General features: G+C 46.9%; 2 protein-coding genes across 2 annotated transcripts in view; both read left to right on the forward strand.

The window, feature by feature from the left end:
* The first annotated feature begins 13,358 nt into the window (after positions 1-13,358).
* LOC132394545 (nurim-like) lies at positions 13,359-33,076 on the forward strand. The gene is made up of 4 exons (XM_059970836.1): positions 13,359-13,539; positions 21,360-21,562; positions 26,859-27,035; positions 31,707-33,076. Exons 1-4 carry the CDS (start codon positions 13,377-13,379, stop codon positions 32,031-32,033), a joined length of 870 nt encoding a protein of 289 aa, XP_059826819.1. The 5' UTR covers positions 13,359-13,376; the 3' UTR covers positions 32,034-33,076.
* Positions 33,077-68,395: 35,319 nt separating this feature from the next.
* The window catches only part of LOC132393806 (RING finger protein 225-like), a 17,790-nt gene continuing 14,096 nt past the window's right edge, over positions 68,396-72,089 (forward strand). Inside the window, exon 1 of the mRNA XM_059969198.1 lies at positions 68,396-68,745. Within this exon, the coding sequence (XP_059825181.1) occupies positions 68,715-68,745 (31 nt within the window). The 5' untranslated portion in view covers positions 68,396-68,714. The remainder of the gene's footprint in view (positions 68,746-72,089) is intronic.

Here is a 72,089-nt window from a genome sequence, read left to right on the forward strand (position 1 = left end):
TTTCAGCCACGTCTCAGTGATGCCCACAACGTCATGCTGACCAGTCTCTAATTACGCCACAGTTACCGTAGGCTGAGAATGTCAAGCCTACTCCGGATGAATATGGGAGACCTCGGCGGAGCAGACATCTCATTTACTGGATGAGTGGCAGTGTTCAGATAAGATGAAAAGACAGCAACTGGTGGGGAGTCTAAAGGGTCCGGCTGCTGAGGTGGGGAGGTCCCGGAAGGCGGAAGACTCGTTGGCCGCGTCCGTGAAAGCGCTAGAAACGTTTTTAAACGTCAGACAGCCCAGCGGAGTTTACGAACACATTCCAGGAGAAAGGAGAGAAAACATCTTCCTGTATTTTCAGGTTAGAGAGACAGCTGCATCGTTTGTGTCGTGAAGGGGCCAATCAACTAGCCGAGATAAATCGATTCAGGATGGAGCAAGTTGTAAAGGATGCGCCGATGCGCGACGTGATTGCTTTAAGCATTGAAATGTCTCAGAAGACGCGGGCCACACTCTCTTATTTGTTGTGCTGATCTGAGAGGTAAGAAGAGGAAGAAAACACAATGGGGGAGCGAGAGGCCTTCAGCGGCAGGTCCCAGTCCTCAGTCGTAGCTTCTGTTGCTGACGCGACACCAGATGCCACACAGTGAGGTGCTTATAGGATCTTGTGGGAAAACCTGCAAGCCGTGGTATCACGGTTGATCTCGGCTAGTGCTGACAGCAAGCGTGACAGGTCTGACAGAAAACCAAACCCACTGGTAGGATGTACTGAGCAGATGGTTACAGCTGACAGGGAAGCGACGGTTATTTTCTGTTACATCTGTGGCGCGTTTGGACATTTCAAGTGGGGGTGTGAAGGACAGTGAAACCTTCCGAAAGTAATCCAACGCTCACTTAAATAGAAAAGGAAAGCAAGAAACTTCGAAAAGACTCAGTAAGGAAATGGCCTGGCGTCTAGGACAGAACGTGTTCCAATCAATTTTATCAGGGAAAACAGTAAAGTACAAAACCCTATTCCTGAATGGTAATTGACGCATTTATCATTGACGCCACACAAATGGCCTAGGAATTTTGGGCCTTGGTGCTGATGATTACCCGTATGATGGTTATTTGTCACTGAAACTGGAATTTTCAGAAACAGGTGATGTGGTAGCTGAGGCCCTTGCTAAATTCGTTGGTCTATCCGGATATTGTTGAAAAAGGTGAAGCTTCCATTATTGTTGGAACAAATACCTCCATTGTGAAAATGCTCGAGGAGCCTCCAATGGAGAGGGTTGTTTTCTTTTGAAAACCTTGTCCAATCACCATGTTCAGAGCTGTTTTTGAGAAAGTACAAGCTCTTCCTAAACAGGATGATGAGCATAAACGAAGAACTGTCGGGTACAGCCAGTCCAAACCCGTGGTGGCTAGAGTGACGGAACGTCACAAATTCCCAGAATGCCTGATGCCGAGGCCTTCCTGGAGGATGCTCCGAGGTTCACGAAAAAGAGTCACGCTTACCTGCTGGGAGATGTTCGGCAGCATCTGCTAAACCTGAAGGAAGCTGGAATTATCACTGATTCATTGAGTCCCTATGCATCACCCATCCTGGCGGTGAGGAAAAAGAACGGGAAGGTACAAATGTCTGTTGACTATCGTGTATTGAACCGACGTATAGTCCCCTTCCAATACACTGTTGCACGGATGGAGGATGCTCTAGCCTGCCTGATTGGAGCAAATTTGTTCAGTGGGTTGGATCTAAGGCGTGGGTATTGTCAGATACTCATGCGTGAAGCTGGTAAAGAGAAGACAGAATTTATATGTCTACCTGCAATCTTCCAGTTTGAAAAAAAACATCCCAGGAGCACTGGATACTTCCAAATATGTCATGGAGAATATAGCTGGGGACATCATCTTTCTTGAGGCACCAGTGTACTTGCATGATCTCATAGCTTTCGGGTCCACATCAGAGCATGAGACGAGGCTAGTGAAGGTGCTAGACCGCCTGAAATCTGAATGGTTAAAACTGTCTCTGGACATTCGCCAGTTCAGTAAGACGTCAAGCAGCAACGTCGGGAACATGGTATCACAAATGGAGTGGCCACAGTTCCGTCCAAGATAGAGGCGGTGACTGCATGGCCACGGTCCAAGAATGTGAGCGCCCTGTGCTCATCCCTCGGATTCCATGGGTATTAATGAAGATTTGTGAAGAACTACACCAAAGTAGAATCCCTTAGAATCAGCTTCTGTGTGATTACGCTCCCTCGGGGAACAAAGGGAGGAGAGCGAAAGGAAGATAAGGTAAAGTTTATCGTAGCCATTCAGAGCCTTTTAGAGAAAGATGGAATGCAAACTACAAACAGCCCATTCAGCTGCTGGGAACGTTTCTCGTTAATGCACCTGTGCACCTTTGCAAACCCTCGGTTGCAGTATACCGATGATAGCCTTGAGGTTCAAGGGCTGTTCTATATCAGGGCCAGAACAAAGGGTTGTTATCGTCAGCCGGTGTCTATCACCGGTGTCCGAACGAAACTATCCTATGCACAAACTGGAGTTCCTGGCATTGGAATGGGTTGTGGTGGACATGTTAAGTGATTATCTATATTATGCCAAGTTCGAGGTGAGGACAGACAGCAATCCATTGTCTTGTATCCTGACCTCGGCGAAATTGGATGCCACAGTGCACTGTTGGTTGGTGGTGTTGTCTGCTTATGATTTCAGCCTGAAATATCGGCCAAGGAGCCGGAACGTTGATGCGGTTGTGTTGTCCTGATGTTTGCATGAGGTGCTGGAAATGGACAGAGAGTGGGAGACCGTTCCTGCTCTAGTGTTAATGCAATGTGCCAATTTTCTACAGTGGGGAAATCAGATGCAAAGCGATGACATGACAGAGCTGTGGCTCATTTAGGAGCTTCTGGTTGTGCCATTGGACAAGATTACTGCGACTTGAGCGCTCTGGATACGAATCAGTTGCCAGTGTAACGCCTTGGGTAAGATTTCTACTGCTACGCTCTGTAAGAGCGGTTCTGTAAGAGAAGTCTTTTCCGCTTTTAGCATGTTTGGTTTGAGCTGATGATAACGGGCTATGTTGTTCTGCTTAGGAATGTTGTGTCAGCCAATCAGGATGGTGGAATTGGGAAAATGATTCTAGAGAAGGCTGGACGGAGAGTTTTTTGTGACGGACACTGATGTGAGTCGAGGTCTTTTTGGCGGGACGTGGGAGAAGGCAGAAGAGAAGATGGCTGAGAAAGCCGACCCTGTGGCACAAGGTGCTTGGTGCAGCTGCATGGCTTCAAGGAGAAAGGACCAATACTCCGGTGGGGGAGCCCATTAATTCCAGATGGATTTCATGTGACATTCGGAAGGTGGCGCGTGCTTTCACGCAGACCATGGATCCAGCACGTGAGTTAAAGACAACTTCAGGACGAGCTCCAACTAATGTATGCATTTGGACTGCATTAACAGTAATGGGCCTTTTCTTATTTGTTTTCCTTTTCTTTTTCTTACAAACTGTTCGATAAACCTGACGTTTGTAAATATAATTTCTTTGTAATTGTATGCAGGGTACGGTCTGTTATTTCTTGCAGACGGGCAATTGCATGGGGGGGGCAGTAGTTACACAGCATTCACACAGATCAGGGTTCGGATGGGAAGATATCCTGTCTCCCCCGGTTTGGTGGGACCCAGTTCACTGTTTGATAAAGCTGAAACTAGTAACTGCAAATTTCATTATAATTCATGCGGTTTACAATCTTTTATTTCTTGCCGACTAATAATTGTGCGTTTACGCAGCATTCGCTCACCTGGCGGTTTCTTTAATCAGAACGTCATCATGTTTCTGTTTGGTTCAAGCACAAATTTTGTGAAAGGTGGCTTTGTCACCGCTGAGTCACGTGGCAGTGAAAAGAGCGGGCTAATATGCCAAATTTGCTTACGAAGAGCCTGTTGAGGGGGCTACATAAGAAACATCAATATTCTTAAGAAACATAAGAATGATATGAAAATACTACAAACACATAATTATGTGATACTATGACCAACGGTATATTTTAACATATTGCTGAAATAATAGTCAGTCGCCACGTCTGGAAATGATGGTCAAAGCGGAATTTCTTCTCTATAAGGAGACCGAACTTTATTGGTTCAGTATGTTAACAACCAATGTGGGAGAATGACAGTCCTCTGAAGTGAAATGAGGCTGTCGTAAAAGAAGAACAAGGTTTATCAGATAACAGTCAAAGTGATTTCATACGGATTACCAATTGTAAGTTTTCTTTCACATCGTTTGAAAATGGATAATGGTAGTTTTGTATGATGAATGACTAAAAAGTATATTTGTGTAAAAACTGTTCATGGTAACTAGTAGCTGTTAAATAAAATATTTTCAATCAAATTGTTATTTTCCAGAAACTTTCGAAGGCACACAGAGCTAGATGCACGAGAAGATATCCCTGAGAAAACAACTCATCTGCCTTTACATCTTCCTTTTCACCACAAATGTCTTGCTTGAAATTCGGAAATGTTGTGTGAGCTCAATATAAAGTTAGCATAGTTATGGGCAATTTCATATGCTGTGAGAATATCCAACATTGCAGTGGAAAATAGATGTGAATTCTCCAGCAATAATAATATCTCCTTAGTAGCAACCTGAAAATTCTCATGGCTGAAACTCCTGAAGATCCGCGTTAGATATGCTTCGTATTCTTCTGCACATAATAGAATAGAACTGAATATTGACATTTCATGATATCGATTGTCAACTAACCTAGCAGACTGCAGTGTTTAACTTACTCACTGATATTAACAATTACTATTATTATTCCCATATATGCACACCAGCAAATCAATAAATAGCTTTACTTAAACATTAAATAGGCACGTCACGTGAACAATATGGAACTCAATACCCACTGTTCATGCTTAGCGCAATTATTTTCAGCGGAACAGCAGTTAAAGTCAAGTAACACTGAGCTTATTTTGCACAAAGAGCAGTATTAGTGACTAAAATGTCTGCATCCATTCGTTCAACTTAACTACATAAACTATGCAGAAATCATAATAATGTGGAGAAGAGTAAATTGGACATCTGCACTTTGACTTTCCGATCACGATAATTGCAGCTATGTATGATCAAGTTCGTTGCCAAGTATTCTGCAATCATCCCCTAATAAGCAGCAAGGAGAGCCACAAGTCTTAGAAACGACATACCTTAACATCCATCCTTCTTCCAAGCACAGCACTTTCATAACTCAATTTAGTATTATATTATTCATGTCCTGTGCGTTAAATTGTTCTTTTAGGTTGAAATTAGCTAAACGATGAAATTCATGCAATCTATTGATCCACTGACTCTTTACTGGCTCTCTAAGCAATATTTGCATGACGCTCCGAATCTTCAGGCCTTCAGTCCCATTTGTTTTATTTTGCCGATCAAAACTTGCGCGCCTTCATTAATACCCACATCCCTTACACAATATATTACAAGTCAATATGATTTTTCCAGTAGCAACAGATTCAATTGCTAAGTATTGCGTCCAGATTTACTTAAACCAATTTAGCTATGAATTAATTCTTTTGAAGAGCACTAAGATAATAATCATTATCCTTTCACTTTATATAAATTCCATTTTAATAAAGATTGCTTTCTGTTCGATTATTTTTAATTTATTTTTGGCTTGTTATTGCTCCGATGTGCAATAACTTCAACGGCAAGGCGACGACGCAAATATCAAATGCATTACTTAAGGCATTGGGTGCATTACCCGTTAACTTCTAGAGCACAGTTTAATTAATTAATTTTAGAACTATCTACAGCAAATAAGGAACCTCGGTGCTGACGTGTCTTCCTTTGCTAAGCTGAATACTTTTACTCTGCTTTGGCAGCCCGACTTTCTATGTCATTAATATATATTCACAAATTCTGGATATTTAAAAGTTTCCTCGGTCATTAATGCTTTTTGGATTTCCTGTTTATTGAAAATAAAGTAGAAGAATTTAATTCACTTGGTAAATTGTTATGGAGATTTAATTATATATCTTGCAAAGATGCCATTGCTTACATTGAATAAAGAGTGATATATACTACAGTTCTGAGCGTTCCCGTCTTTAAAATATGATCATTTGGGCCAGCAGCACAGCAGTTATGACTGAACAATAAATATGTATTTATACAAACACGGAAACTTATCACATTGCCATTTAACTAAAGAGACAACTTGAAATCGTTAACGATGTTTACGGAGTTTGGATTCGAGTCTGCAGACCATTCGAGTCAGACGTGGGACATCCGTGCATCACCTCGTCAGAATTAATCCACGGGCGCATGAATCTACACTTCTTTCATTACTGACCTCAGAAGTTAGGGAACTGACTTGCAATTTGAGATCGTGTAGTTTCGTTTGACATTCGCTTGGTTATGAGACACTGAAGCTGGAAAATGGGAATTCTGAGCATAATTTATTACTGTGTGAAAACCAGGCCATCTCCGATTTGTTTTTAATTTCTATCTACGGTGAACATTAAATGACACTACTATCCTTGGCCAAAATTTGATAGTTGCCTTTATTCGGGATATTATTAAAGATCAAAGTACATTTATTAACAAAGTATTCCTTCTACAACACTTAGATTCATCTCCTTACAAGCAGCCACAAAACAAAGAAACCAAATAAACGTATTAAAATATATGACTGTCAAACACCCAATGCGCATATGCAGAGAGACAAAAAACAATCGTGTGAACCATAAAAGTAAGCAAATAGAATTCAAGACTGAAGTTTAGGAACGTGAATCCACAGTCACGGAGCCAGGCATCACGACAGCCCATTCCGTAGCCCATTAATTGCAGGGCACAGCCTTAGTTCAGTGCAGAGCCAAAAAAACTGCGCGGAGCAGCGAACAGAACCGGCCAGTCCCTCGCCTCCGGCCCTGACGCCTGGACATTTAGAATCCTGCCCGGCGCTTAAATCGGCCAAACCTCAGGTCGATCCTTGCTCTCAATCCTGTACCAAGCCGCTACGAGACACTCTCGCTGGTGCTCCGCCAACTCGATTCCGCCTGCAGCCGACATTTCCAATTCGGCCAATCACTTAAATCGATTAATCTTTGGGTCTTTCCTCGCTCTCCGGCCCGGATTCCGCCTGGGCTGCCTAAACTCGATTCTGATGCATTGAATCGCCTCCAAATGCGCTCCAGGCAGGAATGGCACACATTGGTGTATTCCGCGCTCTCGAGCCCGGGGCAACCATGTCCCAACTGTATTCACCTTCAAGATCCAGATATATGAAAACACGGGAAAGTGCTGGAAACTTTCCACTCCTTATATCAATAACATTAATTAGACAGCAATCTTGATACTGGTCAGACAAATTATCATTCTAAGTATTATGTAGTGCAGATACATATCAAACCTTTTCATGAACACCGCCTTTTGGAATTCTAAAATATTCAGAGTAGCATCCGACTGGCACATTGTATCTCTCGCCGTTTTCCATTGATATTTTAGCCTGCTTTGCTAAAAAAAAATGTGACGACAGAACCGAGTCAGTGTATAGGTCGACTGCATTTTGCTTGGTTTGTGTTCTCAGGAATTCGATGCGGAAAGGTAATAATTTAACAATTGAAACAGGTATTCACCTGCCAATATAGTTCAGGTTTCCTTGCACTTGGAAAAACTGATGCAATGAATCTCCAAGGTGTCTGAGATCAAATTAAGTTATTCCCGCTGACAAGACCACATTTCGTGTATATACAATTGTACCGTCAGACTTGTTTCTCGACAAGCTCCGGGTATATTTTAAATAAATTTTGGATTTGGAGATCTTGACGCATGGGTTGAAAATGTTTACGACTGTTCACACACTATGTACCGTCAATTTTTTTAAGTCAACTGAGCCAAATTCTAACTTCAGCCGCCATTGCATTTTTCTATCTATAGTCAATAGAAAATTATGAAATAAAGTAGGTGAAAGGTAAGATCAACACACCCTCCGGCAAAGTAACATAGTACCAATTATTCCCAACATTTTCTTCATTCATAGGTTCTCTGGGAGTAATTAATTATGCTTCTACATTAATGTGAAGGCTCACACCTGGTAGCCTGGAGTTTTCAAGAGAAAGAAGTAAATTCAGGACCACTTACGTGAAGATTGTGACCTTCAGTCCTGTCAATATTTCTGCATACTGTACGTCATCTCCATATGCACAGCTAACCCTTTCACCCCGTCCTCAAATTCACACGCATCTGTTTGTCTATATCTCTGCGTCTTTATTTTGCGACAGAGCTGCGCAGCTGTCAAACTTGAACTTCACATAAATGCCTGGAACTTGCTGTTTCCTCCCAATCTAATCATGTTACAATTTAGTTAGCAAAAAAAAAAGCTAATTTGTAGCTTCCTTGTGAGTAAAATACTATCTAGCAAACGCAGTTATACATTTCATTTGATTGCTCTATGCTTTGGTAAATTAAAAGTACAATATCTCTCTGAACAACGTCTTTCTGTTTTATACACACTGACCATCAGAATTTAATGTGAAAATAAAGAAAGTTGAAGTCGCCTCATTTTAGTGTCTGGATATTTAGCCGACTTTTTATTCCGGCTCATACATCTTTTTCCTATTATAATGTAAAGACCAGCATTAATGGGCGCAGCAAGCAATCTACTCAACACTTCCTTTTAACGATCTATACAGGCGACCATACGGGAAATACGCATTTCAGCCATGCTCTGAATTTGAAATGAAAATGACAATCGCCGTTGTCATCTGTAGTGGGGTTCAAGGTGGCAAAGTGTGTTCACAGGGGCTCCGATGTCAAGCTAATAAACCAAGCAGGAGTCACAACATCGGGACGAAAGTGGGCCACTAACTCGGCTATGGACCAAGCAGTAAGCTCTCGGCAGTTGGGAGACATCACCGGCAGGCCATGCCTAAGGCCACGGCTCTGCACAGTTCCATCGATGGGGGAGTGCAAGTGCAAGGACCAGGCAGAGGTCGGAATGGTGAGGACGAAAGGCAGCTTTGGAAGGTAGTGGAGTTAGGGAGTCCCAGGGCGCCTGGACAAAATGGGATCTTCCCAAGCGCAAGATCACATGGGCAGAGCTTTGGAGACTGGAGCCCTTCTGCATTTCTTCCCTCCTGCGGACCGTGTATGACTCTCTCCTTACACCATCACAGCTGCTCCGGGAGAGGACCCTAACTGCAAACTTAGTGGTCAGCGAGGTTCACTGGCACACACGCTGACAGGATGCAAACAGCTTTAACACAAGGACGGTATCAGCTGGCTCCATGACAAGGTTTCTTTCTGATACACTGGAAAGGAGGAGGAGTAGAAAGAGACCTGCTGGCAAAGAGGCAAACAGGGCCGTCCTTTTCATCAAGGAGGGGGCCACGTCAGTCATATCAAAGAAGCCTAACTCCAATCTGCTGCAAACTGCCAAATCATGGGAGATGAGGGTTGATGTGGGGAGGAATCTGCAGCTCCCAGAGGTGGTGCAAACCACACTTCGAACAAACATCGTACTGTGGTCCGCCGAAGACGGGGAAATCATCCTGGCGGAGCTCAGAGTACCAGGGGAGGAAAGATGCGCTGAGGCTCACGAGAGGAAGGCCCTGACGTACCAATCCTTAATACAGCAGTGCAGGGACAAAGGATGGCAGACGTGACTATTCCCCGTGGAGATCGACGGAAGAGGGTTCCGGCAAGATCGGTACGAAGGTTACTGACTGTACCGGACCTTGATGAAAAGAACAAGAACAGCTTTTAATGTTCCTCGAGAACAACAATCCAGCTCTGAAGTAATCAGGTTTTTTTTTAATAGAAGACTGTATATTTTCCAGCAAAGGTTTGTTAGAGCTGTAGGGGAGGGTTGAAACTAACTTGGCGGGGTGGGTGGGACCGGAATAAAGGGACTCAGAATAGAAGGAATGGTTTAAAAAAAGCAAAGATAGTGTGCAGTCAGACTGTCAGGAAGGGCAGACAGATGAAAGGACCAAATTGCAGCCAGCAGGGTGAGTATTTGTGCATCAGGGATGCAAAATCAAAAAGGGTAGCAAATCCAGCACTCAAAACGTGATATCTCAATGCACAGAGTATAAGAAATAAGGTGGATGACATTGTACGCTGTTACAGATTGTCAGGTATGACGATGTGGCCATCCCTGAATCATGGCTGAAGGATGGTTGCAGTTGGAAGCTGAATGTCTAAGGATACACGTTGTGTCGGAGGGATGGGAAGGTAGGCAGAGGTGGCCGCGTGGCTCCGCTGGTAAGGAATGGCATCGAATCACTGGAAAGATGTGACATAGGATCGGAAAATGTTGAATCCTTGTGGGTTGAGTTCAGAAACCTCAAAGGTAAAATGACCGGTGTGGCAATTATATACAGGCTTCCCAACTGTAACTCGGTATCTGAACCACAGATAACAGCGGGAAATAGAAAAGGCATGTCGAAAGGGCAGAGTTATGATAGTCATGGGATAGTTTAACATGCAAGTCGATTGGGGAAATCAGGTTGGAAATGGATCTCAAGTGACTGAGCTTGTTGAATACCCTCGAGATAGCTTTTTAGAGCAGTTTGTCGTTGAACATACGGGGAGGTCAGCTATACTGTAATCGTGTAATGTAATGAACCGGAGGCAATTAGAGAGCTTAAAGTAAAGGAACACACAAAGGCCAGTGATCACAATATGATTGAGGTCAACTTGAAAATTTTTAGGGAAGAAGTATGGTCTGTTCTAGCAATATTTCAGTGGAGTAAAGGAAATTACAGTGGTGTGAGAGAGGAGTTGGCCACATTAAATTGGAAGGAGATGGGGGCAGGGATGACAGCAGAGCAGCAATGGCGTGACGTTCTTGGAAAATTGAGGATGGTGCAGGACAGGTTTATTCCAAATCGAAGAAATACACAAATGGCAAAACAGTACAACCGTGGCTGAAAAGGGAAGTCAAAGCAAATGTAAAGGCAAAAGAGAGAACACGCAACCAAGCAAAAATCAGTGGGAAGCTAGCGAATTGGGGAGCTTTTAACAACCTGCAGAGAGCAACTAAAAAATCATTAGAGAGGAAGCGAAGAAGGCGAGCTAGCAAACAATATTGAAGTGAATAGTCAAAGCTTTTTCAAGTTTGTAAAACCTAAAATGATGTTGACGAAAATAACTAGAGTGATGTTCAGGCTCCATAAGGCACTTGTGAGACCACACTTGAAGTATTGTGTTCAGTTCTGGGCTCCTTATTTTAGAAAGGATATACTGACATTAGAGAGGGTTCGCGAGAATGATTCCAGGAAAGAAAGGGTTACCGTATGAGGAACGTCTGGCAGCTCTTGGGCTGTGTTCCCTGGAATTCAGGAGAATGGAGGGGGGGGGCTATCTCATAGAAACATTTTACATGTTAAAAGGCCTGAACAGATAAGATATGGCAAAGTTATTTCCCATGGTAGGGGAATCCAGGACAAGAGTCTACTCTACTCTTCGTGATTTTTATAAATGACCTGGATGAGAAAGTGCATGGATTGGTTAGTCAATTTAGTGAATTGCTAATGGAACAAAGGTTGGGGTATTGTGGATTGTGTTGAGGGCTGCCAGAGGTTACAGCGGGGCATTGATAGGATGCAAGACCGGGCTGAGAAGTGGTGGACGGAGTTCAACCCAGATAAGTGTGAGGTGGTTCATTTTGGTGGGTCAAATATGATGGCAGAATATAGTATTAATGGTACGACTCTAGGCAGTGTGGAGGATCAGAGGGATCTTGGGGTCCGAGTCCAGAGGACGCTCAAAGCAGCTGCGCAGGTTGACTTTGTGGTTAGAAAGGCATATGGTGTATTGGCCTTCATCAATCATGGGATTGAGTTTAAGAGCCAAGAGGTAATGTTGCAGCTATGTAGGTCCCTGAGCAGATACCGCTTCGATTACTGTGCTCAGTTCTGGTCGCCTCACTACAGGAAGGATGTGGAAGTCATAGAAAGGGTGCAGAGAAGATTTACAAGGCTGCTGTCTGGATTGGGGAGCATGCCTTATGAGAATAGATTGAGTGAACTCGGCATTTTCTTGGAGCGACAGAGGATGAGAGGTGACCTGATAGAGGTGTATAAGATGATGAGAGTCATTGATCATGTGGACAGTCAGAGGCTTTTTCCCAGGGCTGAAATGGTTGCCACAAGAGGACGCAGGTTTAAGGTGCTGGGGAGTAGGTACAGAGGAGATGTCAGAGGTAAGTTTTTTACTCAGAGAATGGTGAGTGCATGGAATAGGCTGCCATCAACGGTGGTGGAGGCGGATACGATAGGATCATTCAAGAGGCTTTTAGATAAGTACATAAAGCTTAGAAAAATAGAGGGCTATAGGTAAGCCTAATAATTTCTAAGGTAGGGACATGTTCAGCACAACTTTGTGGAATGAAGGGCCTGTATTGTGCTGTAGGTTTTCTATGTTTCTATGTTTCCCAGCTCTTTACTTCATCCCTCCCACTCCTGGTTTCAACTATCACGTTGTACTTCTCTCTCCCCTCTCCCAACTTTTAAATCTACTCCTCACCTTTTTTTCTCTCTAATCCTGCTGAAGGGCCTTGACCCAGAACGTCGACTGTACTTTTTTCCGTTGATGCTACCTGGCCTGTTTAGTCCCTCCAGCATTGTGTGTGTGAATTGCTTGGATTTCCAACATCTGTATATTTTCTCTTGTTTGTGAATCTTAAAGAGTGTTGATAATGGTTGGGGTCACCTGTTCTGTAAAGACGCTGCCCAGAAGAAGGCAATGGCAAACCGCTTCTGTAGAAAAACTTACCAAGAATATTTATGATCTTGCAAAGACCATCATCGGCTACATCATACGACCTGGCACATAATGAACAAACATAAAGGCAAGATACAATAAAGTAAATTCCTTTCTCTGTGCTCGATAAATAATTCCATCGTAGAGCGTAATTACATTACTCAATAGCAACACAAAATATTCCGATTAGAAGGACTAAGTTGACTCATCACTATCTTCAAACGATCTCCCGTCAAATTCAACAGCTCTTTCCCTGATTTTCGGCATCCTTTTATTCCGAAGTATTTCCATAATCATTCCCTAATTCGTAATTCCAATTTTATGGCTGTTGTCTCTTACTCTGGAATCACTTTACATCACCCTATGAAAGTCACACTATCTTCTTTCTAAAATGTGTTCCATTTGTAACAGCTTGAATTTGAGGCATTTTAGTTCTGAAAAAAAATGCTACCTGAAAGCTTCTGATAGAATCAAACCGGATGCCGCAATGGCCACCATCTGTTCCCAAACTGCCCTGCGCTTCAGAATATGTATCAGTCTCTACAGTTGTGCATTACTGCGCATGCTCGGGTGCTTCTGAAGCTGGCTGGCGGGAAGGCGGGAAGCCTCCCTATAACCCGGAAGGGTTTCTGGCGTTGCTATGGCTGTGCTCCAGTCTGCTGTTCTCGGTTGTGTGTCACTAGCTAATTTTATTTTCGTGTCGTGGAGTACGGTGGAGTTTATGATTTTCATCTCCCTGCGACAGATTTACCGGGAGAGTGGGAGTGCGGGAGCGACAGCAGCTGAAGTAAATTCGGAAACAGGTGGGAGAGGCGGGAACTAACTGGGAGGCAACGGTTGGGGGGTGGGAGAGGGCGGCTCCGGTGAGCAGGAGTTGGACTCCATGTGGCATAGATCTTGCGAGAGAGCACAGCGCAGGGAGACGGTGCACACTGCTCCTCCCGCCCTGCAGGAGCCGGGAGTGGGAGGTAGTCATCCAGCCCTCCAGTGAGTTGGAGGAGGTGAGACAGTGCTGCTTCTCCCGTCTTTCAGGGAGCGTCAGAAGAAAGGGAGTGGATGGTCGTCGTCTGGCAATGTAGGAGGCAGGTGTGAGCAAGGGGGCATGTTCTGTACCTGCAGGGAGGGCGGCAGTGGGCTATGGAGCGTGTTCTACTCCACCAGCCCTACAGGGGGCATGTTCTGCACCTCCAGCCCTGCAAGGGGCGGCAGTGGGGTAGGGAGGGTGTTCTGCTCCTCCAGTCCTGCAGGGAGCGTGTGCTGCTTCTCCAGCCCTGTAAGGCGCGGCAGTGGGGTAAGGAGCATGTTCATCAGCATGCTAACACATCAGGAGGCTGAATGGCCTCCTCTCGAGTCATGAAGAAATAAAAGGCAACAGAAGCTAAAAAATTGAGGTGCAAAAGGAACTGGGAGTCCTCGTGCAGGATCCCCTAATTTGCAAGTTGAGTCTACGGTGAGGAAGGCAAAAGCAATGATAACATTCATTTCAAAACTGGAATACAAAAAGAAGGGTGTAATGTTGAGATGTTATAAAGCACTGGCGAGTAATATGAGCAGTTTTTGGGATCCTTAACTAAGAAAAGATGCACTGACATTGGAGAGGGTTCAAAAGAGGATCATGAAAATTATTCTGGATTTGAAAGGCCTGTTATATGAGGAGAATTTGATGGCTCTGGGCCTGTACACACTAGCATTCAGAACAATGAGGGGTGACCTCATTGAACCTATTGAATGGTAAAAGGCCTCGACAGAGTGGATGTGGAAAGGATGTTTCCTGTGATCGAGGAGTCTAGGACCAGAGGACACAGCCTCAGCATAGAGGGGCATCCTTTTGGAATGGAGATAAGCAGGAATTTCTTTAGCCACGGGTGTGAATCTGTGGAATTCTTGGCCACAGGCAGCTGTAGTGACCAAATCTTTATGTGTATTTAAACCAGAGGTTGATAGTTTATTGATTGGTCAGGGCATGAAGGGTTAAGGGGAGAAGGCAGAAGTTTGGGATTGAGAGGGAAGTGGATCAGCTATGATGAAATGGCAGAGCTGGCTTGATGGGCCTTTTCTCCTCCTGTAGCTTATGAAGACAGATGTCAGATACCAGGGATCCACACTGGGAACAGCAAGGGGAGATACCAGATATGGCCCCCTCACGGAGCAGCCAGGAGTCACAAAGCACATGTCCGGTTGTGCGACAGAGAGCAGTTCCTAGATGTGGTTCTGGCTGTCGAAGGGCAGGTGCAGGTACAGATGCTATCCAGGGCAGCAGCTAGCACATAACCAAATCTTGTCAGCCCAGTGCTGCCGAAGGCAGATCTCCCTCAGAGCTAACACTTCAGCGCTGTGGAAACTCCAGCACTCAAGCCCTAATGGGGCAAATCAGGTTTGTTACCACTGACAGTGGCAGCTGTCTATTTCAGTGTGTAAAATAAAATTGCTATAAGTTACAATAAGAAATACTTTAAAATAAATTGTGCAGAAAGACAAGCGTAATGAGGTGGTGTTCATGGACTGTTCAGAGATCTGATGGTGGAGGGGAAATAAGTGTTCCTAATATTGAGTCCCTGTACCTCCTCCCTGATGGTAGCAGAGAGAAGAGGGCATGTCCTGTGTGATGGGTGTCATTAACAGTAGATGCTGCCTTGTTGAGGCATTGCTTTTTTTTTCCAGTAATTTGAAAGATTTATTTATATATTGTGTGAATTTTCAGTAACTGCTGTAACATTTACCTGTGTTATTAAAACATGTGGCTTGTGTATTTTGTAAGAATAAAAGTGCTCCAATTATTAGAAAAACTCAAACAACATTTATGGATAGGTTGAGTATCTATAACCATATAACAATTACAGCACGGAAACAGGCCATCTCGGCCCTCCTAGTCCGTGCCAAACTCTTAATCTCACCTAGTCCCACCTACCCGCACTCAGCCCATAACCCTCCACTCCTTTCCTGTACATATACCTGTCCAATTTTACCTTAAATGACACAACTGAACTGGCCTCTTCTACTTCTACAGGAAGCTCATTCCACACAGCTATACAAACATAATACTTAAAATATCTAACATGCACAAACTTTAACATTCTGATTAATTTGCTTAGGGACAAAACTACATGTTGATATACTGAAACTCCTGATAAAGTGCCATACCACTTAATAAAATAATTGAGAAATTGTAAATCATTGTATTAACAACTATCATTCCAGAATAACACAAATCATTAGGTTTAATTTTAGAATTGCGTCAGCATTTATAATTCTGAAGGGAAAGACACAATAAATTACTTTTCTTTGTAAATATGCAACCTTACTTGCATTCCAATTATGATTTAACTGATGCCTAGTACAATAAAAAAATCTCATAAAGGATGAGCTTCAGTATAATCTGTATTTGTACTGTCATGACATGCCTTGAATAGAAATACTTTTAGCTTTTATAAGGCAAAAAAGCTATACACACACACACACACACACAACAATTACAGTATCAGAGTTATGGTCAAATGCAAACAAGCCTTTTCAGACGAATAATGAAAGTTTAAGTGCATTGTATCAGTTTTAGTAACTCCCTTGGCAAGAGGTTTGTGCTTGAAACACCATTCTTTCTTTTTCCCAAAAACACAAATTCCCAAAAAAAAGCCATTGAATCAATACATTTAAACAGAATTTAACAAATTCATTGTAGTTGACAATATTTGTATGTCAACAACAGATTACTCCACAGTTTACATAATTTAACCTGCTGTGATCATCTCTATCTTACAAAATTACGTCTTTGCCAACTTAGTACAATCTTTCATCACAGTGACTTTCTGTGTGACCTAGCGTAAGCACCAAGCTGAGAGTTCCATCACAAAGATTATGTCAACCAGTCATATTCTCTGCAAGAGGCATTGCTTTTTGAAGAGTGGTGGTGGGGTGGCTGCTGTCTCCAAGCCTTTGTGGACACTACCACCCCAGCACTGCAGGGGGCAGTGGTGGCTAAGGTTAGAAAAATACCTCCACAGCATTGGTTCAAAGTTTATTGTTGCCATGGGATCACATACCTGCTGGATGAGTGCCATGAAATTTTGCTTTTTGCGACAACACAGCACATTGCAAGACATAAGGTTAACACAACTTGTACATGCATGCAAAATAATTTTTTAAAGAGGCAGTTTTGCAAGATTGAGGGAGAGACAGAAAATATTTTCTCTGTCATCCTGCTTATCAAGACCTGATGGCAGTGACAAAGAAGCTATTGTTGAACCTTGTAGGTCTTCAGGCTCCTGTACCTCCCGCCTTATGGCAGCATCGAGAAGAGGGCACGCCTGGATGGTGAGGGTCCATGATTCCAGCACCTAGAGCATGCCCTGTTAAATCAGGTAGGAGGTACAGAAGCCTGAGCGATTCATGAACAGCTACTTCCCATCTGCCATCCAATTCCGAAATGGACATTGAACCCATGAGCACTACCTCGCTTTTTCAGTATATTATTTCTGGTTTTTAATCTATTCAATACATGTATACTGTAATTGATTTACTTATTTATTCATTATTATTTTTTCCTCACCTTCTATATTGTGTATTGCATTGGACTGCTGCTGCTAAGTTAACAAATTGCGAGACTATGCCGGTGATAATAAACCTGATTCTAGATGCTGCTTCCTGAGACATCAACTCTAATAGACGTCCTTGGTGGTAGGGAGAGCTGCAACTGGGATGGAAATGCCTGTGCCCAGCCACTTGGGTTCCTGTGTATATTAGTGTTCCAATACCACACAACCAGTCACTGTACATCTGTGGAGGTTTGTCAGAACCTTCAGTGACATGCTGAATCTCCTTAAACTTCTGAGAAAGTAGAGTTCTGGCGTGCGTCTGTGTGTTGGGCAAACCTTGGTCCTCTGAGGTGCTGACCCCCAGGAACCTGGAACTGCTCACCCTTTCTCAAGTCAGTTGTCATCTGGACGAGTACTTGAGCACACAGTCCGATGAAAAGCTTCGCGGGCTCAGAGCATCAGATAAACAGTACTCATAAGAAAAAACAATTCTTACAAAAATTAATCAGAATTGGGTTTGTTATCTCTGACACACAGTACTATGCAGAAGTCTTAGACACGCATACACAGCCAGAGTGCCGAAGACGTTTGCACTGTCCTGTAGTAATTTTATGTATTGCACAGTGTGTTACCACTAACTAAAACACTGATTCACGACACTAATGAGTGATGATAAACCCGATTCTGAGGTGGGTCTCTATTGTGGACTGAGAGTGGGAAGGGGGCAGGGAGAGGGGAATCATGTTTGGGCAAAGGGGAAGGGTGCAGGAAGCAGCAGAGAGACGTTCTGTAATGATCAATAAAGCAATTGTTTTTGAATCAAATGACCTTATTTGGTGTCTCAGGGCTGGGTGTGTCCGCACCTGCACCACCCTCACCATTCCCAACATTCTTTGCTCCCAGATTTACAAATTCTCCAGTTCACATTGAGTAGATAGAAGACTTTTGCACAGTCCTGTAAGTTGTGCAATTTGTTGCTTTGCAGCAGTACAGTACAATACATAAAAATTACTATAAGGATATCTGTTTAAAAAGTGAAAAATGACAGCAAAATATTGAGGTAGTGTTCATGGACTACTCAGAAATCTGATGGGGAATTCATGGAGGGAAGAAGCTGTTCCTAAGAGTCGAGTGTATGTTTTCAGAGTCCTGTCCCTCCTCCCCGATGGTAGTAATGAGAAGCAGCCCTGCCCTGAGTGGAGAGGGTCCTTCACGCTGGATGAAACACAGAGCACTATAGTATAAGTGTATTAGACCATGAGTGATGTAGATCAGGAAGATGGTCACTGCCTTTTCCCCCCTGAGGGAGGACTAGAGGGTATAGATTAAAGGAAAGCTGGGCTCTGTTGGATAACTTTTTCACACAGAGCGCAGTGGGTGCGTGCAGCAAAGTTGCAGAGGATGTGTTGGAGGTGGGCACAGTTACAACTTTGGTATATGTACACGAATAGGAAAAGTTTAGAGGGATGCAGGCCGATCGTGGGCCGATGAACTAGTTCAGGTAGACAAGTTGGTTAGAATGGAGAAGATGGGCTGAAGACCCTGTATCCATGTTGTTTAATACTATGGCTCTAGATGGAGCAGAATGGGCAGGTGCTGGTCTTTCTTCAACTTGCCCGTCCAGCAAAAAGTAACCATTGCAGAATGTGATGTATTACCAACACCATTGGAGATCAGTAGGGAGCAACTGAACACGCCAGATAATCCCTCTGGTGCTTGAGGCACTGTTCAAGGACTGGCAGAACCAGAGAAATACCCGGCCCGGATTCATGGGCTTTCTATCTGCACAAACTCTACACCCATCCTTCAGCAGTAGAGGAGCGACAGACTTATTCAGTCCTCATTTTGGTCCTCCTGAACTGGAGTCAAACACAGACCAGGCACTAATCATGAATTACCATGAGTGGTTACAGGGTCCACATTGAGCCTCCTGTACTGCAGAGGGCAACTGAGTGGTCACAGAGTCCACATTGAACCTCCTGTACTGCAGAGGGCAACACTGAGTGGTCACAGAGTCCACATTGAACCTCCTGTACTGCAGAGGGCAGCACTCAGTGGTCACAGAGTCCATGTTGAAACTCCTGCACTGCAGGGGGCAGCAATGTGTTCACACTGACACATACACAAAATGCTGGAGGAACTCAGCAGGCCAGGCAGCATCTACGAAAAGGAGTACAGTCGAGCCAAGATCCTGCTGAAGGGTCTCAGCAGCAGTAATTATCTTTCATTTTTCCTTCCAGAGTGGGTGACCTCGCATTTACCAACATTATACTCCATCTGCCAGACCCTTGCCCACTCACTTAACCTATCTATATCTCTCCTTATCCCCTGCTCAATTTGTTTTTCGACTCAATTTAGTATTATCAGCAAACTTAGATACATGACACTCGGTCACCTCTTCCAGAGAGAGAGATGCAAACCAGCAGCATCTATACTTGTTTCTATCTACAGACATCTAGTAGAGAACATCCTAACAAGCTATACGGTACAGAAACTGCACTACGGCGGGCAAGAAGACTCTACAATGGGTAGTCAAAACTGCCCAGTGCACCTCTGGCACCAGCCCAGCCCCATCAAGGAAATATATACAGAAAAATGCTGGGAAAAGGCCAGTAACATCATGAAGGATCCCACCCACCCCGCTCGTGGACCGTTTGTCGCTCTTCCATCTGGGACGAGGCTATGTAGCATCCACGGCAGGAACACCAGACTCAAAAACAGTTACTTTCTCCAAGCAGTAACTCTGTCCGCTAGCCCGCCCCTTCGCACCCCAAACACTATTACTTCATTGTTTCCTGTCAGGCAGTCCTGTGCCTTGCGTCACTTTATGGACATATAATCAGTCTGTGTATATAAGCTATCTTATGTGTTAATGTTTATTGTGTTTTTTAATTATTGTGTTCTTTATCTTGGTTTATTTCGTGTTGCATCATATGCAAAGGAACAATTATTTTGTTCTCTTTCACACTTGTCTGCTGGAAATAACATTAAATTCCTGCAGCTTGAATGTCTGTTGAAACAGAGTGAAAATGCATATCTGCATCCAGTCAAATCAGATCAGCGAGGAGTCTGAAGTGTCACCGTGTTTCTGGTGCCAACACAGCGCGTCCATAACTCACAGACCCCGACCCTAACCCCATGGAGCTGGACTGTGGGAGGACACCCACACAGTCATGGGAGAACGTGCAGGCTCCCTACAGACAGCAATAGAACCCCGATCTTAATAGGCGAGGCTGTCAAGCATTGCACTCCCCACTACCCTGCTGTGTTGCCTCATGTCTGCAGAGTCAGTGGAACCGAGGTGGAGAATGTCCAGCGATACAGTGAACAGTTTGTCTTGCATACTGTTCCTACAGATCAAATACGTGCATTAAGGCAGAACAAGATTAAACAATAACAGAATGCAGAATAAAGTGTAACAGTCGCAGAGAAAGTGCAGAGCAGGTAAACAATAAAGTGTCAGAATTTTAACAATCGTGAGGTTAAGCGTCCAACATAATGTACTAGGGAGCTGTTTAATTATTCAAAGTTCAATGTCAATTGATTATCAAAGTGCATGTATGCCACTGTACTACCCTGAGATACATTTTCTTGTGGGCATTCACAGTCGGTGTAAAGAACCACTGTAGAATCATTGAATAGTCGCACACGACAAAGACAGACTAACAGCCAGAGTGCTAAAGACAGCAAACAGTGCAGTATGAGAAAATAAATAGTAAGCAGTAAGTATCGAGGCATGAGTTGTAGAGTCCTCTAAGAGTGAACCTGGGTTGTGGAATCAGTTCAGTGTTGAGGTGAGTGAAGCTGTCCCCTCCAGTTCAGGAGCCTGATGGTTGTAGATCCTTCCTCGTGGCAGCAATACGAAGGCACGGTGGACGTCATTGATAATGGACACTGCTTTCCTGCGATAGCAGGGTAGAAGCTGTCTTGAAAGTCGAACCAGATAAGACAGACGATTGCTTACTGTATCTGTCTGCCGACGATGCTGTGCAAGACAGCTTTTCTTTGTATCTGTAGCTCATTGTAATTGTGCATATGACAATGGACTTGACTTGAGCAGAGTTTTGTGATACTGCCTGTGATCACTCTCCTAGATGCACGTGAACATGCGGACTGGGAGTCTGCCCTCAGAGACCCGAACGTTCTCCTGACCCTGCTCTTCAACCTGGTGCTCCTCTTCGTCTTCATCCTGCAACACAGCCTCATGGCAATGGAGACCGTGAAGAACTGGACGCTGGCTGCATTCGGAGTGCTCCAGCGATCGCTCTATGTCTTCTGTACAGCTGCCTCTCTGCGGGTAAAGTGACTCCTCTTTCAGGTTCACGTCAGTTTTTCGTCCTATCAGCAGTAGGTGGTCACTGGGACCTCCTGCACTGGCTGGTCTCAGGGCCACTCTATACCTCCTGTATACTTTACGGGGTAGCACTGGCAAACCCACATTTGCCCACAGTGTACCTCCTGCACTGCAGGGGGCAGCATTAGCTGGTCACAGAGTCCACACTGTACCTCCTGCCTTGAAGGGACAATAACAAAATAATTGAGAAAGGTAGAATTGTGCGCCTAGGAATGTGACAGCATCACCGGGAAGTGGGTGTGAACAAGGAAATTGGTTCAAAAGTCTGACGTCAGTGGGGCCGAAGTTGTTCCAGATTGTAGAGGTCTGGGCTTTCAGCCTCCTGTGTCTTCTCCTACAACAGAAACCTAACCCAGAGGCTGTTAAAGAAATGGTGAAACATCTCAGTGTTTGTTGTGCAGAGCTGGCTGTATGGACACTGTCCTACCATTATGTGGCCTTCACCTGTGTCACAGATCGTCGGTGATTTATTCCACCAGCATTCCAGTGTTTCGGTGTGGCACATCACGTTATTGGACAGACAGTAAATCACATAAACCATAAAGATGACTACAGGTTCGCACCCCTTTTCCAAAACGCTTGGTGGCCAAAGTGTTTCAGATTTCATATTTTTTTTTGGATATTGGAATGTTTGCTGCTGTATAATGAGATGCCTTTGGGATGGGATCCAAGTCTAAACACAAAATCCCTTTGCATTACATTACCTATAGAGCTTATGCACATACCCTGAAGGTAGTTTATGTAATATTTTAATAATTTTGTTAATAAAACAATAATGTGTACACTGAGCCATCAGAAAGGTAAGCTACCACTACCTTGGCCGCCCAGGTGAGCAGTCCGTGACTGTTTGCCATCACCACTGTTCCCGAGCTTGCAATTACATGCTGTTCGGAACCGGTCTCTGCCTTACACTTGTTCATCATGCCTGTGTACAGATGCAGGCACTCAGCGTGTTAGATTTTCAGCAGCGTCGATCTCAGCAAATTCATCAATGAATTTCTCTGCTACTTCCTGATCAGCAGATGCTTTATCACCGCAAATCGTTAAAAATGCACCATTCTGCCTTTTCTCAAATTTCTGCCGAGGGAATACTCATAATTAACTTCAATGTTTTCAGTTTACACTGGCTGGTGGCGTAGTGGCATCAGCGCCGGACTTCAGAGCAAAAGCTCCCAAATTCGAATCCAGCCGGCTTTCCATCCGTGCTGGGCTGGGTGTCGAACTAGCAACTGGGCCTCATAAAAATAAGAAAGCCTGCTAAAAAAACGCCATCATGACAGCGTCCCGATGACTCCACTCAGAGTTAAGGGCTTTCTTCTTCTTTTCAGTTTGTTGTGATAGATCTTTGTTTATTCCATGATCAGCACACCGTTAAGCAGCATATGATCACCCCGTCGCTAAGGGATCCACTCTTTCATTACACAATTCAGATCTTTATTTAACTCTTCATACAGGGTTTTTCTATTTTTCATTAACTTCTGTTCATTTCGTAAGTGAGGTCACTTCTCAGAACTGTCTGTGATGTGCAGGGAACCCTTCCAGCATCTTATGGAATTTTCCATTTGTGTTGTCAGTCATTTAAAAAAAAAATCAGATTTTGGAATTTTGGATAAGGGGTGCTCAGCCTGTGCATAACTGTCACAGTGACACCGTCCCATATCAGATATTATGTCACTCTAATCAAATGTTAAATGAATTATCCAAATTACAACACAGCCTCATGGCAATGGAGACCGTGAAGAACTGGACGCTGGCTGCATTCGGAGTGCTCCAGCGATTGCTCTATGTCTTCTGTAAGCTGCCTGTCTGCGGGTAAAGTGACTCCTCTTTCAGGTTCACGTCAGTTTTTCGTCCTATAATGCACACTGTCCAATTTGAGAATGTTCCACCAACATTATTCTGACAGCACAAAATATGCTCTGGAGTTACTGTAATATTGCAATTGTGCATATTAGCAGATTTACAAATGTTAAGTTGTCTCCATACTGTGGATTCCAGTTAATTGGGACACATCGACACTGGTACATTTTGCTTCAAGTCACATGGCTCCCTCAATTAGCCAAAGTTTCATGGAAATAGTTAAAAAGGTCATTTTTTAAAAGTCAATATGTGCATCAAATTGTATATTCAAATGAAATACCAAACAAATTAGAACCAATATTACTGCCGTACTATGAAACTTTGTTCTTTAAGAGTTGTCCCAAATAAGTGGCTGCCCCTGTTAACCAGAATACACTATATTATGTTCATAATATCATATTGAAAAATAGATTGATTTTGTTTGTATTCTGACAGAACAATACTACATTTAGTATAATAGGTACTTGCATATTATAACATGAGACCATAACATATAGGAGCAGAAGTAGGCCATTCAGCCCATCGAGTCTGCTCCACCATTCAATTATGGTCTGATTCAATTCCCACTCCCCTGCCTTCACCCATACCCTTTGATACCCTGGCTAATCAAGAACCTATCTATCTCTGCCTTAAATACACCCAATGACTTGGCCTCCACAGCCACACGTGGCAATAGATTTACCACCCTCTGACTAAAGTAATTTCTTCACATCTCAGTTCTAAAAAAAAACGTACTTCAATCCTGAAGTCATGCTCTCTTGTCCTAGAATCCCCTACTATGGGAAATAACTTTCTCATTTCTAATCTGTTCAGGCCCCTTAACATTCGGAATGTTTTTATGAGATTCCCCCCCCCCCCCCCATTCTCCTGAACTCCAGGGAATACAGCCCAAGAGCTGCCAGATGTTCCTCATACAGTAACCCTTTCATTCCTGGAATCATTCTTGTGAATCTTCTCTGAGTACATCTTTTCTAAAATAAGGAGCCCAAAACTGCACAGAATACTCCAACTGCCTTATAGAGCCTCAACATCACATCCCTGCTCTTTATATTCTGTACCTCTAGAAATGAATGTCAACATTGCATTCGCCTTTTTCACAACCAACTCAACCTGCAGGTTGAACTTTAGGGTATCTTGCACAAGGACTCCCAAGTCCCTTTACATCTCTGCACTTTGAATTCTCTCAAAGTCTGCCTGTTTATTTCTTCCACCAAAATGCATGACCATACACTTTCCAACATTGTATTTCATTTGCCATTTCTTTGCCCATTCCCCTAAACTATCTGAGTCTCTCTGCAGGCTCTCTGTTTCCTCAACACTACCCGCTCCTCCACCTATCTTTATATCATTGGCAAATTTAGCCACAAATCCATTAATCCATAGTCCAAATCATTGACGTACGTTGTAAAAAAACAGCAGTTCCAATACTGACCCCACCCCCCAGTGGAACTCCACTGGTAACCAGCAACAGGTAACCAGTTTGTCAGGCAGGATTTTCCTTTCAGGAAACCATGCTGGCTTTGGCCTGTCTTGTCATCTGCCTCCAGGTACTCTGTAATCTCATCCCTAACAATTGATTCCAACAACTTCCCAACCACTGATGTCAGGCTAACAGGTCTATAGTTTCCTTTCTGCTGCCTCCCACCCTTCTAAAATAGTGGAGTAACATTTGTAATTTTATAGACATCTGGTACAATGCCAGAATCTATTGATGCTTGAAAGATCATCGTTAATGCCTTCACAATCTCTCCAGCTACTTCCTTCAGAACCCAAGGGTGCATTCCATCAGGTCCAGGAGATTTATCCAATCTCAGACCATTAAGCTTCCTGAGCACCTTCTCAGTTGTAATTTTCACTGCACAAGCTTCACTTCCCTGACACCCTTGAAAGTCCAGTGTACTGCAGACATCTTCCGCTGTGAAGGCTGATGCAAATTATGCATTCAGTTCCTCTACCACCTCTGCTTTTCTCATTACAATATCTCCAGCGTCATATTCTATTGGTCCTATATCTATCCTCAACTCTCTTTTACCCTTTAAATACTTAAAAAGGCTTTTAGTATCTTCTTTGATATTAGTCACCAATTTCCTTTCATAATTCATCTTTTCCTCCCTAATGACCTTGTTAGTTTCCTTCTGCAATAATAATCACCATAATACGTGAGAATGTTGTGTTTACATTCTATCATTTTGTCCTTTCAGGATACTAAATATTTACTCTAATACTGCACTGATGCATATTAGAACATTAAACAGTCACTAATATCACACTGCCATGGAGAGTATTGTGCATACTTTACATCATACTGTTTTTTCTTTTTTATTTAGTGCAGAACAGGCTCTTCCAGCCCATCAAACCACACCGCCCAGCAACCCACTGATTTTAACCCTAATCTAATCACAGGACAATTTACAGTGACCAATTAACCTAGTAACCAGTACATCTTCGGACATGGGGTGGAAAGCCCAAGGAAACTTGCTTACAGAGGGTGCCGAAACTACACTCCGACCTCTACCTCGAGCTGGAATAGCACCCTCTCCCCAACCACGACATTACTGTGGTGTCGTTTTGTCAGAATCTTACTGTGACATTGTTTCATGGTTCACTCAGTACAATTTGCTGGGGCTTTTCTCTTTGGACCGAGAGAAGGCGACTTGATGCAGGTGTATATATTTATAAGATATATAGATGGAATGGACAGCTAGGGGTTTTTACCCAGGGCAGCAATGGCCAATACCAGAGGACATCCATTTAAGGTGAGGTGAGGAAGGTTTTAGTGGAGGTGTTAGAGGCAGGTCGTCTTCACACAGAGAGCGGTAAGTGCATGGAGTGCACTGAGGGGGGCATTTGAAAAATTTCTAGGTAGACACAAGGCTGAAAGAAAAATGGAGGGTTGTGAGCTGTGTAGGAGGGAAGGGTAGGTTGATTGTGAAGTAGGTTTGTATCGGTCAGCCCAACAATGTGGGCTGAAGGGCCTGTGCTGTCCTATGTACAGTTGTTGTAATGGAGTGTTGTTCCATATTAATATTATACAGAATCTTAATTATAACATAGGCCATTCGGCCCACAATGTTTTGCCAATCTTTTAACCTACTCCGAGATTAATCTGAACCTCTCCCATTCAGCCTTCCATTCTTCCTTCCTCCATGTGCCTATCTAAGAGTCTCTCAAATACCCCTTATGTACCCCTACCACCAGTTCTGGCAGTGTACATAGGGATGAGTGGGGACGGAGATCGCCTCTGACATCCCCCTGTCCATTTCTCCACTCACTTTAAAGGAAATCTCAGATTCTACAACATCAGATTATTATGAGTTTCCTGACATTTGCCTCCTCTACCTCCCCAGTCTAATCGTCTCTGTTCTCTGTTCTCCCACAGCTGCTGATGGGATACTGGAAGCCGATCCAGAACGCCCCCTTCCTGTGGGACGTCTGCAAGGAGCCCTGGGCTACCTGGTTCCCACTCATCTGTTTCATTGTTCACACCATCGCCTGGCTGATCATCTTCAGCATTGTCCTCATCTTCGACTACGCTGAGCTCATGGGCCTCAAGCAGGTGGGTGGCAGGCTCTTGGTGAGTCCGCAGGGCCCGGTTATAACACCCCAGTATTGGTCATAGATGCTCGGTATAGCAGGAGACTGGTCGTACTGAGAGAGTGCTGTGTGTATCTGCCGTGAAAAGAGCAACCTGATCTATGCAGGCAAATCCCTGTCCCGTTTGCAAGGGTTACATTGTATGTAACCCCGAAGGCATCCAGTTCTGGTGCAGTATAGTATGCGTCAGGAACTAGTGGGTCTCTACGGCATTGGTATGGGGTGGCACGTCTGATGGACAGCGGCACTAAAGCCAACCAGGTTCGATCCTGGCCTCTCCGTAGAGTTTCCCTGTTCTCCTTGTGACCGAGTGAGTTTCTCCCAGGTGGTCTGATTCCTCCCACACCACAACGATATAAAAGCTGGTGATTTAACTAGCGGCTGTAAATTGCCCCTGGTGCATAGCTGAGTGGTGGAACCTCGTTTGCAGAGTGAGGGGGGGGATTGATGGGACTGTGTGGAGAACAAAATCTGCCAGGCTAGGGTTAGGGTAAATGGGTGCTTGATGGTCAGCGTGGGCCAAAGGGCCTTTTTCCTGTTGTACGTCTCTATGACAACATGGCTTATGAAGCCACACTGGGCCACCGGCTGGTGTTTGGGATTTCTGTTTTAATTTGCATGTTTGCAAATAAGACAGACGTTACAGTTGCTCGAATTTAAATATTGGCAAGGAACAGAAAGCTCCAAATCAGTCTTTTATCAACCTTGTGAGTAAAGGTGCCCATTGATTCCACTCTGTCTGCCAGTTGTTCACACCTAGCCTTGAGGTACAAGTCACTGACTGTACCACCACCCAGGGAATGTCCTCTTCTCACTGTTACTGTCAGGAAGGAGGTACAGAAGCCTGAAGCCATCCAGGTCCTGAATGGACGGATAAATCATGAACACTTCCTCACTTATTTCTGTTCTTGCACTACCTATTACATTTAACTATTTGACAAACACGAGAAAGGATCTAGTGCTTTCCTAGCTTTTATGACAAATAAACGCTTCTCAATTTTCCATATATATGCATTCTGTAATTCAGTTTTATTACCAGGCATTGTGTTGTATTGCTACCACAAAATTAACAAATTCCAGTGATAATAAACCTGATTCTGGTTCTGTTAGAAATAAGATGTTTTAATGAATGTCTTAAAACTCTAGCAACACTTCGAGTGTTCCACTCAGATCGTCTCCACTTTCCAACAGAAAGGAACCCTTGTATCCTTTCATGTCCTTTCTGAATCATTCTGTTTGCCACTGAGACAGTATGGATGACGGTGGGAGTGAGGATAATTTTTAACCCAACTTGCTGGAGTTGGGTGGATTGATAGCACTGAGATGTTCCTATTGGACATTCCCAAACCAGAAGGTTTAAAGCACAGAAGGAGGCCATTTGGCCCATCATTTGTGTTCCTGTTGAGGTGCTGCTGAGCTTCATCCCCCACAGGCACTGGGCCCAAAGCCTGCAGGTCACAGCTCTTCAGAGACACATGCAGGCAGGGATGAGGGTCACTGCCTCCACTGCCCTTGCAGGCTCTGAATTCCACATCCTGACCACCCTCCACATGAGAAGGTAGGAAGAGGAATAAGGCGATTCAGCCCTTTGAGTCGATTCTTCCATTCAATGCAATCAACATGAGAAATAGGGGCAGGAGTCGGCCATCTGGCTTGTCGAGCCTGCTCCGCCATCCAATAAGATCATGGCTGATCTGGCCATGGACTCATCTCCACCTACCTGCCTTTTCCCCATAACAATTCCCCCACTGCTGTTTACATTATAAACATTTGTTTAAGTATTTATTCACATTTTATTCCATATCGATACTTAAGCTTTATTTCTTTTTATATAATTCATTTTTCTTTGTAATGTTGAATATTGTGTTAGTTTTTGTAGTTGCATGTTGCAGCCTGACCAATACACCACAACAAATCCCTAATACAAGTTATGGAGATCTTCCAAATTCAGTAAGCACTTCCTGCTTTCTGTCCATGCCTCTTCACCCCTTTACCCTTTAAAAATTAGTCAGATTCCTTCATGAATATGTTCAATGATTTTTGCCACGACTGCTTTCTATGGCATAATCACCACTGCCTGGGTTGAAAAGACTTCCCACACTGCAGTCCTACATACCTGACCCCATATCCTCCAACCTCTGTCAATTGATCTGTCAATGGAACAGGTTTCAATGAAATCCTCTCTCATTCGCTGCACTTTCTCTGGACTCTGCGTTCTGTTATTGTTTGCCCCTTGTACTACCTCGAGGTACAGATGTGATGAAATGATCTCTATGGCTGGAATGCAAAACAAAAGTACGCGTGACAATAATAAACCAACTTGCCATTCTGCTAAGGTCTGGCAAATAAAAGCCAAATTAACCCAATCTCCCGACAATCAATCTGATGAACCTTGGTGAACATCCTTTATACAACAGCCGCACGGTATCGTGGCGGTTCACGTAACACTGTTGTGGCGCCAGCAACCCAGGTTTATTTCCTGCCGCTGTCTGTAAGGAGTTTGTACGTTCTCCCCGTGACTGCGTGGGTTTCCTCCCGCAGTCCAACGACGTACGGGTTTTGAGATTAATTGCTCTCCTGGGTTTAATTAGGTGGCACAGGCTCATTGGGTCAGAAGGGTCTGTTATCATGCTGTATCTGTAAATGGGAAAAGAAATAAAAGAAACAAGGCCCTTCCTCAGAAAAGGATACCAAAACTTCACACAGTCACAAAAAACAGAAAGTCTGCAGATGCTGGAAATCTGAGCAACACACACAATGCTGGAGGAACTCAGTGGGCCAGGCAGCATCGATAGGGAGAAGAGTACAGTCAACATTTCGGGCCGAGACCCTTCATCAGGATCAGCCATTATCAATACTCTTTGGAGATTGTCTGCCTAGTGTTAGTGGTCACATGACCAGGACTTGAGATTTGCACCAGCTACTCATGACCACCCACAACCAGCTCCTGTGGCTCCACCTGCCCCCGATCGGGGGTGGAGGAGCCAAGCAGGTGATACACCTTGCCCAGTGGTGACCTGCAGGCTAGGGGAGAGAAGGCTCGCCTTACGCCTCCTTTGACAGAGATGTACCTCCATCTCACCACCCAGCCGATGTACCATTGGCCAATAAACACAATAAATCTTTTCTGCTTCTTGCTTTCAGCGACGTGTGTAAGTACACCCAGGTTTTGTGGCACCTCTCATCTCCTCTTTAATCTTTATTACAATCAAATGCTGTAGTTTTGACTCCTCAACAAAGGCAGGTGAGCTCCACCTACACCCCTTCCCCCCCCCCCCCCCCCCCGGTATTTTGCACACCTTAACTGCCCTTTCTTTACAACACACACAAATGCTGGAGGAACACAGCAAGGCAGGCAGCATCTGTTGAGGGGAAGATACAGTCAACGATTTGGGCCAAGACCCTTCATCGGGACAGGAAAGGAAGGAGACAGAAGCCAGAATGAGGAAGGCCTGACGAAGGCCCAAGTCGTCGACAGTGCTTCTCCTTATAGATGCTGCCTGGCCTGCTGTGTTCCACCAGCACTTTGTGGAAAGTGATTGAGTGGGGTTGGGGTGATGTAGTAAGAAGTTCCTCTGTTGTAAATAATACAATCCCAGCCCGTCTGGTCTTTCAGGCCAGATGTTAAGATGTGGGAGAGACACAAGCATAAGGACGGAGTTAAAAGAGAAAGGTCTGGTTATCTAAAACTAAAATGTCTTCTCTCAGAAGGTAATGAATCCTTGGAATTCTCTGCCCCTGAAGATGGCAGACTGGTAAATTGTGCTTTTATATTGATTGAGTCCAATCAGGTTTATGATCGCTGACCTATGTCATGGAATTTGTTTTGAGGCAGCAGTACGTTTTTTTAAAAACCTGTTGGAATAATAAATATTTTAAATGCTTTAGTAGTGAAGAAGAGAGCAAACTAGTGAGGAAGCATACGTGGTTTCATTGTCTGTTCAGAAATCCGATAGTGGAGGGGAAGAGCCCATTGCTAAAACGTTGAGTGTGGACCTTCAGACTCCTGTAGCACCTTCCTGATGGTCGTAGTGAGACGAGGGATGCTGTGGATGGTGGGGCCCCTTAATGACGGCTGCCGCCTTTTGACGATTTCCTCACACCAAGGTACAATGTGTGATTGTCAGATACATTTAAGGTGGAGGTAAGTAAATCATTGAAAGATTGAAGATAATGAGGCACTGGCACAATAGAGGCCGGTGCAGAATCACAAGAAATGCTGTAAGTCCGGAGTAGCACACACACAATACCAGAGAAACTCATCAGATCAGGCTGTCTCAGCTGCCAGCTTGAGCTCCCTCCCCTTACCCCCTCCCACCACCTTACCCTGGTTCCTTCCCCCTTCCTTCCCAGTCCTGATCGATCAATCGGTCTGAAAAGTCGATTATTTAGCAATACAACAGGGAACAAACCCTTCCACCCCCTCCCACCAATTTAGCCCTAAGTATGGGACAAATTTCAATGAGCAATAGCCTACTAACAGGTAAATCTGTGGACAGTGGGAGGAAACTGGAGCACCCAGAGGGAATCCATGGGGAGGATGAGCCTGGTAACACCCTGGTCAATACTCCTGTCCAGAGTTTGAAAGGTTTGGTTAAAGTGACAGCCCTTTACCTCCTTGTCCTTGCCACAGGTTTACTACCACTGCCTCGCCCTCGGTCACCCAATGGAGCTGAAGTCGCAGAGGGCCCAGCGCCTCTACAGCCACCTGCGGCACCCAGTCTTCTTGGAGTTCCTGGTCATCTTGTGGCTGGTGCCAAGCCTGTCGCTGGACCGGCTGCTGCTCTCTGCCACCCTCACCCTGTACCTGACCTGCGGCCATGGCCTGGACCAGCAGGACTACCGCTACCTGCAGTCGCAGCTCCGCAAGAAGTTTGAGATTTTCTCCCGGGAGGAGGAGGCCGGAGGCACGAGCGTCTGCCCGCCAGAACGCAACAGAGCCGGGCAGTACCAGGAGTAGCTGGCGAGCCTGCCCAGGGTCCATTGTATTGACTGCCTCTGCCTCTTTGCCATCTCACTCTCTCCCCCACACCATCTTCTCAGCCACCACCCGTAAGGCCTGACAGCAGACAGGCAGGTCTCTGTTACACAAACGCTGAGAAACAATGGCCCAGTGAGGGTTTCTATAGCTGTTTCTCTTCCTGTTCCAACGTGTTGCCCTGGTCCCTTCCTGCCATGGAGTAAAACCACGCTTATTCTGCCTCAGTGATGCGCCTTTAACCGTCCGCTGCGCTCCACCTACACCCCTGCTCCTGCACTCATTCCTGCCTCCCTGTGCCTTATCGCTGACTCCCCACAGGTGATGGTCTCCCATCTGCACTAAATGCCTCAGACACGAAGAGCCAGTGAAAGGTGCAGCAGGCGATCTGCTGGAGGAACTGGTCACGGCTCTACGCTGCAGGTTCCAACGTCCGCGGCCTCGCGCCTCCAGTGAAAGGTGTAACCCATGTGAATGGTGCCAGCCAGCCTGATCTTGCCTTCCAGGCAGTGGATCTGTGGCCTTGCACGCCTGCCTCTTCAAGTACCCACTGGGGGTCTTTGTAAGTGCAGTGAGAGTTTCTGCCTCTCCGCACTGTCCAGCCAGTGAATGCCCACTGCCTTCTCCATGAACTCAGTTCTCCTCAGCTTTCCCTCGAACCTTACCACTTTCTTCAGACCTGCAGCCACTGATTTCTGCTGGTTCAGGACTGATACAGTTGTCTTCAACTGGGAAAAGTGAGCGAAAGTCTCCCACCTACAGCAATTCCTGGATCGACTGTGCTTGAGGGCTCCCTGCCACTGAACACCAATGTAATGTCTGTCTCACCCACAGCAGCAAAAATCACCGTTGAAAAGCTTGATATTTTTATAGGAATTTTTATATGAGAAAGATGGATATCCTTAGAAAAAGATATGCTCATCATGCTGAAAAATCTACATTTGCTTTGGATACTCAGTTGTGGAACTTAAGGAATATTCTGAGTTTTATTGGAAAAGATCCAAATCCATAAAAAAAATTGCAATATCTGTAACCCAGTGCATATTTGTCATTCATTTACACCATTCTATTGTTTTATTGTTGTATTTATTATTACAGTATACTGATTTTTCTGTAGGTTTCATGCAAGCAAGGAACTTCATTGCAGCCCAGTGGATATAACAATAACTTAATCTGAACCCAAGAAGAAAATTTAGCTGTTAGCTATTTGAGAAGGCGAGGTGAATCATTTTAGGTAGACAGTTTGGTTGGTCCTAGCTAAACGGTGACCTAACTCCATCAGCCTGCCTTCTAGTTCAACAACCACAATAAGTTTGTTTATTTATTTAGAGATATAGCACACTAACAGGCCCTCCCGGCCCAATGAGCACACACTGCCCAATTGCACCCTTGTGGCCATTAACCTACTAACCGGTATGTCCCTGGAATGTGGCTGAAAACTGGAGCACGTGGTCAGGGGGAGAATGTACAAACCAACAGACAGTAGCGGAGTTGAACCTGGGTTACTGGCACTGTAACAGCATTAAGCTCAGCACTACGGTACCGTGCTGCCCGACTGAGATGTCTGAACAGAAATGTCTCAACACAGGTTCAAGATTTCACATTTGAACCAGCATAAGTTGAGAGTTCGGTACTTTGACTAAGTCTGTGTGTACAAGCGGTTTTTTTTAACTGTACCGACTCTTAGCTGTAGTTCTCCACCAGTGATAATAGTTACACTCTTCTCTGTCTTGGTATTGTTACATTTCCCGTAACTGGGTGTCTGACCAGCAGAGAAAGAAGAATCCGTTGGAGTCTGGTGGCACCAAACTAAAGGTGTTTCTTAGTAAACTACACAATAAAATATCAAAAATGCAAATATACAAATAAAAGAAGGTAGCAGTAATAAACCTAAAAGTGTAAGAATAATAATAATCAATAATAAACAAGCTCTATCGATGTCTAGGGGTAAATAAATTCTCATAGGAAAGTATAGAGTTTAGTTCATAAATGCTGAAGTAGTTATGGTTGTTGTGTTGAAATCGTTGGAGAGAGAGAGAGCGAGCGAGATGTAACAGCCACAGCTGCAGCAGGCAAACCTTTTGTGGCTTAATCCGTTGTGTTGTTGTGGCCATTCAGTTATGACCCCTCTGGTCTTCAGCTAGACCGTTCTTCTGTGATGGACTCATCACTCTGGCATGAGTGGACACACACACAAGTCCCCACCTTTCCTTGCTGTAACACTGTGAGCTTTCCTGACCGATCTCCTGGTTCAGTCTCCAAAGCTCCCACCTTTCTGTGGGTTCCCAACACTCAGTCAGTGTCCACTGGTGTGTCTGAAGGGTGTCTCTCCAGACCTGTCTTTTTATCCCCACTCACAGGGTCTCAGCTATCCATCAACACTGAATGACCGAGTCCAGCAAATCAGGCCACTCCTGTTATCTCCTGAGGAATGTTAATGAGCAAAGTAAAGTCCTTGTAGTGGAAGGGAAATAATCCAGAAGAGACATAATACAGTAAATCAACAGTCTCTCTCCCCTCTCTTATCTGTAGCAAATGTTCTTGCCTGAGCTTTATCTCTCTCATAAGCAGCATAGCAACAGCAAGAGGGGGGGTTGGGAATGGTTAACTCTGCACCCCTTTGTCCATCAGGTCTGTCCATCACTCATAACACCCCCGTCCTTCTGGAAATTTTCACCAGAGTGAAAATTAACTAATAAAGCATATTACTGAATTACAGAGTTTAACATAATGCAGAAGTGGTCTTAACTACAAGAATAATACAGATACACTTTCAAATTAACATCTAGATAAACAATCAGCAATTACATTGTCACTCCCCTTTACATGTTGTATTTTAATATCGAATTCCTGTAACAACAGACTCCAAATTAATAACCTATTTATTTTTCATGTTAGCCAAGAATACCAAAGGGTTGTGATCAGTATAAACAATTAATGGTCTCTGTGCTGTAGACCTCAAAATGCTGAATTGCCAAGATAAGTGACAACAGTTCTTTCTCCACAGTGGAGTAATTTCTCTGATGCACATTGAACTTTCGAGAGAAATACGCCACTGGGTATTCCACTCCATTCCCTGCTTTCTGCAATAGGACTGCACCTGCAGCCTCATCACTTGCATCAGTTGCCAGATAGAAAGGTTTCAAGAGATCAGGTGCTTTTAACACAGGGTGGTGGTACAATATGTTTCAACTTCTCAAAAGCTTCCTGACAAGGACTGCTCTACTCAAATTTTACTTCCTTCTGTAGGAGCTTTGTATGCGGGAGGGCAATGTCCGTAAAGTTCTTATAAAATTTTCAATAGTACCCCACCATGCCCAAAAACCTTCTCAACTCCCTCTTATTCATTGGGACAGGAACCCCGGAAATAGCCTGTACTTTAGCCTGCACAGGAGCCAATTGCCCCTGTCCTACCACATACCCCAGGTACGTGATCATGGCATGGCCAAACTCACTCTTTGCGAGGTTCACTGTGAGGTGGGCTGCAGACATTCATTTAAACAGTTTCTCCTCAGCTTGAATTTGCTCATCCCAAGTGTCACTCCAAACTACTACATCATCAATGTAAGCCTTTGTGTTTGTTAACCCTTTAATCACAGCTTCAATCATTCTCTGAGATGTCCCTGGAGCATTTTTCATTCCAAATGGCAACACATTGTATTCATAAAACCCTGATGGTGTGACAAAGGCTGAAATTTCTCGAGCCCTGTCAGTCAAAGGAACACACCAGTATCCCTTTAGCAGGTCAATTTTAGTGATGTATCTTGCTTTACCCACTTTATCAATACAATCATCCACCCTGGGGATAGGGTAAGCATCTGATTATGTGATGGCATTCACCTTTCTGTAATCTGTACAGAATCTTATACTACCGTCCGGCTTCGGTACAACCACGCATGGAGATGCCCATGCAGAGGAAGATTCATGAATAATACCAGCAGCTAGCATGTGCTCAATTTCTTTCTCCACTAGCTTGGATAAGGGGATTGTTTAATCGGCTGGGCTGAGGTAACAATAACATCATGCTCTGTTACTTTTGCACCTTCTGGGAACATCTGGGCATAAATCTGCATGCCGGTTAATTAGCTGTGTCAGCTGCTCTCTTTGTTCAGGCTCCAAATGACTGACTTTATCAGTAAAGTTGGCCAAAATAACAGAGTTCTCTAGTCTGGTGGGTACTCTGCTTATCTTTTCAATCCTTTCTGCCTCATCGGTCTTCGCGACTGCACCGACCACCGTGGGGGTTGCATCATGATAACTCTTTAGCATGTCAACGTGAAACAACTGGCTCGGCTTTCATCTATCAGGAGTTTCAATCACATAATTCAGCGAGTCTATTTTCTTAATCACTTTGTATGGCCCTTGAAACCTCGCCTGTAGGGGTTTGGTAACTACAGAGAACAGGACCAAAACCTTATCGCCCACTTGAAATTCTTGCTCTCGGGCTCATTTATCATACCATTGTTTCATTTTAGTCGGGGAGTCTTTAAGATTTTGCTTCGCAAACTCGCAAACTTTATGGAGCCTTTCACGGAACCTCAAATCATAGTCAATCACATTGACTTGCACATTCGGACTAGACCATTTTTCTTTGAGTAAGGTTAAAGGTCCTCTGGGCCTGTGACCAAAAACGAGCTCAAATGGACTGAACCCCAGAGATTCCTGAACCATGTCCCTCACTGCAAATAACAGAAGTGGTAATGCATCATCCCAGTCACGAGTGATTTCCTGACAGTAAGTTTTAATCATAGTCTTTAAAGTTGTGTGGAATCTTTCCAACGCTCCTTGAGATTCCGGGTGGTATGCAGAGGCTAGAATTTGTTTAACTCACATCCATGTCAACATTTGTTGAAATGCACGGGACATGAAGGTACTCCCCTGATCTGACTGTATCTCTCTAGGTAGCCCTACCGTGGTGAAAAATTTAATGAGGGCCTTTACCACCGCAGGAGTCCTAATGTACCCCAGGGGCACAGCCTCTGGGAATCGAGTAGCATGATCATGACATACTGCTGCCCGCTCGCAGTTCTAGGCAAAAGACCCACAAAATCCACGATGATTCGGGAAAAAGGCTCCCCAAAGGCGGGTATCGGTCTGAGAGGTGCCTTAGGGATAACCTGATTTGGCTTTCCTACCACCTGACAAGTATGGCACCTTTTACAATAGTCAACAATATCCTTCCTCATATTTGGCCAATAAAAATCTTTCATAACCCTACCTATTGTCTTCCTTACTCTCAAGTGTCCACCTACAGGTCCCTTGTGAGCCAAGTTCAAAATTTCATCCCGATAAACCTTCGGAACCACCACCTGGTGTACCACCACCCAGTCCTCATTGACTGGCACCGTGGTCGGCCTCCACTTCCTCATTAACACTCCCTCCTTCAGATAGTATCCCCCTGGTTCCTTATCAATCTCTACTTCAGAAAGAACTGATTCTTTCAACACCACAAGCTCCTCATCATGACTCTGTTCCTTTATAAAGTCCATCCTTGCTAACGGTAGATCTACCTCCTCTCCTTAACCCCACTATCCTTTTCCTTCTCCTCCGGTAACCCCTTTTCATAAAAGGTCGGCAAAAATGTCTCCGCTAAATCAACCCTGGGCTCATTTAAACTGTCTCCTTTCTCAGCCGCCTTTCTAGACATGCTGCGAGTGATTGCGCATGCAGGATAAATCTTGGAATCTATGGGCGGTTCCTCAGCACTTACAGGCTTACTTGTTAATTTCCATCTCTGCTGGTTTCCCATCTGGTTATCCACACAACCAGATCAGAAAAAGGACTTTTATCCCGATTCACTGGCCCCCCAATTTGGTAATCAAATCCCAGAGACGAGGCCCCAATTTGTTACGTACCCCATAACTGGGTGTCTGACCAGCAGAGAAAGAAGAATCCGTTGGAGTCTGGTGGTACCAAACTAAAGGTGTTTCTTAGTAAACTACACAATAAAATATCAAAAATGCAAATATACATATAAAACAAGTTAGCAGTAATAAACCTAAAAGTGTAAGAATAATAATCAATAATAAACAAGCTCTATCGATGTCTAGGGGTAAATGAATTGTCATAGGAAAGTATAGAGTTCAGTTCATAAATGCTGAAGTAGTTATGGTTGTTGTGTTGAAATCGTTGGAGAGAGAGAGAGAGCAAGATGTAACAGCCACAGCTGCAGCAGGCAAACCTTTTGTGGCTTTCTTAATCCATCGTGTCATAGCCATTCAGTTATGACCCCTCTGGTCTTCAGCTAGACTGTTCTTCTGTGGTGGACTCGTCACTCTGGCATGAGTGGACACACACACAAGTCCCCACCTTTCCTTGCTGTAACACTGTGAGCTTTCCTGACTGATCTCCTGGTTCGGTCTCCGAAGCCCCCACCTTTCTGTGGGTTCCCAACACTCAGTCAGTGTCCACTGGTGTGTCTGAAGGGTGTCTCTCCAGACCTGTCTTTTTATCCCCACTCACAGGGTCTCAGCTATCCATCAACACTGAATAACCGTGTCCATCAAATCAGGCCACTCCTGCAATCTCCTGAGGAATGTTAACGAGCAAAGTAAAGTCCTTGTAATGGAAGGTAAATAATCCAGAAGAGACATAATACAGTAAATCAACAGTCTCTCTCCCCTCTCTTATCTGTAGCAAATGTTCTTGCCTGAGATTTATCTCTCTCTCATGAGCAGCATAGCAACAGCAATAGTCCGTAGTTCTCAGGACGGGGGGTTGGGAATAGTTAACTCTGCACCCCTTTGTCCATCAGGTCTGTCTATCACTCATAACAGTATAGAGCAGGAGTTCTTAATGTGGGGTCCATGAATTTTAATGGAAAAAAAATTACATCTTCATTTCAATAACCTCCAAATAAAATTTCCCTTTTTTTCAAATTGCACATGGGCAACAAACCACAGTGGTTTCAGCAGTACCTGTGACTTTGTCACCAGTAGAAATCAGGTATTTTCATATCGCAAAATAATCATCACTCATCACTATTTCAAATTTACAGTAGTTAATACATTAATAAAGAAGCACATATATGTTACTGTATCAGAAATTTGTTTCTAAATATTCTGATGATTATTTCAATATAATTGGGTTTTTTTGTAATCCTGTCTATTTTATTCTAGATATTGAAACAAATTATTCTGTGAAGGGGTCCATAGGCTTCACCAGACTGCCAAAGGGGTGCATGGCATGAAAAAGATTGGTGTAGAGGGAGAGTGTGGGGTACTAGCCAAAGCCTCTCAGTCAGTGGGAAGCAAACAGGGTGGATCAGCTAAACATCTGAAGTTGCTCCACAAATTCATGACAATGTGGCTTATCTGACTCTGACTACATCCTGATCGTTCCCACGCACGTAGTAACCTTTCATTCTCTCACTGAGCAAGACGTCCCACCTCTGATGTTCACTGCCTCTGCTTCCACTGCCCTTTAATGGAAGGGAACACCAAAGATACCCAACCCTACTGAGAGAAGATAACTTGGCCCTGTGCTGAGGGGACCTGTTGTGTTTAAACTGTGACCTCTGCCCCCCACCATTCTGGATTCTGCACATCATCTCCACACTCACCCTGATAGATTGGCAGAACGAAAGGCCAATCAGCCCCTCGACCCTCCTCTAGCATTTACTGGGAGCATGGCAGATCCAGCTGGCATCAGCACCACTTTCCAGCTTTCGCTCTGTCTCTACCTGGTGACCAGCGTGAGGAGTTCATGTCAGTCAGTCTCCAACTTTTATTGTGTTCATTGGCTCCTCCTCCTGAGCTGTCTGGGATAGAGAATTCCAAAGAGTTACAACCCACAGAGAAGAAAATCCTTTTCTACCTTAAGAACCCTTATTCTTAAAAGTACACTCCCTAGTTCCTGGTACCCCTCCAGTCCAGCACCTAATTTGTCAGCCCCCCTCAGAAATCTGTACAATCCAGTAGGATCCTCTCTGATTGTTCTGAACACTGAAGAGTGTAGGACCAACTTGCTTGGCATGTTAGGCCCTTCACCCCAGGGAGAAACTTTGTGAACCTTTCCATGAAGTCTGTTACGTCATCATACCTTCCTTCAAGAATGCACATGGTATTCTGGGTGTAGTCTTACCAGCAGCTTGTAACATTGCATAAAACCCTTCCTGCTTATTCTCCACACCTTTTTAAATAAAGGTCAACGTTCCATTAGCCTTCTACTTGCGTGTTTGTACTTGGACTCCTCGATCCTTTTATACCACAGCATTTTAGTTTGTTTTGTTACTGTCACAGGCACAAAGATACAATGGAAGGTTTTTGTTTTGCATGCCACCTGGACGGGTCATGCCATGCATCCAGGTAGTAAAGAGGGAAAAACAGCAAGGATATAGTGTTACAGTTGCTGAGAAAGTGCAGAGCAGTTGGACAAATAAGGTGCAAGGTGACCTTATTTGGGGATGTGCGAGGCAAACTTTTTACGCAGAGGACGAGGTGGTGCAGACAAACGTGATAGTGCCACTCACACACACATGATAGAGGCATTTGGACACATCCACGTCAGGGAAATGGAGTGATACAAATCTCATGCAGGCACATGGGTCCGGCTGGACTTGACATCATGGGCTGAAGGTCCTGTCGTGTTCTGTGCTCTAAATGCAGGATCCGAATATTGAGAAAAACACTAAACACACACTCACTCTCCATGGACCCACACCTTCCAGCAGTCACCTGCAGATTGTCACTGTGCTTGGATCTAGGACTGCACTATGTGAACTGATAATCAATTGATCAATCGCAGCATTTTGATTTCATTTAGACGCTGTGCCCAACAGTCTTCCCCTCTCTGCTCTATACCCATGGTTTCTCCAGCTTTCTATCCACCTTTTCTCACCTTGTTGTTCTGACTGACTTCAATGGATATTTATTTCATCTCCTGCATCTTTTGTTATTGGCTTAAACAGCCGAACCTATTAACTGCCCATCATTAGTCCTTTGGACTGTGAATTATCCACATCAGTCCAATTTAAATTTGAGTGATATTCCAGTACTGAACTGCCCTTACATAACTTTCCTTGCTTATCACGTTCCACTTGCAGACGTTATGTCCCTGCTTTTTACACCGCAAGCCTTTGCCTCCACTTCATCCTCTCCTCCTTTTCTCTTCTCTCTTCTTCCAGCTATGGCCCACCTGATCTTTATCTGCAGTTCCACCTCTCTCTGCCTGATCCCAGTTACCCATCATCCCTCACTTCTTCTACTACCTGTGACCTATACGCCCCTGTCTCAATACTGCCCCTCTCCTCTTCAGAGAAACACAGAAAACCTACAGCACAATACAGGCCCTTCGGCCCATAGAGTTGTCTCAGGCATGTCCCTACCTTAGAAATTACTAGGGTTACCCGTAGCCCTCTGTTTTTCTAAGCTCCATGTACCTATCCAAAAGTCTCTTAAAAGACCGATTCTCATGACCGCCTCCACCATCGTTGCCGGCAGCCCATTCCACGCACTAACCACTCTCTGCTTAAAAAAACCTACCCTGAAATCTCCTCTGTAACTACTCCCAAACCCATGCCCTCTTGGGGCAGCCATTTCAGCCCTGGGAAAAAGCCTCTGACTATCCACATGATCAGTGCCTCTCATCACCTTATACAGCTCTAACAGGTCACCCCTCATCCTCCATCGCTCCAAGGAGAAAAGGCCAAGTTCACTCTACCTGTTTTCATAAGCTATGCTCCCCAATCCAGGCAACATCTTTGTAAATCTCCTCTGCACCCTTTCTATGGTTTTCACATCCTTCCTGTAGTGAGGCGACCAGAACTGAGCACAGTACTCCAAGTGGGGTCGGACCAGGGTCCTATGTAGCTGCAACAGTACCTCTCAGCTCCTAACTTCAATTCTATGATTGATGAAGGCCAATACACCATACACCTTCTTAACTATAGAGTCAACCTGCGCAGCAGCTTTGAGTGTCCTATGGACTCGGACTACAAGATCCCTCTGATCCTCCACATTACCAAGAGTCTTACTATTAATACTATATTCTGCCATCATAATTGACCTACCAGAATGAAAAACTTCACACTTATCTGGGTTGAACTCCATCTGCCACTTCTCAGCCCAGTTTTGCATCCTATCAATGTCCTGCTGTAACCTCTGACAGCCCTCCACACTATCCACAACACCCCCAACCTTTGTGTCATCAGGAAATTTACTAACCCATCCCTCCACTTCTTTATCCAGGTCATTTATAAAAATCACGAAGAGTCAGGGTCCCAGAACAGATCCCTGAGGCACTCCACTTGGTTACCGACCTCCATGCAGAATATGACCCGTCTACAACCAGTCTTTGCCTTCTCTGTGCAAGCCAGTTCTGGATTCACAAAGCAATATCCCCTTGGATCCCATGCCTCCTTACTTTCTCAATAAGCCTTGCATGGGGAACCTTAACAAATGCTTTGCTGAAATCCATATACACTACATCTACTGCTCTTCCTTCATCAATGTGTTTAGTCACATCCTTCAAAAATTCAATCAGGCTTGTAAGGCACAACCTGCCCTTGACAAAGCCATACTGACTATTCCTAATCATATTATACCTCTCAAAATGTTCATAAATCCTGCCTCTCGGGATCTTCTCCATCAACTTACCAACCACTGAAGTAAGACTCACTGATCTATAATTTCCTGGGCTATCTCTACTCCCTTTCTTGAATAAGGGAACAACATTTGGAACCCTCCAATCCTCCAGAACCTCTCCCATCCCCATTGATGATGCAAAGATCATTGCCAGAGGCTCAGCAATCTCCTCCCTCGCCTCCCACAGTAGCCTGGGGTACATCTCATCTGGTTGCAGCGACTTATCCAACTTGATGCTTTCCAAAAGCTCCAGCACATCCAATTTCTTAATATCTACATGCTCAAGCTTTTCAGTCTGCTGCAAGTCATCAATACAATCCCCAAAATCCTTTTCCAATAGTGAATACTGAAGTAAAGTATTTATTAGGTACCTCTGCTATTTCCTCCAGTTCCATAAACACTTTCCCATTGTCACACTTGATAGGTTCTATTCTTTCACGTCTTATCCTCTTGCTCTTCACATACTTGTTGAATGCCTTGAAGTTTCCTTAATCCTGCTCACCAAGGCCTTCTCATAGGCCCTTCTGGCTCTCCTAATTTCCTTCTTAAGCTCCTTCCTGTTAGCCTTTTAATCTTCTAGATCTCTAACATTACCTAGCTCTCTGAACCTTTTGTAAGCTTTTCTTTTCTTCTTGACTAGATTTATTACAGCCTTTGTGCACCATGGTTCCTGTACCCTACTATAACTCCCCCTTCTCATTGGAATGTACCTATGCAGAACTCCACATAAATATCCCCTCAATATTTGGCACATATCTTCCGTACCTTTCCCTGAGAACATCTGTTCCCAATTTAAGCTTCCAAGTTCCTGCCTGATAGCCTCATAATTCCCCTTACTCCAATTAAGCGCTTTCCTAACTTGTCTGTTCCTATCCCTCTCCAATGCTATGGTAAAGGAGATCGAATTGTGATCACTATCTCCAAAATGCTCTCCCACTGAGAGACTTGACACCTGACCAGGTTCATTTCCCAATACCAGATCAAGTACAGCCACTCCGTTTGTAGGCTTATCTACATATTGTGTCAAGAAACCTTCCTGAACACACCTAACAAACTCCACCATATCTAAACAAGTTAGGTCTTTATTCTTTGGAGCGTATAAGGTTGAGGGGGGACTTGATAGAGGTAATTAAAATTATGAGGGGGATAGATAGAGTTGACGTGGATAGGTTTTTTCCATTGAGAGTAGGGGAAATTCAAACAAGAGGACATGAGTTGAGAGTTAGGGGGGAAAAGTTTAGGGGTAACATGAGAGGGCATTTCTTTACTCAGAGAGTGGTAGCTGTGTGGAATGAGCTTCCAGTAGAAGTGGTAGAGGCAGGTTCGATATTGTCATTTAAAGTAAAATTAGATAGGTATATGGACAGGAAAGGAATGGAGGGTTATGGACTGAGTGCAGGTCGGTGGGACTAGGTAAGAGTAAGTGTTCGGCATGGACTAGAAGGGTCAAGAAGGCCTGTTTCCGTGCTGTAATTGTTATATGGTTATATAAACCCCTTGCTCTAGGGAGATGCCAATTGATATTTGGGAAATTAAAATCTCCCACCACGACAACTATTATCATTACTCCTTTCCAGGATCTGTCTCCCTATCTGCTCCTCGATATCCCTGTTACTATTGGGCGGCCTATAAAAAACACCTAATAAAGTTATTGACCCCTTCCTTTTCCTAACCTCCACCCACAGAGACTCCATAGACAATCCCTCCATGACGTCCACCTTTTCTGCAGCCCTGATACTATCTCTGATCAACAGTGCCATGCCCCCACTTCTTTTGCCTCCCTCCCTGTCCTTTCTGTAACATCTAAAACCCGGCACTTGAAGTAACCATTCCTGACCCTGAGTCTCTGTAATGGCCACAACATCATAGTTCCGAGTACTGATCCACGCTCTGAATCCACTTTGTTCACAAGACTCCTTCCATTAAAATAGACACATCTCAAACCGTCGGTCTGAGCATGTCCCTTCTCTATCACCTGCCTATCCTCCCTCACACACTGTCTCCAAGCTTTCTCTATTTGTGAGCCAACCACCTCTTCCCCAGTCTCTTCAGTTCGGTTCCCAGCCCCCAGCAATTCTAGTTTAAGCTCTCTTTATACTGGCTGTCTTCCTACTCTGCTTCTGCTGATGTTCGTTGCTCCAGATTCCAGCATCTGCCATCTCTGTGCCTCCCTCTTCCTTTGTATTAACCCTTTAAACACAGGTGAATCTCGATGCCCTTCTTCACCCAAGGGATCAAGGGGGAATCTCCAGACGAAGAGCGATCCAATCAGGAGCTCAACAGTGGAGCTGTGGAAGATGATGACAAATCACAAAGGCAGTGAGAGGTGGGAAGGGTCCCCAGCTGTCTTGCACTCCATGCTGCAGGACCCTGACCCCATTCTGTCGATGAAGCTGCCCATGCATCAGCCTCCCCGTGTTAAAGTCACATACTGGCATTTTCCAGTTAAGGGAATCTACCCTGGCATCTCCAGACACCAGGGGACCTACCAATGCCACTTTGGAGTACATCAAGTGATTGTTCGTTTATTGTAGTTTATCCATGCATGGCTAAATGAAAATTCCTCTGGGACCACAGGAAGTATATCACATACGGCACATCAAATAATATTAACTTAGTACTACTAACAGTTAATAAAAATGTGTTCTGTAGATGTGCAAGTCAACAGAAATATAGTTAAATATACAACAGATTAATGCTACTGGCGCTGTCATAAATAACGTGCGCTGGGTGGTAGCAGGTGTTCAGAAGTCTTACAGCCTGGGGGAAGAAGCTGTAACCTAGCCTAACAATCCTAGTAATGAATCAGATTTCACAACTTGGGGAATTTGATCTCAGTATGGTTTGTTCAGAGGACTCAGGATATGAAAAGATGGTGCCCTCCCTCAGTACGAAATTCTGAGATCACTGGATTAAATCACTCCAAGACCTTTGCCCTTCCCGCTTCACCATAGCTTCGGATCCTGCCATTCTAATTGTGACTCCCTTCCACACTCTCATTTTCCTTACCCACCATGATGGTGGGTAGCCCAGGGCCCAGGAATTCCATTATAAAGCAACATCCACCCCCTGCCCTCCCCTTTAAATCCACGTGCCCTTTGATCGCCTGTTACTTCCTTCTGTGACTTACTGTTCAGAGTATTCCATAAAAGTACTTTCAATGTTCTCTCAAGGTGAGCCTGTGGGGGGAAGGAGCAAGAAAAGGCAACTGAGGGTGTAACGGCTGCAAGGAGGTTCTCTGGGTCTCCACAGAGTTGTAGGGCACCTTCACCCCAACCAGTCTGTGCCAACCATTCCTGTAAGTATGTGACAGCCTTCAACAGCTCATGGGAATCCCTGGCCCGGGATGACTTGCGAAAGAGGTGTAGATCTATTGACTTTACAGAAACAGGCTCTTTCACCCAACTCGTCCGTGGCTGACCAAAGTGTTGGTCATACTTGCCTGCTTTTGGCCCTTATTCCCATTAAACCTTTCCTATCCACGTCTCCAGTCCTAATACCCGATTGACCTTCGAATTCTGATCTTTAGTATCAACATGTAATTGTTTTACTTGTTTATTTATTATTATTTTATTTATTAGGTTTTTTTCTTCTATATTATGTGTTGCATTGAACTGCTGCTGCGGTTAACAAATTTCACGTCACATGCCGGTGATAATAAACCTGGTTCTGAACCCAGGACTCACGGATGATGACCCTGGATGAGGCTCCAAGCTCCAGGCCTTGCTGATGACAGGACCCCGAAAGCTAGCCTAGAACTCTGGTTAGCCCACGCTGCTGACCTGTGAATGTGGAGCAGAGCGTTAGGCTTAGACACTGACCTTTTCTTCCCCACTCCCAACATCCCTGCCCCTAAAACCTAACCTGACTCTTAACTCCCCTCTTTGTTCCCAAAACCATCCCTGCAAACCTAAAAGACATCTAAAAACTAGCTAAATCGGATTCTCAACCTCAAGCCCTTGTGATTTTATAAACCTGTATCAGGCCAACCCTCAAGATCCTTCTCTCCAGAGGAAACAGTCCCTGCCTCTCCAGTCTCCTTATAACTCAAGTCCTTCAGTCCCAGCGTCGTTAGTTTAATCACTTCCTGCAGAGAACTCAGCAGCCAGAACCGTGTACAGAGCTCCAAGTGGGGTCTCACCAACAAAGTGACAGGCCAGCTCTCGTGCCCAGTGAAATCACCTATCTTCACTACTCTGCCTACCTCTCTCGGCACTTTCAAGAAACTCCAGTATCTACTTGTATCCGGGAGGGTTTTGAGTGCCTCTGTCCTCTGGAACAAGAGCAGGCAAAAACAACATAACTCACGAGTGGAGTTTACTGTCGTGTGCACGAGGACTCGTGTGTACGGGTGCAATGAAAACCTCACTGGCAGCAGCACTACAGGCAGAAAGTACCAGAGATACAACATTGTCGAGTCAAATTTATTTATAAAGCACATTTAAAAACAACCCATGTTGACCAAAGTGCTGTACAAACCATGACAGGTAGCTAAAAGCACAAATACAAGAAACACAGATATAAACTACATCTAGTTGTATACAAATTGCCCCATTTTCTGCCCTGTATCTCCAGTTCCCATACGCCGGCCAAATTAATTTAACCCCTCTCCAACATCTCTAGCCAACCTGCCCCTAAGGATATTGGCTTCGGGTGCAACCCGTCCTCTTTGTACAGGTCACTCTTTTCCAGAAGAGATCCCAGTGATCCAGAAATCTGAAAGCCTGCACCAGTTCTTCTGCCATGCAGTCATCTGCCAAATCATCCTATTCTCGCCCTCACTGTTGTGTGGCGCAGGATTTGCAATCCAGAGATCACTACCCTGGAGCTTCTGCTATTCAGCTTTCTACCTAATTCCCTATATTCTCTCTTCAGGGCCGCCTCCCTTTTTCTATCTATCTCGTTGGAACCAATATGTTTTGTGACTTACAGCTGTTCACCCTCTCCCTTAGAAAGCTGTGGACCCGATCCGAGTCATCCCGACCCCGGAATCTGGAAGGCAACATACCACACGGGTGTCCCATTCACGTGCACAGGATCTGCTGTCTGCTCTTCTAATTATGGCTCCTCTCTACCACCTCCTCATTCTCCATTATGAGCTGAAGGACATTCAGCTGCAGCTCCATTTCCTTGAGGGTCTCTAAGGAGCTGTAGCTCGATGCTGATGTTGCTATAAGGGAGACTGGAGCTCTCCCAAAGTTGCCACAACTCACACAAGGAACATACTCTGGACCCATTGTCAGCCCACTAGCAATGTACTAGCAGAAAAAAAAATCTTATTTAGAACCTCCACCTGCGCTTGTCCAAACACTGTCCAGTCACACAGTGGCTACTCTGTTTACACCCCACTTATTTTTATTGGCCCCTGCCGTGTCTAATGGATCCTTATGATTGCAGCCCACCAAGAAGTCCTGAAAGCACCCAAGCTGTTTATTAAAGGCTGCGCTGCTTCACCAACGAATGATCAGCCTCTCTAATAACTACATCTGCATCAAGCTGCAACTCCTCAAGGACCCATTTTGATGAGCGAGTTCAGAGGCGAATGGCCAGACGGATTCAAGCTGACAGGAAGGCGACAGTAACTCAAATGTGCTACAACAGTATTGTGCAGAAGAGCGTCTCTGAACGCACAACCTTGGCTCCAGCAGCAGAAGACCACAAACATACACTCAGTGGCCACTTTATAAGACACAGGAAGGAGGTGGAGTGTAGATAGATGATGAATCAGAGCACCGAGAGCTGCACATATTTTTTCCTGAAGTTATTAACACTGGCCTCAATAATGGAAAATGTAAAAGAAAGCGTGATTTGCATTAATGCAGTGGTGTGCATTGCCTTCAGAGATCAAGATAAATTAGATGAAGCAATGAAGTCATAAGTTAGCAATGCTATACCTTGAAGGATAATACTGGACATTTTACATAACCCGACGAGTCAGATTGTTTAACAACAATAAGGCGGTGTCTAAGCCTAGAGTTTGTGCTCACGGTTACCAAGGTATTTGAAACCCTATATTCCTGACCCCAAGGCTATGATTTGGCCATGCATTCACCTCTTTTATGCAGTTACAACAGTGGGTGTTGCTTGAGCTGGGGCATTTCAGTGGAAGAATTAACAGGGAGAGGTAACAGCCAGGCTGAGAAGAGGCAGATGCAGTTCAACCTGGAAAAGTGTGAAGGGGTTCACTTTGGAAAGCCGAACCTGAAGACAGAATGTAGTGTTAATGGCAGGATTCTCAGCAGTGTGCAGGAACAGAGCGATCTTGAGGATTCATATCTATAGATCCCTCAAAGTTGCCACACAGGCTGATAAGGTTGTTAAGCAGGCATATGGGGTGTTGCCCTTCATTGGTCAGGGAACTGAGTTCCAGAGCTACAAGATAATGTTGCAGCTCTAATAAGCTCTGGTTAGACAAGACTTGGAAAGCTGTGTTCAGTTCTGGTTGCCTCGTTATAGGGAGGAAGTGAAAGCTTTAGAGAGGGTGCAGAGGAGATTTACTAGGATGCTGCCTGGAATTAGAAAGCATGTCTTATGAGGATAAGTTGAGCAAGCTAGGGCTTTTCTCTGTGGACGAAGGAGGTGACTTGTAGAGGTGTACAAGATGATTAGGCATAAATCAAGTGGACAAAAAAGAGACTTTCCCCCCAAGACTGAAATAGCTAATACCAGGGGCAATAATTTTAAGGTGATTGAAGGAAAAACATAGTGGGGAAGTTAGAGAAGTCAGGTTTTTTTTACACAGAGAGTGGTAAGTGTGTGGAACCTTCTTCCAGGTGCTGGGAGAAGTAAATACGTTATGAACTACCTAAGAAACTTTTAGATAAGCACCTGAATGACAGTAATATGAAGGGCTATGTGGGAGAGAATCATGGTGTTGATCTTAGTGCAGGTTAAAAGGCTGGCACAAAGTGTCTGCTGTGCTGTGGTGTTCTATATTCTGTCATTTGCATGGCTGCAGGAAGAGAAATATTACCCCTGCTCACACATGGGCCAGACAAGTCCTTCAAGTTGAAGTTTATTGTCATCTGACTGTACAGACGTATATACAACCAAATGAAACAAAGTTCCTCTGGACCACCATCCACATACACAACATATATCACACACACCAAAGTATTATACTCTAAATAAATTAATGAAATATAATGCATGTAGTAACGCACAGCACAGGTAAACAGTAAACAGCTGGCTGTCCTAGTGATGAGATCTCGGTGGTGGCAGGGTGTTCATAGTCTCACAGCCTGAGGGAAGAAGCTGTTACCCAGTCTAACAGTCCTAGTCCTGGTGCTTATGTACTTCTTTCCTGATGGTTGTTGGTCAAAGAGATCGTGGAATGGGTGGTAGGGATCTTTGCCAATGCTTTGGTCCCACCGTCTGCAACTCTGCTGGTGAATGAGACCCCAGTGATCCTCTCAGCCATTTTCACTGTAGAGTCTGGTGGTCTGATGCCTTGCTGCTTCCAAACCACACAATGATGCAGCCAGGCAGGACACTCTCAATGGTGCTCCTGTGAATTACTAGAATGAGGGCAGGGAGCCGTGCACGCCTCAGTCTCTTCAGAAAGAGTAGACGCTGCTGTGCCTTCTTGACTGGTGAGGAGATGTTGGTCCAAGTTAGATCGTCCACTATGTGCACATTGAGGATCTTAGTGCTCTTCAGTCTCTTCACGGCAGAGTCATTGATGTGACGTGGAAAGAGGTCTACCTGTGCCTTCCTGAAGTCCACAATCATCTCTTTCACCTTGTCCATATTGAGACTCAGGTTGTTGTTCTTGCACCATTTGACAAACCTCTCTGCCTCCTCTCAGTCTGCTGGCTCGTCTTTGTTGCTGCAGTACCATCAGCGAACGTGGTGGTGTGGCAGTGTAGTCGTGAGTCAGCGGTGTAAACAGCAGCAGGCTGAGCACACAGCACTGGGGGGACCCAGTACTTGGCATGATAGAGCCTGAGATATTGCTGCTTGATGTGGCAGTGTAGTCGTGAGTCAGCAGTGTAAACAGCAGCAGGCTGAGCACACAGCACTGGGGGGACCCAGTACTTGGCATGATAGAGCCTGAGACATTGCTGCTTGATGTGGCAGTGTAGCCGTGAGTCAGCAGTGTAAACAGCAGCAGGCTGAGCACACAGCACTGGGGGGACCCAGTACTTGGCATGATAGAGCCTGAGACATTGCTGCTTGATGTGGCAGTGTAGTCGTGAGTCAGCAGTGTTTACAGCAGCAGGCTGAGCACACAGCACTGGGGGGACCCAGTACTTGGCATGATAGAGCCTGAGACATTGCTGCCAATTTGGATTAACTGGGATAAACTGAAGTCCAAGATCCAGTTACAGAGAGGGGTGTTGAGTCCCAGTGAGGACAGTTTACCCACCTTCCTCTGAAGGATGATTGAGATAAATGCTAAGATGATGTTGATTAACACCATCCTGGTGTATGAGGCATCATTTTCCAGGTGGGAAAGGAAGGAGTGGAGGGCTGAGGATGTGGCACCATCCCTGGACCGGTTTGAGCTGTAGTCGAATTGGAAAGGGTCCAATGCACCTAGAAGATGGGATTTTATACAATCCATTACCAACTACTCAAAGCACTTTGTGATTGTTGAAGTCAGCGCCACTGGGCTGTGATCTGTGAGGCAGGGTGGACTTGTAACCAGTTATGGTTTGTATATCTCACCACATGTGCCTCGCGTCCCTGGTGTTGCAAAGGTGAACATGAATTTTCTGTTCGTACTCATGCTTTGCCTTTCAGGTGTCATGGGAGAGTGTGACTCTTGCTGACCTTCATGTCGCCCTGTCCCTCAATCTGAAGGCAGCGTCCTGATCCCTAAGCCATGCATGAACCTCTGCAGTCAGCCATGGTTTCTGGTTTGCCCTGGGAGTGTAGTGTTTAACACCGATAACGTCCTCAATGCCCTTTCCTATATAGCCAGTCACCGATCCCGCATATTCATCAATGTTGATGTGATGACCACAGGTAGCCATCGTCCTGAACATGCTCCAGACCATGCTTTCGAAGCGCTGAGGTGGCCCCTGATCTCCATGGGAACTGGGTTGACTTGTTTCATCAGTGGTTGTCATGGTCCCGATCACTAATTCCTTATCTTGCTCCTAATTTTCTTTGATTATGCCATGGTCCCGATTGTTAATTTCCCTAATTGCTTCCAATTTTACTTTAATGATGGCACACCTAGTTTCCATCAATGACTCAGTATAAGAACCCTTACATCACAACCACTAGTCGCCAGGTCGTTGGTCTTTTTCTCCTGTGAGTTAACTATGTTTCCTGACTGCTTATTCTAAGTTTAGCTCCAGTTTCAAGGGTTTCCTATGAGACTCTGTTTCTCTGAGTCAAGGCTGCATGTCAGGGCTCCGTGTCAAGATCCCTCCTGCTTGCTGTTCGGCGTTTACGCCCATGTAAAACATCCAAACTCAGTCTCCGTGCCTGTGTCCTGCATTTGATTTTGCTTCAGTCGCTCATTGCAATAGTATGCAGGGATTAGCAGAATGAATTGTGGTCTAAGTACTTGAGGTGAGGCCAGGGGATAGCCTTGTAGACTCCACGAACATTGGTATTAACCAGCTCTAATATATATTCTCTCCTCTGGTTGTGAAGTTGATATGCCGGTAGAACTGTGGCAAGACTTTTTAAGTTTTGCGGAGGTCACAGTATTTCAGTCCTCCTGAAAGGAGATTAATCCTTCTAGCTGGATGACCGAGTTTGGAATGGTGGCTTGAAGCCACGTTTCTGTCAGGTTGAGTGCACTACAGTGTCTCATCTCCCGCTGGTTCTGATGTAGACGCAGTTAATCCAGATCGAACATTAACGGGTTAAATCAACAGGAACACGGGCTTCCGGTGATCCGCTTTAACACCGGCGTGTTCACCGGTCTTCTGCGTTCGAGCACACTGCTTCCCAAGTAGCTATGGTAGACTGCAGTGGAGTGATCCCCGCGTTCGTCCGAAACTGTCCTTATTCGGCTCACTAGTGAAGTAGACTTGCAGGTTTTAGTCTTAATGTTCAGCGGTGGGTTTCGGTCACATAAAAGACAAACAGGGCAAGAAATTTCACCGTTGGTTGGAGCTGCAGAGGCCACTGCCTCTCTGCACGCCGTCATGTTGTTATGTTGGTTTCAATGATTCTATTGTATTTCTCTGTTCTACTGTCAACGCCTGCAAGAAAATGAATCTCCGGGGAGTATTTAGTGGCATAAATGTACTTCCAAGTTGAACTAAGTTTCAGAAGAAGTCTCTTTACTTGCTAAGTTAAGGGTGTTCAGCTTGTCACCGAACACTCGACCAAACTCCTATAAATATACTGTTGAAATCATCCTGATTTCATGGTCAGGTACGGAAATTTAAATACAAAGGAATCAAGCTGCAGATGGTAGTGGATTCAGCCCAGTACAACACAGACACATCCCTACCCTCCATCGGTACAACCTACAGGAGGCGCTGTCCTTAGAAGGGAACATCCATCCCATCATCTGGGCCATGCCATCTTCTCGCAGCTCCCATCGGGCAGGAGATACACAACCCTACAGGTTCCAGGCCACCAGGACGAAGAACAGCTACCACTGGAACCAACCTTGAGAAATCCTTATCTCTACCATTTCACTACACTCTCACCCCTTTGATCGCATTGTACTAAAGTGGATCTTGTTCCTTATTGTTCTCATTTGTAAAAAATATACATGCTCTTTATTTAATTTAGTTATCTTGTTAGAGCTGCTTATAAGATGCTATGTGCTTGAGATACTTCTGTAGGTGAGTTTTTCATTGCACCTGTGCACAAGTGTAATTGTGCATCTGACAATAAAACTGGATTTGATTTCGTCTATGATTTTCAAACATCATTTTTCGTAGCTAGAGGTGGGTTTTGTCATCACTATTTCAGCTCTGAGATGTAGCAAACTAATGAAGTAAGAACACCAGAAATTCTTCAATGCTTCTCATCTCTTCCTTCCCCAGTCCCGTTGCAAGGTCTCGGCCCAAAATGTCAACTGTTTACTCTTTTGAGGAGGAACTGCTTTTCCCGGAGAGTGGTGAATCTGCCCAATGAAGCAGTGGAGGCTACCTCAGTAAATATATTTAAGACAAGGTTGGATAGATTTTTGTGTAGTTGGGGAAAGAAAGGTTATGGGGAAAAGGAAGGGAGGTGGAGATGAGTCCATGGCCAGATCAGCCATGATCTTACTGAGTGGTGGAGCAGTCTCGACGGGCCAGTCGGCCTACTCCAGTTCTTATGTTCATATGGTTTTCATAGATACTGTCTGGCCTGTTGTGTTCCTCCGACATTTTGTGTAATTAAGAAAGAAGGATTTAAAATAAAACTGATCCATGTTTTCCAGGACCACGTTTTACTTATGGGCCTGTGTTATGTATTGTGTTGAAGGAGGACCTAACCCTTACAGATGTTAATTGCAATGGCCATGCACACAGTTCATACAATGACTTGGATTTCTGCCTCCAAGTCTGCACAAATGATATCTGATTGGGTTTGGAGCTGGTTTGCCCTGTAAATCCTGCATCTATCTGTGCCACAGTAGCCCGAGTCTGACACCAGCTTTCTCGCTGGTTTTCCACTTTTTAGTTTACTAAGTAGGAACACAAAAGGCAGCGTATAATACTTTACCTTGCTCGTTTGCAATTCAAATCTGGAGCCGAACGTTGGAAAGACTGCATTAATGCAGCTGTCTAAAGTTACTGCGGGGTGCTTGGTCAATCGCTCAGCGAATAAAGTTCCCTGAACTAACGCCCGTATGTGTCACTGCTGTAGTACACCATATCGCTGTGTTTGGCACAAGTGTGGCCTGTCTCCTGCTTCTCCAGCTTGGAAATCGCCTCCTTCATCTTGAGATTCAAATTAGAACGACTCTGTCCCGAGAGGACAGGGATGAAAGTGAGCCCAATATCGCTCTCATGTGCGTGGAACTGAAGTACGCGGGTACCAAGGTTCGCTCCGCGCTGAGGTCCTCCCTCCCTGAGCCCCGACACCGCGATGTGTCTGACATCCTGCAGCACTGTGGGACATGGACTTCCCCTTCCCCCCTCACCCATGCACAGATGCTGCCGGACCCGCTGAGCTCCGATAATCAAGCTTATTTTTAGCTTTGATAAGGTGTCGAACTTGGCCAGTTCGTAAAAAGCAGAGCCTCCCCGCCCACGTTCGGTTCAACCGCCCAAGACATTCCGCCTGAAGGCAGGAGTCCGAGGCCAGTTCAATACCCACCGCTTCTTCCGTCCTCCAGTGAGGTGAAAAGGCAGATCTTGTTCTGAATCAAGCACATGGCAGACCAGAGGTCTCGGGCACCCTTTACCCATCGTCCCCGCTCTCCCGGGGCCAACATGGCCTAATGCAGGCTCATGCATAATCCGCGTCAAGATCCGAGTACGTTCAATTTTCAACAGCAATCCTTTAAATACTGAATAATGACCCTGCGAAGCGCGGTTGTGACTGTAAGTATTGAAAATGCTTACACCCCTTCAACCGAAATACTTTCAATATGATTACTCCATGCTTCCGCGCACGTTCGGCCCGTCGAACCCATGCCAGAGTTCCATTCTCAGTGACTTTTTCCCCGTAACCTATTCTCCCCACGATCCATCCAGCTCCCTAATATCCCACTTAGGGACAATTTACGCCCGGCCCATGATCGCAAAGGGGAAATCGGAGAGCGCGAGGAAACCCGGTTGACCCTTGACTCTCCATTCCTTCCCACTGAGGCCGCCCGTCCAGCTAAGTTCCTCCAGCATTCTGTATGTATTACCCGGGGAAAGCGAAGCGGGGAGAACGTGCAAACTTCACAAGGACAGTCCCAGGTGCCAGGATCGAATCCGGGTCTCTGGCGTTGTGGCTCTATCCGCTGCGAAAGAAGAAAATAAGATATAATAATTTTCTTGACAGAAGAACGGCATCAAGGGACCAATGGATGTTGCGCTCTGCAATTCACGGTGTATCCCAAAGAGTTTCCGAACTTTTTAAAGTTTACAAGTAAACCGGCGGTGACTCTGAGTGGGAGTGGGAGAACGGCGGAAGAATGGGAGTTGGTGCAAGGTTCCACAAACCGGCGTGAGGGGAGCAAACAACCCCGCGACTGCAAGGACTATTCATCTCTATTGCTCGAATGTTACCTCGGATCTTTATTATTTACCAACAAGATTTTTTACTAAACAAAATATTCTTTATTCAAAAATAAAATTATATACAATAACCATTCAAAGTCTTTCAACTCTTTACAGTTGGTACCATTACTGTCTTTACATTTTCAAAGTTCTAATGTTTTGCCATCCACGTGGCATTTTGTTCTTCCATATTTACATTCAGGGGGTATACCCCTAACCCCCCACCCCTCAACTCCCACAGGAGAAGAACCCTAGACTGTGGTCCTTCCCCACCGGGCCTCTGCGGTGGCTGCACCGAGTTTGAGTGCGTCCCTCAGCACGGACTCCTGCAGGCGAGAATATGCCAGTCGGCAGCATTCCCCCACGGACATCTCCGTGTGCTGGTAGACCATCAAGTTTCGGGCCGACCAAAGAGCGTCTTTCACGGAGTTGATGATCTGCCAGCAGCACCAGATGTTGGTCTCGGGTTGTGTCCACGGGAACAGCCCGTAGATCAGAGAGTCCTCTGTTACGCAGCTGCTGGGGATGAACCTCGACATTGCCCCTTCCATCCTCCTCCACACCTTCTCCGCGAACCCACAGTGTGAAAAGACTCCTCCTCACTGCAGTCCTCCCGTGAGCGGAGGGGTGTGGAGGCGACGTTCCGGGCGTACAGGACGGATCGGACTGGGAGGGCCCCTCTTACCACCAGCCAGGCGAGGTCTTGGTGCCTGTTGGTGAGGTCTGGCGATGCGGCATTTTGCCAGATGAACTGGACAGTCTGCTCAGGGAACCACCCCACTGTGTCCATCTCGTCCTTCTCCTGCAGTGCCTGCAGGACCTTACATGCTGACCACTGCCTGATGGCCCTGTGGTCAAAGGCGTTGACCTGAAAGAACTTCTCTACGAAGGACAGGTATGACGGCAACAACCAGCTGACACGGGTGTTGCGCGGGAAAGGGGCCAGACCATCCTTCGTAGCCAGGGCGACAGGTAGAACCTGGGCACTAGTGGTACTTGGTACCCACGTACCTGGGATCCACACACAACCTGATGCAGCCACACACGAAGCTGGCCATCAGAGTGAGGGCCACATTGGGGACGTTTTTGCCCCCATTGTCCAGGGACTTGTGCATGGAGGTCCGTCTGACCCTCTCCATCTTGGATCCCCAGACGAATCTGAAGACGGCTCGGGTGATTTCCGAGCTGAAGGAGCGGGGGGACTGGCCACTTCTGCGCCAAGTACAGCAGCCCTGAGAGCACCTCACACCTGATGACCAGGTTCTTGCCCGCTATCGATAGGGAGCGTCCTCCCCACAGCCCCAGTTTCTGTTTCACCTTGGCAGTCCGCTCCTGCCAGTTCTTGTTGCACGCCTCGGCCCCTCCGAACCAGATCCCCAACACCAACAAGATAAGACAACAAATGCCACCACGCGTTCGTCTTTCATTCCTGCTCCGACCGGGCGTCCCAAGTAAGCCTTTCAATGTCCTGGCCTCCGGCAGTGATCGGCCATAGTTCCCCGTGTTGTCTCGCACTGCACTACCCGTTCCATCACTCTGCGGCCAGCTGGAGATGGGCAAAGGGAACGGGCTGCTTGCTGCGTGATGGGCTGAAGCGTCGCCTTTGCTGTACTCTGTGTTTACACAATCCACACTTCTCCATCCCTGTTAAAACCCGATCTCTCCCGCTCTCAGAACCACTCCCCCTCTCCCCCTCACCCCCTCTCTGTCCCTCACCAACCGTTCTCTCCCTACCCCTCTCTCTCCCCTCCCCCTCTCTCCCCCTCTCACACCCCTCTCTCACACACACACACTCTCTCTCTCTATCCCCCTCCCCCTCTCTCCCATCTCTCCCCCCACCTCTCCCACTCTCAGCCGCTCTCTTACTCTCACCCTCCTCTCCCTCTCCCCATTCCCTCTTTCAACACCCTCCCTCTCTCCCCCTCCCCTCTCTCGCACCCCTTCTCTCTACCCCCACTCTCTCACTCTCACTCTCACCCCCTCCCCACTCCGTCTCTCAACACCCTCTGTCTCTCACTCTACAGCCTCCGTGTCTCTCTCCTCCCCCTCTCACTCTCAGCCCCTCTCTCACACTCTCCCCACTCCGTCTCTCACTCAACAGCGTCTGTCTCCCTCTCCCCCCCACCTCACTCTCGGCCTCCCCTCTCCCCCCCCCCCACCCCCGGCCTGGTTATATTCCGTCCGCGTCACTCATACCAACTCAGTCACAGTGACACATCCATTCCTTAGCGATACTCTCGGCCTGTTACACACACACACACACACTCACTCACTCACTCACTCACTCACTCACTCATTCACTCTCCACTGGAACTGGAAAATGGTTTATTACCGTCACCTGTACCGAGTTGCACCAGAAATCCTTTCTCTGTGTACCATCCTGATAGATCGGGTCCTGTACAAGTACATGGGGTTAGTAACAAGAAAGACGTACAGTGCTGCAGATACAGATAAAGTGCAAGGGCCACGACGAAGCAAACTGAGAGATCAGGAGTTCATATTTAACGCATGGGAGGGGCTTTCAAGAGTCTGATAAGCGGGATAGAAGGTCTCCTTCAGCACTGTCGTCCATGCGCGCAGGTTTTTGTATGTTTTGCCCAACAGGAGGGAGGGGAAGAGAGTAACCGGGGAGGTGGTGGTCCCGGATTATGTGGTATCTCCTCAGCCACGATACAGGCGGTTCCCTAAGGTTGCCATAGCTGGGAAGGGCATGGGGAAGAGAGTGGGGACAAGTCCTAGTGGCGTGCGCCTCTGGCCCTCACGGATGGCTGGACTGCTAAACCAGGCGGAACCGTTTCCACTGTCAGAAGGGGCAAAGGCGGGTTAGTGGCGCTTTAAAACCAGCCGCTTCGGCCAAACGGGACTCGTCAACCGTGGAAGGAAGGAAGCTCCGCTACCTTGCGGCTATACCCACTCCTGAGGAAGGCTTCGGGAGTAAACCCCGGAAAAAACTCCGGAGACAGAGTCCCTAAGGCAGGCCCAGGTTGAGGGCAACGCTGACTGGCAGATCCTCGCCGCCGCTGGTGCCGGCTGCATAGGCACTCAGATCTTCCCACCCTGGCTTACGGATCCACTGACAGCACAGCAGCAACAGCCTTGGTGGACCCCGGCCATCCCACCTCTCTAACGGTCCATCACGAGAGATTCATCCAGAAATTCATGAGGCATGGGATAAGAGGAACCTTGGCTGTTTGGATAAAAATTTGGCTTAAAGGAAGAAAACAGAGGGTAGTTGTGGAAGGAAAGTATTCTGCCTGGTGGTCGGTGACTAGTGGAGTGCCGCAGGGATCGGTCCTGGGACCCCTGCTATTTGTGATTTTTATAAATGACCTGGATGTAGAGGTGGAAGGATGGGTGAGTAAGTTTGTGGATGACGTGAAGATTGGAGGAGTTGTGGATGGAGCTGCAGGTTATCGAAGGTTACAAGAGGATATAGACGGGCTACAGAGTTGGGCAGAAAAATGGCAGATGGAGTTCAATCCGGATAAGTGTGAGGTGATGCATTTTGGAAGGACAAAGCAGAAGACTGAGTACAGGCTTAGTGGTCAGTTACTTCAGAGTGACTTAAGAGTGTGGATGAACAAAGGGACCTTGGGGTTCAAATTCATACATCCCTCAAGGTCGCTGTGCAGTCTGATAGGATAGTTAAGAAGGCCTATGGGATGCTAGGCTTCATCTGGACGGTGGTGTCTGAAAAGAGGATGCTGTCCAAGTTGTATGCCATCTTGGACAATATCTCCCATCCACTCCATAAAGTACTGGTTAGGCACAGGAGTACATTCAGCCAGAGACTCATTCCACCGAGATGCAACACTGAGTGTCATAGGAAGTCATTCCTACCTGTGGCCATCAAACTTTACAACTCCTCCTCGGAGTGTCAGACACCCTGAGCCAATAGGCTGCTCCTGGACTTACTTCCACTTGGCAAGATTAACATTATTATTTAATTATTTATGGATTTATATTGCTATATTTCTACACTATTCTTGGTTGGTGCGGCTGTAACAAAACCCAATTTCTCTTGGGATCAATAAAGTATGTCTGTCTGTCTGGGTGGTAAATTGGATTAGCAAGTATGTAGATGATACTAAGGTAGGTGGCATTGTGGATAATGAAGTAGGTTTTCAAAGCTTGCAGAGAGATTTAGACCAGTTAGAAGAGTGGGCTGAACGATGGCAGATGGAGTTTAATGCTGATAAGTGTGAGGTGCTACATTTTGGTAGGAATAATCCAAATAGGACTTACATGGTAAATGGTAGGGCATTGAAGAATGCAGTAGAACAGAGTGATCTAGGAATAATGGTGCATAGTACCCTGAAAGTGGAATCTCATGTGGATAGGGTGGTGAAGAAAGCTTTTGGTATGCTGGCCTTTATAAATCAGAGCATTGAGTATAGGATTTGGGATGAAATGTTAAAATTCTGCAAGGCATTGGTAAGGCCAAATTTGGAGTATTGTGTACAATTCTGGTCACCGAATTATAGGAAAGATGTCAAGAAAATAGAGAGAGTACAGAGAAGATTTATTAGAATATTACCTGGGTTTCAGCACCTAAGTTACAGGGAAAGGTTGAACAAGTTAGGCCTTTATTCTTTGGAGCATAGAAGGTTGAGGGAGGACTTGATAGAGGTATTTAAAATTATGAGGGGGATAGATAGAGTTGACATGGATAGGCTTTTTCCATTGAGAGTAGGGGAGATTCAAAAAAGAGGACATGAGTTGAGAGGGGGCAAAAGTTTAGGGGTAACATGAGGGGGAATTTCTTTACACAGAGGGTGGCAGCTGTGTGGAATGAGCTTCCAGTAGAAGTGGTAGAGGCAGGTTCGGTATTGTCATTTAAAGTAAAATTGGATAGGTATATGGACAGGAAAGGAATGGAGGGTTATGGGCTGAGTGCGGGTCAGTGGGATTAGTTGAGAGTAAATATTCGGCATGGACTAGCCAGAGGCCTGTTTCCGTGCTGTAATTGTTATACAGTTATATGTTTCATTAACAGGGGGATGGAGTTCAAGAGTAGAGAGCTTATGGTGCAACTCTACAAACCTCTGGTCAGTCTGCACTTAGAGTATTGTGTTCAATTCTGGTCACCTCATTATAGGAAGGATGTGGAAGCTATGGAGAGGGTGCAGAGGAGATTTACCAGGATGTTGCCTGGATTGGAGAACAAGTCATGTGAAGCAAGGTTAGCAGAGCTGGGACGTTTCTCTTTGGAGCGTAGAAGAATGAGAGGGGACTTGATAGAGGTCTACAAGATTATGAGAGGCATAGATAGGGTGGATAGTCAGTACCTGTATCCCAGGACACCAGTAGCAAACACCAGAGGGCATATGTACAGAATTAAGGGAGGGAAGTTTAGGAGAGACATCAGGGGTAAGTTTTTTAAACAGAGGGTTGTGAGTGCCTGGAATGACTTGCCAGGGATGGTGGTGGAGGCTAAAACATTAAGGGTATTTAAGAGCCTCTTGGACAGGCACATGGATGAAAGAAAAATAGAGGGTTATGGGGTAGTGTGGGTTTAGTACTTTTTTGAAGGATTATCTGTGTGAGCACAACATGGAGGGCTGAAGGGCCTGCACTGTGCCGTGGTGTTCTATGGTTCTAGGATATATGCAAACCTCGGTATGGTTTCCGCGGCCTGTTTTACAACTCACTAGGAACCTGCCATCACTGCTACTTTACCCAAACTTTAGTAAGACTGTAGAAATGTTCCATAATGATGCCAGTCTGGGTCTATTGTACACCAAGCACCACCCCAAAATTAACAATCTCCCTTATACACCCAACCGTTAGTAACAGCCTTCACTAATACCTCCTCAACCCCTCTTAATATTATGCCTACAGCCATTAATAGCCCCTAGGACAGTTAAGTACCTTCAGCTTCTTTATGCTTACCCCTCCCCCCAGTAATTCCACTCAAGGGTGGTTGTATTCTAACCACCATAATAAACCATTTGGTCTATTTTATACCTGTGTAGCCCTAACATCCCCCCTACGTTCACTCAGTGATCGTCCCTCACCTGCCTACCCTCCTTCCTACACTCACTTAGCGGACCTCCCTCACCTACCTAACCTTCCTCCTACACAGACACTGCGATCTTCCCTCACCTGCCTAACCTCCTTCCTACACTAACTCAGTGATCCTAACTCAACTGCCTAACCTCCATCCTACACTCACATAGCAGTACTCCCTCACCTACCTAACCTTCATCCTACACTCACTCAGTGATCCGCCCTCACCTGCCTAAACTCCGTCCTACACACATTCAGCCGCCCTAACTCACCTGCCGAAACACCCTCCTACACTCAATCAGCAGAACTCCCTCCTGCACTCAGTCAGGGATACTCCCTCCTGCACTCAGTCAGGGATACTCCCTCCTGCACTCAGTCAGGGGTACTCCCTCCTGCACTCAGTCAGGGATACTCCCTCCTGCACTCAGTCAGGGATACTCTCTCCTGCACTCAGTCAGGGATACTCCCTCCCGCACTCAGTCAGGGGTACTCCCTCCTGCACTCAGTCAGGGATACTCCCTCCTGCACTCAGTCAGGGATACTCTCTCCTGCACTCAGTCAGGGATACTCCCTCCCGCACTCAGTCAGGGGTACTCCCTCCCGCACTCAGTCAGGGATACTCCATCCTGCACTCAGTCAGGGATACTCTCTCCTGCACTCAGTCAGGGATACTCCCTCCTGCACTCAGTCAGGGATACTCGCTCCTGCACTCAGTCAGGGATACTCCCTCCTGCACTCAGTCAGGGATACTCCCTCCTGCACTCAGTCAGGGGTACTCCATTGTGCACTCAGTCAGGGATACTCCCTCCTGCACTCAGTCAGGGATACTCCCTCCCGCACTCAGTCAGGGGTACTCGCTCCTGCACTCAGTCAGGGGTACTCCATTGTGCACTCAGTCAGGGATACTCCCTCCTGCACTCAGTCAGGGATACTCGCTCCTGCACTCAGTCAGGGATACTCCCTCCTACACTCAGTCAGGGGTACTCCCTCCTGCACTCAGTCAGGGATACTCCCTCCTGCACTCAGTCAGGGATACTCGCTCCTGCACTCAGTCAGGGGTACTCCCTCCTGCACTCAGTCAGGGGTACTCCCTCCTGCACTCAGTCAGGGGTACTCCCTCCTGCACTCAGTCAGGGATACTCCCTCCTACACTCAGTCAGGGGTACTCGCTCCTGCACTCAGTCAGGGATACTCGCTCCTGCACTCAGTCAGAGGTCCTCCCTCCCGCACTCAGTCAGGGATACTCCCTCCTACACTCAGTCAGGGATACTCCCTCCTGCACTCAGTCAGGGATACTCCCTCCTGCACTCAGTCAGGGGTACTCCCTCCTGCACTCAGTCAGGGGTACTCTCTCCTGCACTCAGTCAGGGATACTCCCTCCTGCACTCAGTCAGGGATACTCCCTCCTGCACTCAGTCAGGGGTACTCTCTCCTGCACTCAGTCAGGGGTCCTCCCTCCTGCACTCAGTCAGGGGTACTCTCTCCTGCACTCAGTCAGGGATACTCCCTCCTGCACTCAGTCAGGGATACTCCCTCCTACACTCAGACAGGGGTAATCCCTCCTGCACTCAGTCAGGGGTCCTCCCTCCTGCACTCAGTCAGGGGTACTCCATCGTGCACTCAGTCAGGGATACTCCCTCCTGCACTCAGTCAGGGGTCCTCCCTCCTGCACTCAGTCAGGGGGACTCCATCGTGCACTCAGTCAGGGATACTCCCTCCTGCACTCAGACAGGGGTAATCCCTCCTGCACTCAGTCAGGGGTACTCCCTCCTGCACTCAGTCAGGGGTACTCTCTCCTGCACTCAGTCAGGGATACTCCCTCCTGCACTCAGTCAGGGGTACTCCCTCCTGCACTCAGTCAGGGGTACTCTCTCCTGCACTCAGTCAGGGATACTCCCTCCTGCACTCAGTCAGGGATACTCCCTCCTACACTCAGTCAGGGGTACTCCATCGTGCACTCAGTCAGGGATACTCCCTCCTGCACTCAGTCAGCGGTACTCCCTCCTGCACTCAGTCAGGGATACTCCCTCCTGCACTCAGTCAGGGGTACTCCCTCCTGCACTCAGTCAGGGATACTCCCTCCTGCACTCAGTCAGCGGTACTCCCTCCTGCACTCAGTCAGGGATACTCCCTCCTGCACTCAGTCAGGGGTACTCCCTCCTGCACTCAGTCAGGGGTACTCCCTCCTGCACTCAGTCAGGGATACTCCCTCCTGCACTCAGTCAGGGGTACTCCCTCCTGCACTCAGTCAGGGATACTCCTTCCTGCTCACACTCAGGGTTACTCCCTCCTGCACTCAGACAGGGGTACTCCCTCCCGCACTCAGTCAGTGGTACTCCCTCCTGCACTCAGTCAGGGGTACTCCCTCCTGCACTCAGTCAGAGGTCCTCCCTCCTGCACTCAGTCAGGGGTACTCCCTCCTGCACTCAGTCAGGGGTACTCCCTCCTGCACTCAGTCAGGGATACTCCCTCCTGCACTCAGTCAGGGGTACTCCCTCCTGCACTCAGTCAGGGGTACTCCCTCCTGCACTCAGTCAGGGGTACTCTCTCCTGCACTCAGTCAGGGGTACTCCCTCCTGCACTCAGTCAGGGGTACTCCCTCCTGCACTCAGTCAGGGGTACTCCCTCCTGCACTCAGTCAGGGGTACTCCCTCCTGCACTCAGTCAGGGGTACTCCCTCCCGCACTCAGTCAGGGATACTCCCTCCTGCACTCAGTCAGGGGTACTCCCTCCTGCACTCAGTCAGGGGTACTCCCTCCTGCACTCAGTCAGGGGTACTCTCTCCTGCACTCAGTCAGGGGTACTCCCTCCTGCACTCAGTCAGGGATACTCGCTCCTGCACTCAGTCAGGGGTACTCCCTCCAGCACACAGTCAGGGATACTCCCTCCTGCACTCAGACAGGGGTAATCCCACCTGCACTCAGTCTGGGGTACTCCCTCCTGCACTCTGTCTGGGGTACTCCCTCCTGCACTCAGTCAGGGGTACTCCCTCCCGCACTCAGTCAGTGGTACTCCCTCCTGCACTCAGTCAGGGGTACTCCCTCCCGCACTCAGTCAGGGGAACTCCCCCCTGCACTCAGTCAGGGATACTCCCTCCCGCACTCAGTCAGGGGAACTCCCCCCTGCACTCAGTCAGGGATACTCCCTCCTGCACTCAGTCAGGGGTACTCCCTCCTGCACTCAGTCAGCGGTACTCCCTCCTGCACTCAGTCAGGGGTACTCCCTCCTGCACTCAGTCAGGGGTACTCCCTCCTGCACTCAGTCAGGGATACTCCCTCCTGCACTCAGTCAGGGGTACTCCCTCCTGCACTCAGTCAGGGATACTCCCTCCTGCACTCAGTCAGGGGTACTCTCTCCTGCACTCAGTCAGGGGTACTCGCTCCTGCACTCAGTCAGGGATACTCCCTCCTGCACTCAGTCAGGGGTACTCTCTCCTGCACTCAGTCAGGGATACTCCCTCCTGCACTCAGTCAGGGGTACTCTCTCCTGCACTCAGTCAGGGGTACTCGCTCCTGCACTCAGTCAGGGGTACTCCCTCCTGCACTCAGTCAGGGGTACTCCCTCCTGCACTCAGTCAGGGGTACTCCCTCCCGCACTCAGTCAGGGGTACTCCCTCCTGCACTCAGTCAGGGGTACTCCCTCCTACACTCAGTCAGGGATACTCCCTCCTGCACTCACTCAGAGGTACACCCTCCTGCACTCAGTCAGGGGTACTCCCTCCTGCACTCAGTCAGGGGTACTCCCACTGCACTCAGTCAGGGGTACTCCCTCCTGCACTCAGTCAGGGATACTCCCTCCTGCACTCAGTCAGGGATACTCCCTCCTGCACTCACTCAGAGGTACACCCTCCTGCACTCAGTCAGGGGTACTCCCTCCTGCACTCAGTCAGGGGTACTCCCTCCTGCACTCAGTCAGGGGTACTCCCCCCTGCACTCAGTCACGGTTACTCCCTCCTGCACTCAGTCAGGGATACTCGCTCCTGCACTCAGTCAGGGATACTCCCTCCTGCACTCACTCAGGGGTCCTCCCTCCTGCACTCAGTCAGGGATACTCCCTCCTACACTCAGTCAGGGGTACTCCCCCCTGCACAGTCACGGTTACTCCCTCCTGCACTCAGTCAGGGGTACTCCCTCCCGCACTCAGTCAGGGGTACTCCCTCCAGCACTCACTCAGGGGTACTCCCTCCTGCGCTCACTCAGCGGTACTCCCTCCTGCACTCAGTCAGGGATACTCCCTCCTGCACTCAGTCAGGGGTACTCCCTCCCGCACTCAGTCAGGGGGACTCCCTCCTACACTCACTCAGGGGTACTCCCTCCTGCGCTCACTCAGCGGTACTCCCTCCTGCACTCAGTCAGGGATACTCCCACCTGCACTCAGTCTGGGATACTCCCTCCCGCACTCAGTCAGGGATACTCCCTCCTACACTCAGTCAGGGGTACTCCATTGTGCACTCAGTCAGGGGTACTCCCTCCTGCACTCAGTCAGGGGTACTCCCTCCTGCACTCAGTCAGGGGTACTACCTCCTACACTCAGTCAGGGGTACTCCATTGTGCACTCAGTCAGGGGTACTCCCTCCTGCACTCAGTCAGGGGTACTCCCTCCTGCACTCAGTCAGGGGTACTCCATCCTGCACTCAGTCAGGGATACTCCCTCCCGCACTCAGTCAGGGGGACTCCCTCCTACACTCAGTCAGGGGTACTCCATTGTGCACTCAGTCAGGGGTACTCCCTCCTGCACTCAGTCAGGGGTACTCCCTCCTGCACTCAGTCAGGGGTACTCCCTCCTGCACTCAGTCAGGGGTACTCCCTCCTGCACTCAGTCAGGGGTGCTCCCTCCTGCACTCAGTCAGGGGTACTCCCTCCTGCACTCAGTCAGGGGTACTCCATCCTGCACTCAGTCAGGGGTACTCCATTGTGCACTCAGTCAGGGGTACTCCCTCCTGCACTCAGTCAGGGGTACTCCCTCCTACACTCAGTCAGGGATACTCCCTCCTGCACTCAGTCAGGGGTACTCCTTCGTGCACTCAGTCAGGGGTACTCCCTCCTACACTCAGTCAGGGGTACTCCCTCCTGCACTCAGTCAGGGATACTCCCTCCTGCACTCAGTCAGGGGTATTCCATCCTGCACTCAGTCAGGGGTACTCCATCCTGCACTCAGTCAGGGGTACTCCCTCCTGCACTCAGTCAGGGGTACTCCCTCCCGCACTCAGTCAGGGATACTCCTTCGTGCACTCAGTCAGGGGTACTCCCTCCTACACTCAGTCAGGGGTACTCCATCCTGCACTCAGTCAGGGGTACTCCCTCCTACACTCAGTCAGGGGTACTCCATCCTGCACTCAGTCAGGGGTACTCTCTCCTGCACTCAGTCAGGGGTACTCCCTCCCGCACTCAGTCAGGGGTACTCCCTCCTGCACTCAGTCAGGGGTACTCCATCCTGCACTCAGTCAGGGGTACTCCATCCTGCACTCAGTCAGGGGTACTCCCTCCCGCACTCAGTCAGTGGTACTCCCTCCTACACTCAGTCAGGGGTACTCCTTCGTGCACTCAGTCAGGGGTACTCCCTCCCGCACTCAGTCAGGGATACTCCCTCCTACACTCAGTCAGGGGTATTCCATCCTACACTCAGTCAGGGGTACTCCTTCGTGCACTCAGTCAGGGGTACTCCCTCCTACACTCAGTCAGGGGTATTCCATCCTACACTCAGTCAGGGGTACTCCATCCTGCACTCAGTCAGGGGTACTCCCTCCTACACTCAGTCAGGGGTACTCCTTCGTGCACTCAGTCAGGGGTACTCCCTCCTACACTCAGTCAGGGGTATTCCATCCTGCACTCAGTCAGGGATACTCCCTCCCGCACTCAGTCAGGGATACTCCATCCTGTACTCACTCAGGGTTACTCTCTCCTGCACTCAGTCAGGGATACTCCCTCCTGTACTCACTCAGGGTTACTCTCTCCTGCACTCAGTCAGGGTTACTCCCTCCTGCACTCACTCAGGGGTACTCTCTCCTGCACTCAGTCAGGGTTACTCCATCCTGCACTCAGTCAGGGGTACTCCTTCGTGCACTCAGTCAGGGGTACTCCCTCCTGCACTCAGTCAGGGGTATTCCATCCTACACTCAGTCAGGGGTATTCCATCCTACACTCAGTCAGGGGTACTCCTTCGTGCACTCAGTCAAGGGTACTCCCTCCTACACTCAGTCAGGGGTATTCCATCCTACACTCAGTCAGGGGTATTCCATCCTACACTCAGTCAGGGGTACTCCTTCGTGCACTCAGTCAGGGGTACTCCCTCCTACACTCAGTCAGGGGTATTCCATCCTGCACTCAGTCAGGGGTACTCCCTCCTACACTCAGTCAGGGGTATTCCATCCTGCACTCAGTCAGGGGTACTCCCTCTGTACTCACTCAGGGTTACTCTCTCCTGCACTCAGTCAGGGTTACTCCCACCTGCACTCACTCAGGGGTACACCTGCGCGATACCTCTCCGCTCTCTGACCATCCTCCAACGCGGGCAGATCGATCCTGCCAAGTGTATTGGCACTTGTCCAGATAATGCCCTGTGTGAAGTTTGCAACAGGTTGAACAGGCCGGGCAGGCAAGGGGCATCCTGGGAATCAGGAAGAAACCCGCTCGCTCAGTCTCTCAGTTCAACGCCGCAGCTGGTGGTGAGCGGGTGGATCATCAAGTTCAGGGGCCGCAGGCCAGGACTCGATATGGGTTAAAGGCAGCGCAGACGTCAGTGCCGGGCCAAACCAGAGCGGAGCACGTAATAAACTCAGACTGGACAGCGGCTTTCACAGGAGCGGTGTTTAATATCTTCAGAGGGATAGCGACTCCGCGTCCGAGCTGCTGAGGGAGCAGAGAGCGACCGGAGGGAAATGCCGTTCACTGACAGGTGATCGAGCGCCCGGTTCGGAGTCACAACGAGCCACAGACAAAGCAACAGCAGGGACGATGCAAGCTGATTCCACAGCCGAGTGCTCAGGTGAGAGGAGCTTCAGGGGTTAATCGGCGACTGCAAGTTATCGCCGGTATGGGTGTCTGGTAGGAAAAGTAGAGAAGCAGCGAATCGGGTGGTTGTGGTGAGAGAGAATGGGACAATGGGAGAGACACGATGGGCCGATTGGCCTATTCCAGTGGGGAGAAAGGGAAAAGCCTGCATTCAGAGCAAATGAGAGAGTTCCTTGATACCCGAATCCTGGTCTCAAAGGGTTAAAGTATTCTGCTCGCGGTTTCGGCGGGACAAGTGCCCTCGATCGTTTACTGGCGACTTTGGGCTGGGAGCCGATCCTGCATACAGGTCCCACAAGCGTCCTGGCGACCCGGTGCCCAGTCTGAGTCCGGGGGAGGGGTGGGGTGCTGGGGTGGCTGGTGGGTGAGAGGCAGTGGTGTGCGTGGTCACTCGAAGCCCCCACCCCAGCCGGCAAATGCCGGGTCTCCGTCCGCTAACTCGTGAGGACCCAGACCTGCGAGGACTCGATGCAGTTAGTACTCCTCTCGAGCAATTGTCCCAGAAATTGCCTCAGTCAGTGCGTGTGGAATGTGGAGAGGGGATCTGGCGGGGCTGAGGTAGAGAGTCAACCCGCGCCGAAACAGACCTTTCGGCCCGCCGAGCCCGTGCCCGGCATCAACCATTGACACGAATCTTACATTAATTCCATGTGTTAAAATCTCCTCACATTTCCAACAACTGCCCCCATATTCCACCCTTTGGGCGCATAATTTAAACGCTTTTCGAGGTGAGGGGAAAGAAGGCGGACAGAGCGAGCGGTGATTTCAAACACACTGCCCCTTAACAGCGACGCTGTGCACATCGGATGTCGGGACGGAATTAGAGTAACCGGGGTTAAGGACGGGGAGTGCCCAGGTCAGGGTACCGTCCATTTTCCTCAATTCCCAACACCAAATCGGGAACTCTTGCATCTTGGAGCGTTGAACTGGGGCAGGACGGGCAAATGGTGGGGCTCCGCAGAGCGCTGGAGAGCAGAGAGACCTCGGGTGCAGGTGCCTGAAAGAGGCGACAAATGGACCGGGCGGTGAAGAAGAAGCGTGGCCTTCTTTGCTTCATCGGTCAAGGGAATGATGCAGGAGCAGGGACCACGAATCGATGAAGAGGCCACGCTTGGAGTACTCTGTACACTCCTGGCCGCCCGGCGATAGGAAGGATGTGATTATGCTGGACCGCGCGGGGAAGATACACGACTTGCCGGGACTGGAATGAATTCAGTTATATAAGCTGAGGCAGGTAGACTGGGAGGCTACCATACTCTTCCCTGGAACACAGGAGCCTGAGAAGTGACCTTGTAGAGGCTTATAAAATCATGAGGGATGACTATCATCGATCACGTGAATGTTAGGTCTTTTATTCCCCAGGGTAAAGGAGTCTAAAACTAGAGCTAATGGCTTTTAAACTGAGATGGACAAATGTAAAAGGGATTTGAGGGACAACTTTTTCCACACAGAGGATGAAAAAGATGGAAACATAGAAAACCCACAGCACAATACAGGCCCTTCAGCCCACAATACTGTGCCGGATATGTGGTAGGAGCTGCCAGAGGAAGCTGTGGGGATTGGCTACAAATACCCTTGGACAGGTAGCACAAGATAGGGTGGATGTGGAGAGGATGTTTCCTATGGTGAGGGTATCCAGAAGTCCAGATTGAGGGGTGACCCTTTAGAACAGAGGTAAGGAGGATTTGTTTTTAGCCAGAGAGTAGTGAGTCTGTGGAATGCTCTGCCACAAACTGGTGGAGGCCAAGTCCGAGCATATACTTAAGGTGGAAGTTGATCGTTTCATGATTGAGCGGGAGCTGGGAATGGTGGGGCATACTCAATGGGCTGAATGGCCTAATTCTGCTCCTAGGTCTTATGGTCTAGGTACATGGATAGGAAGGGTTGAGAGGGCCACGGGTCAAATGCAGACAAACAGGATGAATGTGTAATGACATATTAGTCAGCATGGGCAGGATGGGTCAAATGGCTTGTATCCATGCTGTATCACTCTGATGGGGGCTGAAAATTGTGAAGGGTTTGTGGAGTGTGTGTGTTGGTGAACGGGATACAACTCCAGTGCCTCTATGTTAAGTCTTTATTTTGTAACTTTGGCCATTTGTTCAAGATTGCCCTGCTAGTGAGAACACCTCAACATTTACTCTACGTTACCCTCTGGATATTGTGTCTCAGTAAGAACGCCCCTCATTCTTCTAAACTCCAAGGAACACAGACCCAACCTGTCAAGTCTCTCTTGATGGGACAACCCTCTCATGTCAGGATTTAGCCTGCTAGATCTCCTTTGGACTGTCTCCAGTGCTACTAGATCCTTTCTTAGGTGAGGGGGCACAAAAACTGGGTGCTGTATTCATGCTGTACAATTATAATGGTATCTGCCTGCCTATTGAAACATTCATCAAAGTCTACTCCATCGTTTCCCTCCCGAGCCCCCTATCCCATTATTTCCTTTGTTGATCTCGTCCTCAGTGACAGAGAATGCTTGAGACAGCTGTATTAACAACATCTAAAGAGCCCTTGGACAGGTATACGGATGGAAAAGATTTAGAGGGACCATGGACAAAAGGCATGCAGATGGTAATGCGAGCCTTGGTTGGCAGAGACGAGCTAGGCAAAGGGCCATAGTGTATGACTCTGAATCAGAACCCCTGAGGTAAAGAATTCCAGTGTTTTATAAAATACAAACAACTTCCTTCCCACCTCACTTCTAGATGGGTGGACCAGCATTTGGAGATGGTTGCCCTTGGTTCTATATTCTCCAGCCAGAGGTAGCAGCCGCCCTTGTCCATCCCTCTCAGAATCCACGTCTTGTCCAAACCTTTGAGTAGAGGAGCAAACTTACTCTGTACCGTCGGGGTAAACAGGCCTTCAGACCATAAACCGCCCTGTGATGTGGTAACAAAACCTCCACTGTGTTTTAATAGGTGACATGGTTACCAAGAGTGAGGAGAGAGGGATGAAACCAGTTTTGCCATTTGTAGAAACTAGTTTACTCCAGTAAGCCAGACTTCTGAATTTAGTAATATGATGAGAGCTCATTCCGATGTGCGGTGTCACTGAGTCAGGTGGATGTGATCTGCCGCCTTGAACTGCTACAGAACTTGTGTTGAAGACACTCACTCAGTGCCATGTCAGTAACTGATAGGTGGTGTCGTACCCCACCCCCTGCAACAAAGGATGGCTTACACCTCCGGTCAAGACTCAGCAGTAGATCTACACCTAAAGGACAAGGGACACACCTTCACTGACAACAATGTGCTCATTTTTGACAGGAGGGACAGGTGGTTTGAAAGACAGGTTAAGGAAGCCATCTTTGTCAGA

Source organism: Hypanus sabinus, chromosome 5 (genome assembly GCF_030144855.1).
Source record: "Hypanus sabinus isolate sHypSab1 chromosome 5, sHypSab1.hap1, whole genome shotgun sequence".
In the NCBI taxonomy this organism is placed as follows: domain Eukaryota; kingdom Metazoa; phylum Chordata; class Chondrichthyes; order Myliobatiformes; family Dasyatidae; genus Hypanus; species Hypanus sabinus.

Excerpts from the sequence above, each read along its gene's own strand:
- LOC132394545 (XM_059970836.1), top strand. The coding sequence starts at position 13,377 with ATGGCTGTGCTCCAGTCTGCTGTTCTCGGTTGTGTGTCACTAGCTAAT. Across the intron at positions 21,563-26,858 it reads GTACAGCTGCCTCTCTGCGG|CTGCTGATGGGATACTGGAA; the intron begins GTAAAGTGACTC and ends GTTCTCCCACAG. Across the intron at positions 27,036-31,706 it reads AGCTCATGGGCCTCAAGCAG|GTTTACTACCACTGCCTCGC; the intron begins GTGGGTGGCAGG and ends TCCTTGCCACAG.